This window comes from Euphorbia lathyris, chromosome 6 (assembly GCF_963576675.1).
Source record: "Euphorbia lathyris chromosome 6, ddEupLath1.1, whole genome shotgun sequence".
NCBI classification, from domain to species: domain Eukaryota; kingdom Viridiplantae; phylum Streptophyta; class Magnoliopsida; order Malpighiales; family Euphorbiaceae; genus Euphorbia; species Euphorbia lathyris.
In genome coordinates, this window is record NC_088915.1 from 21604855 (window position 1) to 21676943 (window position 72089).

General features: G+C 35.8%; 3 protein-coding genes across 4 annotated transcripts; all 3 read left to right on the forward strand.

Annotated features, from left to right (window-relative positions):
* Positions 1-15522: 15522 nt before the first annotated feature.
* Positions 15523-28717, forward strand: LOC136232666 (uncharacterized). Of its 2 annotated transcripts, XM_066021975.1 has the most exons (18): positions 15523-15965; positions 16985-17176; positions 17302-17457; positions 17643-17936; positions 18248-18465; positions 18562-18636; positions 19563-19629; positions 21342-21661; positions 22400-22633; positions 22726-22913; positions 24805-24946; positions 25038-25146; positions 25960-26062; positions 26184-26370; positions 26931-27029; positions 27121-27179; positions 28058-28163; positions 28387-28717. In XM_066021975.1, the coding sequence occupies exons 1-18, from the start codon at positions 15743-15745 to the stop codon at positions 28549-28551; spliced, it is 2937 nt and encodes a 978-aa protein (XP_065878047.1). In that variant the 5' UTR covers positions 15523-15742; the 3' UTR covers positions 28552-28717. The 2 variants fall into 2 exon arrangements, with proteins under 2 accessions (XP_065878047.1, XP_065878048.1); XM_066021976.1 differs by lacking the exon at positions 15523-15965 and having other exon boundaries at positions 17037-17176; positions 17632-17936.
* A 6062-nt stretch (positions 28718-34779) lies between these two features.
* LOC136233105 (senescence-associated carboxylesterase 101) lies at positions 34780-37450 on the forward strand. Its single transcript, XM_066022671.1, has 4 exons — positions 34780-34958; positions 35043-35406; positions 35476-36045; positions 36115-37450. The coding sequence occupies exons 1-4, from the start codon at positions 34900-34902 to the stop codon at positions 36946-36948; spliced, it is 1827 nt and encodes a 608-aa protein (XP_065878743.1). The 5' UTR covers positions 34780-34899; the 3' UTR covers positions 36949-37450.
* Positions 37451-56918: 19468 nt separating this feature from the next.
* LOC136232130 (peroxidase 31) lies at positions 56919-58187 on the forward strand. Its single transcript, XM_066021164.1, has one exon. It carries the CDS (start codon positions 57005-57007, stop codon positions 57962-57964), a length of 960 nt encoding a protein of 319 aa, XP_065877236.1. The 5' UTR covers positions 56919-57004; the 3' UTR covers positions 57965-58187.
* Positions 58188-72089: the final 13902 nt, after the last annotated feature.

The window sequence follows — 72089 nt, forward strand, 5'->3', positions numbered from 1 at the left end:
TCTCCCACTGAGCCCATAAACCAGCTTTAATCGTTCAATCCAAACAGACCAGAGCGAGGTATAGCGCGGCCAGATTTTGTTCTTACCACTGGATGGAGGGCGGCGAAGATCCTTGTAAGCCAACAACTCACATTTCGAAGCCAGAGGATAAGGGAAGTCCGGCAAAGCAATGGTTGGGGGACAATTGGTCATAGTATACAGAGTTTGTTGAAAGAAAAGAGATGAATAGACCCTAAACTCAGCAAAGGATAAAATGAGAAAGAGAACTAAAAGGCGAACAGAACAAAAAAGAGAACCCACCAGAGGGCTTGGTGTCGAGGAAGAACCGGTGTGTGGAGTAGCGGAAGATTTCACCATTGCTAAAGAAGAAAAACACACATGCAAGTAAAGATCAATGCTGTAAAAGCCAAAAGCGAACAAGAGAAGAGAGAGAAGGCAAAGACGAAGCTTACTGGAATGAGAAAGTCGCATGAGGAAGAAAAGCCGAGTTTCCTTTGAGAAATTGAAAAATGAGGTGGAGATCCTCAGGTGAAAATGGAATATTTAAAAGAAGAAAGAGAGGCAAAGAGTTTGAAAACGGCTAAGAGTGTATTGGTGGAAGAGTTATAACTCGAATAGGAGTTATGGCGGAGTCAATTACAAACTCAAAAAGCTGACAAGTCATTATGATCAGCCGCCAGGAGTGCGAAAAGGAGAAAAGGGCAAAAGCGTCCAGGTATCAGCTCTACATTCGAGAACTAATACCTGAGGGGGCAACTGTTACCCCTATAATTATGCTGGGACTAATTGAGAAGGATCAACATAGAGAAAGCACCAGCAAGAGAAAGAGCCAGAGAATGGAGCTCAGTTAGCATTGCCCATGAGAAACAGAGCAAGTTGGCCAAAACGATGGGAGAAGCAGTGTTTCTTCAAGACGACATCTCACTCAACGAACTAAGAATAAAAAGAAACATGGGATAAGAACATGGGACAAAACATGGGTGGCTCATGGACGTGGTGTGAATCCACAGACAGAACCAAAGCTTGTTGCGCAGAGAGAGCCAATGGAAAGAACGTGGGGTAGTGGAGAGAGAACGTGGGAGCGGCGGTTATTAGCACCACGAAGCAATATTTAAGGAAGAAAATAAAGAGAAAGAGGGATCAAACAAAACTAATTCAACAACAATGAAATCAAATCAAATCCTAATGGAATTCAAACAATTCTCACATTACGGACTCTAGCTATACTACAGCCTTAGTTTGTCCATTCGAATCTTACTTTCAACTTGTAAGCTCTAGCTCTAGTCTTTCAGTTTGATCAATATAAACATCTCAATTCAATTCAAGCAATGTTTCTCTCTTTAGATTCTTTCTCTTGCAACATCTTAGTGTAGTCATAACAAATCTTCTAGGTTCCATTACGAACTTTAAAGCATTTTATGTCCTTTAAGCTTTTTTACATTTTCGTTTGATTAGAAGTTAGATCTCGGCTCTCAGCTCTTTTTGTAGTTTTTCAACAAAGCTACGGGCACACTCGCAATTCGATCCGATCCACACCAAAAAGGCATGAAAAATAGACAGACGAAAAACATAGAAGCGATGCACCACACGCCATGTGAAAGGAAGAAAATACTCTTCTAGAGTCCCACACAACGTGTGGGAAGTCAACACGATGGGTGGGTGTGAAGGGGAAAGATTGGCTGAATTTCGACCGTCAATGAAGACATTTGAGTCAGCTGTCCTTGGTCAAATTGACCCCACACGCTGTGTGGGATGCCTGACACGGCTCTTCACTTGACGAGGATGGGAATGGGGATAAATTTGTTTCCGTCTAGCTCGCGGGGATGGAGACGGAGAATCCCCAACTAATCGGACAACAGGGATGAGAAATGCATTACCCGTCCCGCCCTACCCCGCTTACATCCCTAAATGCTAATCCCGGTGGAAAGTTTCAACCCAAGTTAGACAGGCCTTTTTAGGATGAATAAGATCTGATGTGTTCCTATAAAAACAAGAATGAGTCGGAATTTAACGGGGAGCTCTTTGATACTCAATAAGAGTAATCTTGCGCAATGTTAGGTAGTTTGTGGGCTAAAATGATTGAATAGAGTAGATCTAAGACTTTTTAATAAATCTGAAAAGAGTAAGGACTGGTTCTGTATTTTACTGTTTCTGTCACTAAAAGCAGTTTAGTGACGGATTTACCGTCGCTAAATCTGCTGAAACTTTAAAAATGCCATTTTTAAGCTTTTTTCTCACATTTTTAACATTGGTTTTTATATATATGTATATATAGTTAGGTAATTTATTTTCCTAAATTTATATTTATAGTATATAATTATATTTTATTTATTAGAAATCTATTTATTTTATATTTGAATATTATTTATACTTATTTGGTTTTTAAAAGTTATATATATGTATATTATCTCAATAAACATTATTTTCCACATTTTTGGGCTTTGGATAATTTATCTTATTATAGGTTATATTTAATGTTTGATTTGTATATATATTTTTCTTTCAACCTCTTTTAGGATATATTAGTTACTATTTTGTAATTATTTGATTGGGTCTTTTGGGGATTAACTAACTAATGTGTATTTTTGGGTTTCTTAAGTATTATTTTATATTAATATTTAATGTATATTTAATTGATTATTTTTGTGTACCTATTAGGTGTAAAATTACTTTGGGCTATTTTGGGTTAAATGTTAGTATTTCTACTTAGTAGTATAATTTAAGTCTTTCTACTATCATTATTTTTGTTATTTATATATATAGCTATAAAAACTATTTTCTTCGTATTTATCAAATTTTCCCGTTGTATGAATATATGTATATAGTTAGATATATTAGGTTGGGTGGATTTTGGACTTAATTTGTCCTATATTGTAATCATATTTGTATTGATTAAATAGCAACGAGGATTAAATTGAGTAAAAATGGATGGGGTTAAGCCACAAAAGGAGAGAGTTTTTCCCAATTTGGTTGTTTAAATTAAAAATGCTTCCAAAAGGTAAATAAAGGGTTTTTAATTCTTTTTCCTAATTCAAACGACTTCTCTAAAATGCCACGTTTTGAAACCTTAACCCGTTCCAACGGCGAATTAAACGAACATTGCAATTAAAAGCGTTCATGAGTAAAACCTTTTTGAATGTTCATTAAGTGTAGATAAAAGAGTTTTTAAGTCGGTTGTCTTTCAAAATGATATTGTATAAAATAATTGACTTGTATGCTTAATCACTTTTTCGGTTAAATGTTTTTACTTCACGTTTTGAAACACCCAAGTCGTTCCAATGGCGATTCGAGTGAGAAACATGTAAATTAACGGGGTTTTAAAATATGCCTAAATCGTTCCAACAACGATTAAGGTATGAACCATGTAAATAAACCCTCTTTTGGGGAGAGTTAGTTTAGACATAATGTATAGCTCAAAAATACATTTCTTGTTGTAAATTATTAATTCATTCTTCTATCTCCCTCTTTCTTCTACATTCTCTAAATCTGATAAAATGGGTGATTCCACTACAAGGAAATAGCTTTTGTGTGGGGAAATTTTTCCCCACAAAATATCAAATTTTTGCCACTATAGGTTTTAGTGGCAAATATTGAGTTTGCCACAATAAGTGCGCCACTAAAACCTATAATGGCAAAAAATGGATTCGGCACAAATAGCTAATATTTAGTGGGGAAATCAATTTCGCCACAAAATACAAGTTCGCCACAAAAGATGCATCTACTATGGCAAAAATTACACCACAAAAGATATGTTTTTGTGGCGAAACATTACCCCTCAATAAGCAGAGCTAATGTGGTGAATAAAGATGCCACAAAATTTAACTTGGTTGTGGCAGATAAACAGCGCCACAAAAGCTATGTTTTTGTGGCCAAATTTTCCCCATAAAAAGTAACTTTGTTATGACGAATTAATTTTGATCTGTCAGTAATAGCCAATATCAATTTATTTTGTATTCAGATTAGTAACCCGTATTAATTTTATAAATATACAAAAAAACAATTTGAGCGATAATTATTTATATTTTCTTAATACAATTTTATTTGAAATGGTACTCGAAATGATAGCACCACTATCATGAAAAATTGTAAATATATATATATATATAACATAAATTATAATAGTCGTTAACAACTAAAGCACTGAATACTTAAAATTGAAAATTTCAATACAAAATACTTAATTGCAAGATCATAGTCATACATGACAATAATGTTAGAATAAATTTGTCCCTTTTCCAGAATGGTCAAGTCAACTAAATAATTTATGTTTCCAAAAGAAAAAGATAAAAGTCTAAGTATCTAATTAGTTTTAACTACAAAAAGTCCAAGCGTAAAAACACTATTTTTCTCCTCCTCATGCTCGGAGAACTTTGGCCCGACTTCACCTCTCACAAACACCTCAACTCCATGATCATATTCACAAATGCCCTCTACAAATAAAGAGAGACCAAACTACCTGAAAAGTAATGTTAACGAGTATTATGCCTTAAAAAAATTACAGAGCTACATGTCAATAATTGGTGAAACAAGAAAATACAACCTAATTGGTGAAACAAGAAAATATGTTCAATTTAAACTGTAATGAAATAATAAGTACCTCTAATATTGTATTCAAAGATGCATTCACCAAAGTAGGAAGTGCTCTTGATCCAACATAGGCTTCTCCTTCTACTGATACATGCACAAATCTAACTTCAATCTTATGAATCTCAATTCCTACCCTGTCTATCAACAAATTCAAAACATAAATTCGGAACTCGTTTAAGATAAAATTAAAGCATTAAGAGTCAAAAGTGCCTGTAAATGCAAGCAAGATGCTGATAAAAATTTCATCCCTACCAAAAGAACAGGCTTAGAATACTCCAAAACACCGAGTCAAACTAATCTATCTGGACAGGAAATCTAATGATGCAAATAGGTAAAAATTCATCTGTAGCAAACAGAAAATACATATGAGAAAGGCTGGAGCCAAAAGGATGAAAACAGTATTTCCATCAGGTATTCAGTTTCTAAAGACAACTCCATTATAAACAGTTCGATTTCAAACAAAGTGACATCCAAACTATAACTGGAGTGTGGTGTGAGACATTTGAAAATGCAATGAAATCAAATTCAACATAATGGTTGCATGTGCAGTCCATGTGGGGTCTTGTCTAAGACATGTTAATGAGACATTTGCACATACAACACAAACAATTTAAGATATTGTAAACAGTAGCCTTTGTACAATTTCCAGTGCTATGTATTTGAACAGACAAACATGTCAAAAAAATAAAAAAAAAATTGCAGCCGATCCTCCCTTTTTCCAAATGTCATTATACAGAAGAATTGAAGAGGAAGAGGAGGTACAGAGCTTAGTACATTTTGAAGTATGGTCAAAAAAATTCCAAGATTTCCATCATCCCACAAATTATGATCATAATCCTAGTACATATAGGCGGTGATCAAACTAAAAAATGAATTTAATCAAAGAAAAATCCAACTGAGATAGGGTGTCAAAATAAGAAGTTGATAAATAAAGATTGTTTCATTACCAAGTAAACCCTCCCGTACAGAAATATGTACACTGTAAGGACCGTCATCTGCGTTATAGAAACTTTCATTAGACATTTAATGCTTGTAAGACAAACACCCTGAATAACATCTAATTCTTACAAGTGACAAACGGAACAGTTTACATCAAGATACCATACCATTGTGCAAACATAGTATCTGACGGTAGTGAAATAGAGCATTCTAAAGAAATCAAAAAGTTGTCCAAGCCTATACACATCCATGCTTAGGACTTGCTCTCCATTTCCTCCAGCAACTTTCCCTTCAAAGAGGGCAATCTGGTTCAACCCAACATCTCTTCCCTTTCCAACCTATAGAAAGCGAGGCATAAGAAAGAAGAAATATGAACCTGTAGATAAAAGAGGCACAGATCAGCCTGCAAGACAAACCTGAATGTATTCATGATGAGTAATATTTCCTTGCCTTAATGTGGAGTTGAACCCTGCAACATTTTAATTTAGTAATTACCAAACACAAAACAAATTCAAACATGCAACTAAAACCCCATCTTCCATCACTCTACTAAACCGCTGCTCAACTAACCCCTAAATGAAAGTGAAGAGAAGAAAACGAATGTGGAAAATTAACAAGTGTTAACATATCTGTCCATCAAAAGCTCGAAAAGTACATATTTAGGATTAAAATAATCTTCAATTCTTACAGTCAATATAAATAATGCAAATTTATAATGCACTTTTGCTTTATCCACAAAGTATGCAAGATGCAACAAAGGAGCTTACATGAATAGCAAAATAAAGAAATGGAAAAGCAGTTGAAGTAAATTATGCAGGCAAAGCAGTTCTTATAAAAAATAAATTTGTGTGCTCCTAAAGTTCTCACTACTCATCATAGATGTCTAAAGTATGAAAGCACGATGAAGTTTCTTAGTGTATCAAATGGTGAGCCTTGTAGCTCTCCAAGAGTTAAGACCAGTAACTTGTAGTTCAATTATAATCCTTCTTTGCTTTCTCAAAGAAAAACTTGGTTAAAGAACTAGATGAAATTTTATATACACAGACATTCACGATGCATACCCTGCATTTCAAAACATTGTATGCTAATAATTGCAACACTTCCATTTCAAGCTTGCAAATCCATTACAACTCAAGAATTTTGACAATATGATCAAATAAAATAAAAAGATTAAAAACATCAAAATTTTAAAATCATAAACCTTGAAACGTATACTTAAAATCATCCCCCTTTCTTCACTCCCAACCCTCCATTAATCCACACCCAAAACTCAGCCCTTTCTCTCCCCACCTAAGCTCACTGCCTTAAACAAAACAAAGAACTGTTTGACTTTTATGGTTCTGCATTTCTCCATTCTGCAATAGATATTATCTCACTTTTCTCTCTCTCTTATGCCTCCAAATAGGTGAAGAGAGAATTGAGCATGGGAGGAGAAGGGTGGTCCTTTTTCTTGTTCCCTTTGTTTCTTTTTCCAATCTATTATTTTCTAGTAATCTTTTTGAGAAGTATTTTCGACCAATTGCCACTTGTATCTTCTGTATTTGAAACTGAACGAATTTTACAAGTTTGGCAGGATTTTGAATAATTGAAGCATTCACTATTAAAATTGATTTCTAGCACCTCATAGGATTCCTACTTAAAGCCAAATTCATCACAACAACCAAGGGGGGAAAAAGTCATCAATTTCATCAAGTAACCAAGCCATTTGTTTGATTCTGAAATCAAAATACATAAAGAGAACCTCGGGCTCCAAATCCGAAAAAGAGATCATTTTAGCAAGCAACAAAATGACCCATTAAGCAAACTAAAAGAGGAGTGTCAGGAACTCCATAACTTTAAAATAGAATCAGAGAATTCGAGAGTAAATCAAAATTTTAGGTTTGCTAAACAATAAAGCAGTTTACCTTGTTGCAGGTGGATTTAAAAGCTCGGATAGAGCGATTTTAGGTTTGATAGGAGGAAATTTCTTGAAGGAAAATCGCGCAGAATAGAAGCCGCTGCCATTTGAAGGAGAACTGCCAGTGAGATCGGAGGAACAGATTTGTCGCCGTTGAAAGTGAGAAAGAAAAAGAGAGCGATCGTATTGAGATAGAGAAGTGGCGTTGGAGACTGGAGAAGAGAGAGAAAGATGAATTAGGTTACAATGGAGAGAAAAAGAGAAATAATCACGTTTCTATAAGATTATATTAAAAATAAATATATATCATTTAAGTATTTAAAATATATTTCGTTTGTTTAGGCGGTTAAAATTGCCGCTCATTTTTCATAAACTTTTGTGGGGAAAATATTAAATTCCCGACAAAATATATTTTGTTTTGTGGCGAATCCTAAATTCCCCATAATATAGTGCTTTATTTATGGCGAATATATGAACCCTCCACTAATGCATTAATTATTGTGGCGGTTTTCAACTTCCCCATTAAACATTCACTTTTTGTGGGGAAGACGAGTTTCGCCACAAACGCCTTATATTCAGTGGCGAATTAATTTCTCCCACTAAATTTTCCCCAGTAAAAATTGATTTTGTTGTAGTGTTCTTTAACAAATTGGCTTTCAATAATATATACTCTAAACGGTTTTCAAAATGAGAAAGAAAAGGTTTCAAATAAATTTTAAACCTAAAGAAATATGCGATTAGTCCGTTAGCGGCTAAGGTGTCAAGTAGGAGGCCGGTGGTTCAGAACCGAGCGATGTCATGGTGACTAGTAGCCTTTCTCCGGAAAGGAGCTAGCCTTCTCAGCTCGTACCCAATTTCCCGAACCCACACCAGTCTCTCACAAGGAATCGGTGTTCATTTCCCATTCGTGGGTGGCGACTCTTCCATACTCTGAGCTCCGATCCTGCCGGGTAGCTTGATTCCCAGATTGGTTGCTTTCGGTACCAATCCATCATTGTCGTCAATGGTGCCTACCCCTCGGGCTCACCGGGCGAGGCCTGACACCTACAGGGGGGTATATATATTGCCTCTTGAATCTAAACCCTAGTTAGATTGAATTAGGTCACTTAATTAGAGACTTATTCTAAATAATACTCTTATTAATATTATCTATAATTATATCTAAATATAATAAATAATATTTATTATTGATAGGATAATAATTACAAATATAATCACATTAAACCTCCTAACTTATTTATCCTATAATTAATTTAACCACAATTATAATCCAACTATAATTATCTAAATAAATTAACTAAAATATACATATATTATGCATATTAAAATTTGGCCCCCTTAATTTCCAAAATTAAACAATTTTAATCCTCCATTCATTAATTACTACTATGTCCTCTTTTGGTTCCAAGTCTTATGTGTGACTCATTAGGTTCTTATTGCTACTAGCCGTATACACCTATTGAATTAATTTCCAAAATTGCATTCAAACTTTGTATATCGAAATGAGCGCGTGGACTGTGAATAGCTGAACCGTTAACATTCCCCTAGAGTTATAAGAAGACAAGTTGATTCCGTCGTTGACCTTTCCGTATTAGGTCCAGTATAATTCGATCATTCACCAACTATATCCTCAAACGAATCTTATGACTATGGATAGTGTCAAGTCACACATAGCGAAATGTTCATTTTACTTATTCAGATAGAGTTTACTCTGAATGGATACATTAAGTGAAATCTCCATTTCATCTCTTAATCTATCACCTTGCAAGAATTTGGAGTCAAGTCTTCCACAAGTGATCCTTGGATATATCTCCCATTTATCAGGAGTGACGAATGCTCAATCCAATATTAATCTATCCCAACGCTTGCCCGCACAGACACTAGGGTCCTCCCTGTTATGGATCGTGTTTGAACATAGTCAAAGTATCACACTCCATAATTCAGAATCACAAATTAACATTCCTTTGAGTTTGAGGATTACTTATACCTACTAATGCCAATATGATGAACAAGTGACATAGGATAGATCCATCCATCCTGTTATCTCAAGTCGGGTCCCCAATCCTAATGAACTCCTTCACCGAATCCATGTAAATATATCTCCATATCTGAAGCTTGTGAGATCAGCTCTCTATTCACAACAGAAGACATTATTACATGCAAGTCTCAACAGTATTATGTCAATCCCAATTTAAACATATTACTTGACTTGGGGTGGTTTTAAGTTTATTAGTTTATTATAAGCTTTGGTCTCACTTCATGCTTATATGAACACTTTATAATCATTTTAAATAAACTTTAGGATTTTCTTTTATTTAACTTATTTAGTACTTAAAAGTGACTGCCTTTATATAATTGAAAACAAAACTATATCTTATTAAAACAAATGATATAAAAGAACAATTCATTTACAGCTGGTTCATATCCTACAACAATTGATTATAGGACACTAAACCCTAACACAGCAGATAGACAAATGTGTGGAAGGTAAGAAGCATGAAGAACCTATGAATAGAACAAACGAGTCAGGATGTAGGATTCGCCTCCATAAGCCTTATCACGTTAGACTCACCATCTTGAAAGATGCGCCAAAGTTATGCATGTCCAGATTCATGTCAAACAATGTCAAGAAGGAACAGATGTACATTACCTCTATCATACACCTTGAGCAGTTATGAAGAATCCCAAGGGAAGATGTTATTTCTTCCAGAGAAGAATAATGACAACTAATGACAATAATGATAATTAATGGGAATAATAATTATTAACGGGAGTAATGGTGCAACAGCCTAATTAAGGCAATAATGTTAGAAAAAAGAGTATATATATATCGCCATAAGATGTCTTTTCAAGTAAGTTAACTACACTTTCTTATGTACTTTTGAATATCCATTTATCCTCGGATATTAAACTGACTTTACCATTGGAGTGCCCCCAGCTGAATCCAACGACGCCTCCTAGGGAAGAACTAGCTATCAACGAAGGAAGTGCAGTTATCATGCACGATTCAAGATTGAACATTACAGGTCATCACTTTATAAGCCACATGAAAATAGGGACAGTGGAAGCGGCGAACAAGACAATAAAGTGAACCCTGACTAAGATGCCAACATGATTCAAATAATGTCCTGAAAAACTTCCAAATGCTTAACGACGATGAGGTCACTAATAGAAGCTACTCCATATTCTTTAGTCTATATGATGGAGGCAATATGACTAATTGAAATTGAAAGGAAATCTCTAATGGTGGCGTTAGAATCAGAGATCGAAGAAGCGCAGTGAATGCATGATATATATGAAAGTTTGGCATTGCTTGATGATAAGAGGATCATGGCATTAGATCACCTTCAAATGTCAAATGTATCAACAAAGACTGGCTGATACCTATAATAGGCGAATAAAGCCTCATAAAAGGCTATTGAAAATATGGATCTTGTCCTGAAACAACTTTGACATTAGGGATGTAAATGGGGGCAGGGCGGGGCGGGGATTTCCCATCCCCATCGATGACCCGCCCTAACGAGGAATCCTCCCTACTGGACGAGGATAGGGATAATTTTGTACCCATGGTGGAGATGCTGCCCCGCGTGGATCTCTTATTATTCCTCGTGATACTTGATTTTTTTGGATGATTTAACTACATTTTAATTAGGTGATTGATTGTTTTCAATGTTTAGTTTTTTGTGGTTTGAGAAATTTGAAAATGATTGTTAATAGATGTTAGCTACTATTTCTTAAATATTTTAGTCTTTATTATTATTATTTCCAACATAAATGAAGATTCCCCATGGGGGACGAGGAATGAGGATAAAGTTTTAAAACATCTGTAAACGGGGAATGAGGATCCCAATTTGTCTTCGTCTAACTCAAAGAGACAGGGATAGGGAATCCCCAACTAATCGGGTAATGGGGATGGGAAATGCATTATCTGTCCCGCCCCGTCCGTTTACATTCCTAAACACCGATTCTGCTGAAAAGTTTCAACCCAAATGAGAAGGGCCTTTTATGGTGAATAAGATCTGATGCGTTCCTATAGAAAAAAGAATGAGCCAGAATCTAATAGGAGACTCTCTAATACTTAAGTCAATCTAGGAATATGAATATCTAAAGTAAGAGTACTCTTACACAATGTAAAGTGTAAACATACCTTTAGGGTCTTTGTTCTTATATAAAGAGTCCTATTTAGTTTCATAAAAAAAAAGTCCTATTTAGAATATGATTAATATCATATAACTAGAAGGAATCCAAAAATAAATATAGTTCCTTAATATAGCTCTACTCATTCTCATCCAAGATTCCTAATTAGAACATGACTGAACTATCCTAATTAGAATAAACGAATTCTAGAAGCTCTTGTGAATGTTCGATAGGAGATCTAATATGTTTTGCTCTATAGATCCAGATCAAAATATTTCTGAATTTTATTTATTAATTTAATATTGAGACTTACGTTTCTTCGGTTTACTCTTTAGTAACATATGCTTGTTTTAAGGTAATCAATATAATAGAAATAGTTAAACATTTCTATGCCGACAATCAAATATTGAATATTATTACAAATCTCCGAAACGATTTTATAAAGAAAAACGTCTCGAGTGAATGTATATAAGTAATAAATTCTTTATTTCGATCTTTGTTTTATATTATGTCAATGCATGATAAATATAATTCTTATTTCTATTTTTAAATTAGGTTTATAGGAATTAATCAAACTAACATTTTTAGCTTTTGCTTGGTTTGATTCTGTCTTACTTCTTAAAAAATCAATTGAAGTTTTTTGGAAAACTATATCCATAATACATGTTGATTTTTAAGTCAATATAGGATGAAGGTATTATTTTCTTTCCCATATTTAAATTTTATAACTCACATTAATTATTAACTAGATTAAGTAGTCGTATTCTTCACTTTTGGCCACGATTGTGAACACACATGTCATAGTCGAGGTATGAAAGGGAAGAAAAAATTAATAAAACGGTACTTTTGGCCACAATTGCGACCACCCTTATCACGATCGAGGTATAAAAGGAACGTTAAAATATAAATTAAAAGCAAAATAACGTGTCTAAAGTTTAAAGTCACGGTTGCTCCATCCATGGCAAGGTCGAGACCTCTTAAACGGACACAAAATAATAAATATTCATAAAGTCACGGGCGAGACCACCATGATCACGGGCATGACTAGCAATTAAATTAACAAAAACCTAAATTCATGTTTATAAATTTTAGTATAGGTTTGGGAAAGGAAATTGTGTGCTTAGAAATGCCTTGAGACCGAAGATCAAAAACATGCGTGCTTTCACTCGTCCCGAATGCTTCATTATAAAAATTTCAATACAAGACGAACGATAAATGACTTTAATCCTAGCTAGTTTGATGTTTTGCGTATAAATTTACCTTACAAGATTTATCTTTTAGGTTTAAGTAATTTAAAAAGGTTATGTGGAAATGTATCCAATTTTTTAAGATCGTTTGAAGGATAAATTCAGTGGTAATTTTGCTTGGGACTAGCAAAAACTTAAGTGTAGGAGACTTGATAAGCCCATAATATACCTAAAATAACATGCATAATTATGTCAATTTCGTGTGAAAAATATGTTGATTATATTCTTTTGGAAGGATTTTACGTTGGTATTTGTTACTATTGTGCAAGGTATTAAATTATTTGGAAAAATCCAAATAGGAGCTAAAATGGAGCAAAAACGAGTAAGAAATCAAGTTTTTAGTGAAAGACGCGTACAAGATTCAGAGGTCGCGCCAGAGATTCATCAATCAAACTAAGGAAGCAATACAAAGTCTCTGTCGCGACCGAGATTCTGGAAATCTCGATCGCAACACGCGTTCTGGCGCACCAGAAACGCGAAATTCTTCCACTCCTCCTTACTCTTAAAGCCGCGACAGAGATTCTCATAATCTCGACAGAAACAACAAGATGATAAGGCACATTTTACATGTTTTAATTTCCAAACGACGCATCCTCTCATCTGGATAGAGACGACTCTTCAACACATCTCTTGAACAATTATAAATAGAGGAGACATTTCAGAATTCAAAGAGTTAGAGATTTTTAGTTTTAATTTTGTTAGAGACATACTTGTTATACAAGTTGTACAAATAGTTAGATACAAGATACAGATCTTATAGTTTACGTTAGAGTTTTGTTCGAAGATGAGTTTATGCTCTGTAGTGACCGAATTGGTGCTATTTCGAGAATTCAGCGAGAGGAACCAGTGTAGGAGGTGCCCCAGGGTCTGACGAACCTACGAAGTTGAGGAAATGATTGACAACCCGGAACTCAATTAGTTAAAATTCTACCCAAGCTTCTTCTTCTCTGTTAACTTGTGACGTTTCAAATCAAACTAATGAAATATTTTTTCAATACAATTCCATCTTTACTATTGTTTATTTTGATTTTGGTCTAAGTGATATTCTTAAGTAATTTAATTGGTGTTTTCATGCAAAAACATTTATAAACAAATCTAACATTTTCCATGCAAACTTTGTTGAACACTTAAGCAAATTCGGATTTATATTTGATCATTGCGGGAATACCGAATAGTCAGATTTAGATTCCGAATTTGATTAAGGTTTTCTGTCTTAGGCCGAATAAGAAAGATTGATTATAGTTCAATTCCTTTATTTGAATTAATTGATAATTTGTTACATCTTTCTAAACAAATCAAAGTTATAAGATGTGTTCTTGCTTAGTATAAATAAGCCTTGGATATTAACTTTAATCTAGACATAATTTCTATAAGTTGTAATCTAAACAATTGGCAAAATTAGAATCAGAATCCATACCTTTTAAATCATTTAACAATTTTTCCATTAACCTCGAGAAAACGAATTTAATCAGAATTATAAGTTTTTATTATCAAAACGTTCCCTGTGGGATCGATATCTTTTTATTACTACAAGCGAAACCGTGCACTTACGGAAATCGCTCAACACCCGTCCTAACGAGGAATCCTCCCTACTGGACGGGGATGAGGATAATTTTGTACCCCATGGTGGAGATGAGGAAATGTGTCCCTGCCCCGCCGGATCCCCTATTATTCCCCGTGATACTTGATTTTTTTTTGGATGATTTAAGTACATTTTAATTAGGTGATTGATTGTTTTCCATTTTTAGTTTTTTGTGGTTTGAAAAATTTGAGAATGATTGTTAATACATGGTATTGTTAGCTACTATTTCTTAAATGTTTTAGTCTTTATTATTATTTTTTCAACAAAAACGAAGATTCCCAATGGGGACGAGGAATGAAGATAAAGTTTTTGAAACATCTGTAAATAGGGAATGAGGATCCCAATTTGTCTTCGTCTAACTCACGGGGACGGGAATAGGGAATCCCTAATTAGTCGGGTAATGGGGATGGAAAATGCATTACTCGTCCCGCTCCGCCCCGTTTACATTCCTAAACACCGATCCCAGTGGAAAGTTTCAACCCAAGTGAGACGGGCATTTTTTGGTGAATAAGATCCGATGTGTTCCTATAGAAAAAAGAATAAGGCCGAATCTAACCGGAAACTCTCTGATACTCAAGTCAATCTAGGAATATGAATATCTAAAGTAAGAGTACTCTTACACAGTGTAAAGTGTAAACATACCTTTAGGGTCTTTGTTCTTATATAAAGAGAAAAGAGTCCTATTTAGTTTCATAAAAAAAAAAATCTTATTTAGAATATGATTAATATTTTTATCATATAACTAGAAGGAATCCAAAAATAAATATAGTTCCTTAATATAGATATATTTACTCATACACATCCAAGATTCCTAATTAGAATATGACTGAACTATCCTAATTAGGATAAAGGAATTATAGAAGCTCTTGTTGAATGTTCGATAGGAGATCTAATGTGTTTTGCTCTATAGATCCAGATCAAAATATTTCAGAATTTTATTTATTATTGAGACTTACGTTTTTTCGGTTTACTCTTTAATATATATTAATTAAAGCAAAAATTTATAAATTAACAAACTATAGCGAGTACAGGATAACTGAAATATAGTTATACCCGTCGGTCCATGTATTTTTTTCAATTTTATTATGGTTTCAAACCTTTTTATACAAGATTCAAGTCAATTCAACACGGATAGTGCCAAGAACCTATAAAACTCGTACCCATGGTCATTCCAAGTGAAGGATTTGCTTATCCAGAGATTAGGTTCAGGCGCTTCTTGAGCCCATTGGGCCAAAAGTTTTCGGAGATCCAATTCCAGTTTTGAACTTCTGAAATTTATTACGTTCAACGAATTGCTCTGTTTGCAAGAAAATTGGAAACAGAAGAAAGCAGGATCAGAGAAGGTGAAAGGAAATGGGCAATAGCGCTGGGATCTTGGGGATGAAAGAAGGAATGCAGAGAAGAAAGAATTTGATAAGAAGGAGAGAGAGATGGCTAGTAATACTTGGTGTCATTCTTCACGCTGTCTATATGTTAAGCATTTTCGACATCTATTTCAAGTCGCCTATTGTCCATGGAATGGATCTTGTCAAACCTCGTTTCAAAGCCCCTGCCAAACGTCTTGTTCTCGTCGTTGGTATCATCTCTTACCCTTCACTATCCGTTTGCTCATTTGCATCTAGGACAATTTGTTTAGTTTGTTTTTCACTTTCTATATTATTTTTATTAATCTATATCATTACATAGGTGGAGTTTCAGTTTGTAGTGTAGTTATAGTAGGAAATGGAGCTTGCTCATTTCAAGCTTGAGAAATTGTTTACTGTGCAAAAGTTGCATTATCTAACTAACAATTTAAAATTATTAGCAATAATGGGGTTGATTAAGAGGGCGAGCCTTGGCGCAACGGTAAAACGTTGTTGCCGTGTGACCAGAGGTCACGGGTTCGAGTCTTAGGAGCGGCCTCTTGCCAATTAAATTGGCAAGGGAAGGCTTGCCCCCAATACACCCTTGTGGTGGGACCCCTCCCCGGACCCTCGCTCAGCGGGGACGCGTAATGCGACCGGGCCGCCCTTTAATGGGGTTGATTAAATACAATTTCTGTTGTAGCTAGTAGTTTCAGTTCACTCAAGTTTAGCTTGAAACTTGATGGCCTTATAATTTTACTTCATTGGACGTCTTTGATTGCTTATATTTTTACCCCAAGAGTAAAATAAAGGAAAGAAAAACGGATGCTGAGTAGAACTAAAATCATTCTAGGTCTTATTGGGTATTAATTTTGTAGCTAATTGATCTTATTCTAACTTTGATCTTCAACTTACTGGCGTTAATTATTCAAACTGGAAATTCAGCGAGGAAGCAATCATTGTTTGACAATATTAGAGAACGATAAGTTATTATTGATATCTTGTATAGTCTAGAACAGGAATAACAGAGAAAACATGTCAGTTTTTCAGGAACTGCAATGCTCTATTTGGCCTGGATTATGAATTCGAACTGTATTTTGATGATTTAGATCCGTCTGTTGTTATTAAGCTAACTTCTTTAATATTTGAGAATCTTATTGCATTTCTTTTACTTACCTTTCAGTGATATTGCTAAATTACCTAAGACTTGTTACCAAGGACTAATCCTCCTGTTAAAATGTCTTGACTGCAGCGGATGGTTTACGTGCTGATAAATTTTATGAGCCAGATTCCATGGGAAATTACAGGGCTCCATTTCTGAGAAATATAATTAAAAACCAAGGTAGATGGGGAGTTTCTCATGCTAGGCCCCCTACTGAATCAAGGCCCGGACATGTTTCTATAATTGCCGGATTCTATGAGGATCCTAGTGCAGTTACAAAAGGTTGTTTGTTTTGTCTTCCTATACCATGTAAATGAATGAGTTCTTATAAATATTTTAGGGATATCTTCTTTTTTACTGTGATCATATTGCTGTAATTCAATGATACTACTCCATTGCATTTCCAGGATGGAAAGCTAATCCAGTGGAGTTTGATTCAGTTTTTAACCGAAGCAGGCATACATTTGCTTATGGTAGCCCAGATATTGTCCCAATATTCTGTGGTGCCTTGCCACATAGCACATGGAAGACCTATCCTCACGAATTCGAAGACTTTGCAACTGGTTTGTCACAACCTGTTCACCCAAATTTGGAAATTTTGTCATACTATCATATAGAAAAGAAGATAGTGGCTGTAATGAATAATTCTTAATTAGTATATAATGTCACAGGAACCCAAATTTTTGTACCCCATCCAATATATCTCTCTTTTCTTAAATACTTTATCAAATTGTTAGTGTTCATGCAGATGCTTCCTTTTTGGATGAGTGGTCTTTTGATCAATTTCAGAGCCTTCTGAATAGGTCCAATGAAGACACAAGCTTGAAGGAGTTACTTCTACAGGATAATCTTGTAATCTTTCTACATCTACTTGGCTGTGATTCTAATGGTCACGCTCATCGGCCCTTTTCGTCCATCTATCTCAATAATGTCAAGGTTGTAGACCGCATAGCTGAACGTGTTTATTCCCTTCTTGAAGATTATTATAAGGACAATAGAACAGCGTATGTATTTACAGCTGATCATGGAATGAGTGATAAAGGTTTGTTGGAAAATAGCAACTTCTAATTGAGAATGCTTCTTACCATTCATCTACTTCTCTTTTTGAGAAATGAATGCATTATATTTGAGAATGATAATGTGTATAATTTGAGATATGGATCTGATTGACCTATACTAAGAAGTTCAAGTGGCTGCTAAATTACTAAAACTAGTATTCAAGATGTTCACGCCATGGCCTTAAATTTCAGCATGTTTAATAAAAGGCTGAGTTACAAGCTCCTCTAAGTGCTTGTTATGGAGATGCTCTGTTATTTGATGCATGGATGCTGAAATATATGGTTCTATTGCCAGGTAGTCATGGAGATGGGCATCCTTCAAACACTGATACTCCCCTTGTTGTGTGGGGAGCAGGTGTCAAAAATCCCAAGCCAATCTCCAGCATTAACCATTCTGATGATGGCTTTCATTTTGTTGATGAACATGCTCATGACATGCCAACACCAATAGACTGGGGCCTGAATGGTATTGAAAGGGTGGATGTGAATCAAGCTGATATTGCACCGCTAATGGTTGTAAATTTTTCTTCCAGAAAATTGCTTGTTTATGTCTTGCTGTGCTTGACTTTCATTGCTTAACTGATCTTCACGTTTCCTTTTGTTTTGCAGTCCACTCTTCTTGGTTTACCATGTCCTGTTAACTCAGTTGGTAATTTACCACTTGGATATGTTGATATGATTGAGGTTGGTTTGATATTGATATACTTATAACAAATAGTAAATTGTGTTATCTCATTAGTATTGTATAGGCAGTGACAGATGTCGGATTTATCTTTTGGGTGGACGGCAGCATATATTCTTTTAATTAGGAAATAGAAAAGGTTTTAACTGATTCTTACAGGAGTCTGTGTTCAGTTATCAATTAATAGTTCTTAGATCCTTGTAATTTTATTTTGCAATTCTTAATTGGAAAAAAGATATGCCCTCCTTCCCAAAAAATAATACTTACATTCCTTTTTGTTCATCCCAAATTCAATCCACTTACCTTTTAAAGAGCATACCTATTGTTTTAGATTTTTGTCACGTCCTTAATTATCTTGCCTTATCATCAACAAATATGAAGCAAGAACTGGAACTAATATCTGTTATGAATTGTTATAATATGTCATGGAACCGATTGAACTAAAAGCTCAAGCTGATAGTTAAGGGTCCACTTCATATTAATAGCTGACGTACCTCACACGTGAATACCCAAGCTCAAGCTTATAGTTAAAGGTCCACTTCATATTAATAGATAACACACCCCCACACTCGAATGCCTACTAGGCTTGAAGCGTGCACAACACAGGTCCAAATTACCATGTCCTGCAAATAACTCAACAAATGGGGCTGCTAGGAATCGAACCCTGGACCACTTGGTCATATTGGCTCTGAAACCATGTCATGGAACCAATTGAACTAAAAGCTCAAGCTGATAGTTAAAGGTCCACTTTATATTAATATTTGACATTAGTTTACTCGGATAAAACAAAATTTTGGATAGGCTACATGTTAAGAGGAGTAGATCTTTTCTTATTTATAGAAGCAAGAACTGAAACTTTACATGGAAAATAAAATACCCCCAGTAATTTCATGTTAACTGAATTTTCCTTCTACTTTCTGATACGCAGGCTGAAGAAGTTGAAGCTGTTCTTGCGAATACAAAGCAAATCCTCAACCAATTTCTTCGAAAATCACGTATCCTTTTCTTTTATATGACAGTCTCTTTCTTGCTTCTTACATATAGTATACACATTTCCTTTCAGTAAATTTTATTTTGCTTTGATGATGCTGTTGAAGTGCTTGCTGATGAATGTTTGATGTTCCAACTTTAAGCATTAGATAGTACTATCTTGTTTAATATCAGTGGTTATTCCTTACTGGTCATATTGATGAGATTCTGCCTAGAATAACAGATTTTCATTGTAATATTATATTTCCTACTGAGATTAATATTGTCTTTATTTGTCCTCTTTAGATTATGGTTTATATTTCCCAAGTATACTAGAATTCATATTTCCTATTTAGATTAGCATTAATACTATTTTATTATTTCTCATATAGATTAATTAGGTTAAGCTTTTACCTCTGCTGCTTGCCCGTGCACGGATCGACTTTAGCCGACAAATAGGCATATTATGTATTAAACTACAAATGAATGAATAAAAGTGTTTTATAGAGAGAATTTCTCTTTCATGGTTCATTTAGGAAATACTTTGAACTTATCAAGGTCATTAGATCTTGTGGCTTTCTAATGACTTGTACCCTCATCCTCATCTCTTTCTAGGCTGTGGGGTCAATATCATTAGGTACTGGGGGCGAGCCTTGGCGCAACGGTAAACGTTGTTGTCGTGTGACCAAGAGGTCACGGGTTCGAGTCTTAGGAGCGGCCTCTTGCGAAATAAATTGGCAGGGGAAGGCTTGCCCCCAGTACACCCTTGTGGTGGGACCCCTCCCCGGACCCTCGCTTAGCGGGGACGCATAGTGCACCGGGCCGCCCTTTTTTACTGTTCTGATAGTGTATGGGTCGGGTCTAAAGATTATAGGGTAAAGTACAAAAAAAAAACCCTGTGGTTTCCGACTTTTGCAAACAAAGTCCCGTGTTTTAAAAGCGTACAAACGGGGGTCTGTGGTACCAGCCATTAACAAAGAAGAGATTTTTTATGGATGCCGTTAAGTTGGGTTGACCTGGCACTTTGACTGAAAATTGCACCAAGGGCAATTTCATCCTTTCGCATCCCAATTGTGGTATAAAAGGCTTGAGAAATTCCATTTCCCAAATTCGCTTTTCCTCTTCTTTTTTGGTCCATACAGCCTCTGGTTCAAAATTTCCAGGATTGCAGTTCATTGTGGTATGTCTTTAAGTATTTATAATGGTTCTAAGTATTGAGTTGGTAGGCTTTGTTGGATTGCTATTGATGCTTGGGAAAGTTCTTTCTCAATTTTCTGTGCACTGAACTAAATTTGTCAAGTAAAATTTTCCAAGCATGATAATTGCCCTTGGTGCAATTTTCAGTCAAAGTGACAGGTCAGCACAACTTAACGGCATCCATAAAAAATACCTTCTTTGTTAACGGCTGGTACCACAGACCCCCGTTTGTACGCTTTTAAAACACGGGACCTTGTTTGCAAAAGTCGGAAATCACAGGGTTTTTTTTTTGTACTTTACCCAAGATTATATTTATGTGGTTTTCATGATTTTGTTTCTTAGGGCTTTTATAGGTTAATTCGTTTGGGGTTCACACCAGTCGGAAATATCAAATCTACTTGTGGATTTTCAAGGCTTTGTTCCTTCTAGGTTCGCATCACATATGATCTATGATATCCTGAAATTGTGTTGTCTTTGATGCATGTGATTCGTCCAGGATATTGATGATTCCCTACTTTGTTGATTTTCTTGATAAACTTAGAAATAAAGCAGTCAAACTCATTATTTTTCAAGCCTTTTGAACCGATGGCTCAATATTCCTCTTTGTTGGAACACATTGAACTCCTACTATCTGTACGAGATTATCAAACTGCAATGACTCTGACTGAAAAGCTAAGAAGTCTGGCACTGCAAGGACTACATTACTTTCAAACATATGACTGGTTGATGCTGATGACTACAATTACTCTTGGATATGTTGGTTGGATGATTTATCTCATTCTCCATGTGCTACAATCTTATACTTCAGTGGCAGGAAACATATATGAGCAAGCCGCACAACAGAAACATAAAACTACAAAAGTAATTTCCAAGTAAGCTTAACCTCTTATGACCCGTATTTTACATCATTTCAGAAAGAGGGAAAGGATGAAGAAAAACAAAAAACTAAAGAAAAATGTATGTGAAGTTATCGTGTTCATGCCGAGCACAAGTTCTGATTCTGTTGCAGGCACATTTACTAATGCTCATATCTTAAATGTCATTAAGGTTTATACACAATACAGGAGTGTGTGACACAACTTTGAAATTAGTACAATGAAGAGTTGGCCAGCTAAGAAAAGCTATATGCTGTATTATTTTTCTACATAAAAAATGTGATGAATTTTGAACTTTCCAAGACTCGAGCTCGTCTTTTCCTTCGGTTACTTGTAGATTGTGCAAGCTGAAAGGTAATATTTTTGGTAGCTTTAAGATTCAGCTAAGTGTATGGAAGTAGACTTTTGGTAACTAATGAATGGAGACGAGTCAATGTGATAATATACATCTGTTTAGAAACCGAATGCAGAGAGGCATCATTTTGTGGCAAATGATTAATTACTCAATGCTTTAACCATTTTCCCAACTGCATATATTTAGGCGATGCTTTACTTCTTGGTTGGAATTAATAATATGGCCGAGTTGTTGAAACTAACTACAAAAATATATGGTCCAGCATTTGCTCTGGTGCAATATTCTTTTTCTCATTATCATTTCTCTTTTTATTTTTTTCTCATCCCATTGTTCACTATGAACATTGATATACGTTATTGTCTTTGACAGGTGTATCTGTTTGGATGCCTATTGATGGCAGTAATTTCTTTCCTAGTATTTGTGGAGCACTCTCCTCCTCTATACCATGCGTATATAGGGATGACTGTGTTTCTTTGGACCCAGATACTTGGTGAATATCAGTTTTTTGAAGCATTGTGGAGAAATATAACTGGGAGAAAATCCAATTATGCAATCAAACTTCTAGCTGCCTGTGTAGTATCAATACTCATCCTTGAATTGCTGGTAAGGCATTAAACATTCTATTGCATGTTAGGCTTCTAACAAGTCTAAGTGTTAGTTTATCTTTACTTTGATGTTATGTTTACTTTGTGCAGGTAAATAGCTTCACAGAGAGGAAGCTCTACACTTATTGTTTCTTTACAGTGGGAATCGTAGCTTCTATTTATCTTTTCAAGTCTATTCCATGGAGATCTGGAATTCCTATTTTTGTCTGCATTGCTTGTTGGTGTCTTTCTGTTTTTACTTTGATGCCTGCAGAAATTCCAGATAATAACGGACTAGTGTAAGGCTCTTCTAAGTTTTTAATTTACTGAATTTGTGGTTATGAAGTCATAAATTGATTAAAACGTTGTGGAAATCTGTTAGAAACTCAAAAACAGATGACAATGTAAAAGAGAAATACTGCTATATTGTTATATGAAGAAGGAAACTAAGAACAAAGATAGAATGGATAGAGTTTAACCCTCTAATCCCCACAGGAGAAACCTCAGCCACTGCAATAGCAGCCAAACAACAACTCAAAAACCTAATCTCCCTTTCCCTTCTCTAACCTGTCTTATATGCTAATGACTTATACCATAACTACCCCTGTCCCATAAAATTCACCCGTCCAGAACCTTCCTAATAATGGGCTAGGCCATTCTCTATCAAAATCTTACCATAAGTGAATTATAATTGTCTTGTGATAAGATGGCGTTTTCTATATAGGTCAGTATATGGATATCGTTTTGAATCATTAACTGAAAGTTCATCTCTTCTTATTGTTTTCCTCTTTATAGAGTATTATTTTTGTTATAGAATAAGTCAATGTAATAAATGTAAGCATGGCTAAGTCAACTAAAGCATTGTTAGAGACTGTTGTGGGCTTACTATGTCTCCTTGATTGAAGGAGAACCTTGTATATATATGTGTATTGTTCTTAAGTAAAATATATCAATGTAGACTCTTAATCTACATGGTATCCCATGTATTCCTAGTATATTACATGGTATCAGAGCCTAAGGTCTAAGGTTTCTGAATTCTTTTTTCTGGGTAGTATTTCCAGAGTTGTGTTTCTGCAAGGGTTCAATATTTTCTGGGTAGTATTTCCTAGGGTTCCATTTCTGTCAAGAGCTTGGGTCTCTTGAATACTCACTCTTGGGACGTCATTTTATCTCACCACCCCTCTGGTTCATCCTCTCCGCCTCCGATCAGCGTTTCCTCACATTCCGGTTACCCTGTGTCGTCGTCGTTGTAAGAAAATTCCTCCTTACATGGGATCAGAACCTTGTTACGGCTTGTGTCTTGGGTTTCTGGATTAAGATTCCAGAATTCGTTTTCTGCCTTGTGAGCAGAATTTTTGGGTTTGTAATATTGGGCTGTTTCTTTCAGCATTGTTGTCTGCATTGTGAGCAGACTGTTTGGACCTAGGGTTCCAAGCTTCAGCTCTTCCACCGATATCGCCTCTCTCTTTCCAACGTGTCTGTTCGGTCAGTTTTCCGGTGAATCTCCTTTCTGTTGACATTGTTGGCAGCCTCTTGCGCGATGTTTATATTGGCATCTGCTTCTCTGTTTCCGACAAGGATTGTTGTTCTGCTGTCGTCTTGTCATCTACCTTCCGCCTATCCGTTTTGTTCTTCTGAGTTGCATCTCCCGGATTATGTTTTATATCCGGAAGTATCTTCAGTTTCTTATGTTTTATTTTGTTTTGAGTGGTATTGTCTTAAGACTATGTTATCTCTATATGTAGCAAGCTGAGCATGATTAAAATCCATGCTTCAGCTTGAGGGGGAGTGTTATAAAATAAGTCGATGTAATAAATGTAAGCATGCTAAGTCAACTAAAGCATTGTTAGAGGCTGCTGTGGGCTTACTATGTCTCCTGAACCTTGTATATATATGTGTATTGTTCTTAAGTAAAATATATCAATGTAGACTCTTAATCTACATGGTATCCCATGTATTCCTAGTGTGTTACATGGTCTATAACAATTTTATTGGAAATGAAGGTTGAGATATCTAGCATTGATCATAAGGTTTTATTGACTCTTACATTGTAAGATATGTTATTGAAATTAAGAGCCTAAAAGAGGAATTCCTTATTAAGACCTCTATGTCGAATAATGATGAACGTTTTCTGGAACCTTATTGCTTTAGATTGAGTTGATTAATTGATGGTTGCCTCTTTGTTTCCAGAATTACAAGTGGATTTATCATTATCACAATTGGAGCAGTTGCAAGATGGATAGATCAACATTCTGAGGGGAATAAGTTTTGGTTTAGCATCTGCTACCATCAAATGGAGAAACCTAGGGTTTCATTTCTGTTTTACGTACAGGTTAGCACATCTGTAAGTTATATTACTTGCTAGTTTGATTTTTGGTTTACTAAGAAATATAAATTCATATATACTTTTTCATGAAAACTAGGCTCTTTTGGTTGGATTATCATCAATCATGGTGTGGTTAGCAACATCCCACAGAACCGAGAAACAAGAACTTCATGCATTACATCAGTTCATAAATTGGTCTCTTGCAGGTAATGCATTTAAGTGTTGAATATTCTAAATGCTAAAACTATTAAATGATGTAACTGTTTGATAAGTACTAAATTAACCATATTAAGTTTTTTTTTTTTTTTTAATATATATATAAAAAACATGTTTATGAAAATGGTGATATAAATATATTTAGAGAGTAAATAGTTTCTTTTTTTTTTATAAAATTTAGAGATAAGGTACAAAACTACTTGTCGGACAAGAGCAATTTCCCTAACATTATAAATGGTACAATTGGGCGCCTAATGTTGACAAGTTGGGTCTTTCATACATCGTTTAAAAACAAAAATATTTTGTTCTCATGTTCTAGGCCAGTTGGTTCAGAAAGAAAAGGATTTGCATTTTTTACGATTTTAGAATAGTTTTGGAGATGAATTGCCTTTAAGCTCGACAAAATTTGGATTTTAAATTTTCTATTGTCCAACACATGCAAAACACAAGATAATTTTTCATTTTTCATTTTAATTACTTTTTCACGAGATAACAAGATTCATGACTGGTGAGAGACTTTGTTAATCATGTTACAAATTGGCCCAACTTGCCAACGTTAGACCCTTAATATATTAATTTTAAGTGCTTAATGGTATTACCAAACAACCCCTTAGATTGAATATAGAAACACAACAACATGGATTTATTTATTTATATCGAGTAGAGAAAGCATGTTTCAAATAAAAGGTTCTTAATTTTAGTTCTATGTTCTCCATTCTTTAGTATATTATGTGCTATAACTTCTGAGTTTAAGCATTCATGAGTTATTTGTTTATTGACACTGTATGGTTGTGTGGTTATAGGTTTTTCTATACTTCTCCCACTTTTCTCGGAAAATGGCATATTTTCCAGACTTACTTCAATATTTCTTGGCTTTGCACCTCCATTCCTTCTTCTATCTATCGGGTATCTATGAATTTTGGACTATAATGCTAATTTGTCATTTTCTTGGGCATGCACAATTATAAGAAGCACTTATGCTTTTATTGTTCCTCCCCTTTGGTGCCTTTTCATGAAATTCTTGTAGATATGAAGCCGTCTTCTATGGTGCACTTGCTCTTGTACTTTTGGCATGGATACTATTTGAAAATACACTCCTGCACTTGACCAAGGTGAATAAATTGTCAGCCTCCTCTAGAGACATGGAGAAACTAGCTACAATGGAAGATGATAGATACTTGCAGCTTTCTGATGTGAGGATTCCATTAGTTTTTGTGAGTATTATCCTTTTGCCATTTTTTTTTTTAGTTTAATTTCTTATCTCTTTGCCTACTAAGACAGGAGACTCAAGCTTCAACTCAGCTCCTTCCTCAGTTCATCACACCAGGAACAATTCCCTTTGATAAGGAAGATAGATCCGTTTAAGTGTTTGCATGACATTGAAATTTAAGCTTGATATTTTTGTTAACTGACTAGTATAATCTGCCTCAGTCCATGATACATGTTTGAAGCTAGACTGTCCACTATTTGGCTATTTGAACTTGGGGTTTTGTTTAGTTAAGGATTCCATTTAGAGTAGTTCAGGTTTATTTAGAGTAACCAGAATTTCAAGAGAATTTCTGTAGTGATTGAAATCATTTGCCATGAGAAAAAAAGGCGGCATGTGATATATAAAAATGCTTAAGGAAATGATAAGGGCCACCTTTCCTCTGTTGAAGAAGCAAGTTAATGCATGGACCCTTAAATGTTTAGTTATATCATGTGATTTATGTGTTGTCCAGTTAACGATATATGTTGAAAATTTATATGGCTTTAATGTGTTGTTCACTTTCAGTTGGTTTTATTCAATGTTGCTTTCTTTGGAACGGGGAATTTCGCAAGTATTGCAAGTTTTGAAATTTCATCGGTGTATCGTTTCATCACTATCTTCAGTGTAAGTTTAAGCTGAATACAAACATATAGTGGGTGAAGCCTTGAAGGTTTGAAATATGTTACAAACTGATGTTTTTTGTTTGCAATTGCAGCCTTTTCTGATGGCAGCTCTTCTGATTTTCAAGTTGCTAATACCGTTCATGCTCGTCATGTGAGTATAGATTTATATAATATATGCTCACAGGAAAAATAATACGGTCTTAGTGAAAACTCATCTCTCATTCATGGAAAAATATCATGTTTTGAAGAGAAATATTGTTCAGTCACATCTCTAGTTTAATCAATCATGGTGGTTCCTAGCAGTTTTAATAAAATAGCCATCCAACTTTATTATTGGTCAGAATTTTCTTTTAGATTGTTAGCTAAAGTTGGGATTTCAAGTTGGTCATATATCAGACTGTTGATCCTTACCATATCTCTAGTTTAATCATTGATCGACGACTTGAGTTCTCCCTGTGCGAATGTGCAGTTTAAATGAAAAATGGAAATGATTGTTTGATCGGAACCCAATAATTTTAAGTTGAAAATCGTTCATTTGGTGACTGCCATAGGAGAGCCAGATAAATAAGTAGAACACTTGAAAGTAAACAACATAGATGTCATGGTAAAGTGGAAGTTCACATTATAATACTGTGGAATGCTACTAAACTGTCCGGTTTCAAATTGGCCTTGCCAGGATTTTAAAATTCTCCCCAGTTTCCTGGCAATGCTGCCTGCTTGTATATGTGAACTTGAGCTTATAAAATGCAACTTTCATTATCGAGTTCTCTTTCCCTAATAGCTAGGTCTCTTTTACCGCCAATCCCCAGTACTTGTTTAGCTACTTGCCTGAGGAATGTTTATGCTCTTTAGAGTTTTTAAATCAATGAAGTGTGGCGCTCTTTGACAAAGCAGAATCTAAATGCTTTTGCTATATGTTTTCATAGAGTTACATTACAACGAGACAAATTTCTGTATTTACACACAAGCACACATTGATGTTTTGGTTAAGATGAAATATTTTAATTTTTATTTCATTGCTCAATGCAGATGTGTTTTCAGTGCAATAACTAAACTACTTCGCGTTCCACGGTTGGGATGTTATTTTCTCGTTATATTATTTTCAGACGTGATGACTATCCATTTCTTCTTCCTGGTATGATTATTTTTCTGCTCAGATGATGTTATTGTTCTAATATAGTTGAATTTTAGTAGAACTTCATTTTTAGAAAAGGTAAAAGTGTCTTATGAAATTGAAAATGAATTGCGCTAGCTCCCTTGTCCGGAACAATAGGATGCTTCTAAACACAGAACGCCAGTGTTCTTAGTTTCGTTCGTGGAATCTAATCTCGCTTTCTGGTAATTTCAATGTAAAACAGGTCCGAAATACTGGAAGCTGGATGGAAATAGGTAACAGCATCAGTCATTTTGGTATTGTAAGTGCTCAAGTTGTATTTGTACTGTTACTTTTTGCCATCACAAATGTATACACAAAAGACATCCGAATTGGATCAGATAGTTCATCATCTAGGAAAGCAATGTAAGCTATTAGAAATACAGTCACCAGTCATTTTTCATACTAAGAGTCAGCTTGCGGTGCGGTGCGGTTACTATTTCTTTTAGCCATCAATCTCTTTGATCATTGTATTTGTGTAATCAACTCTATCCAATTCAAATTTTGCTAATACCACTTTTTTTTTTTTCTGATGCTCTGCTCTCCTAGATAAGCAAAGCACAGTTACAAGTTTTCACCTTTGAAATTTTCGCATGGGTGCTATCAATTTTCTTGAAATTATACATTTTGACATAATATTTTACTGCAATTCTTTTTTTCTTGGATTAGATCAAGTTATAACTGTGAGGGCGAGCCTTGGCGCAACAGTAAACGTTGTTGTCGTGTGACCGAGAGGTCACGGGTTCGCGTCTTAGGAACGGCCTCTTGCTAAAAAAAATTGGCAGGGGAAGGCTTGCCCCCAATACACCCTTGTGGCATGATCCTTCCCCAGACCCTCGCTTAGCGGGACGCGTGCTGAGCCGCCTTTTTTAGATGAAGTTGTAACTGTCTGTCTCATATTTGCTTATTATATGTTAGCAAGTCAATCAAAGCTGCTGAGAATTGACAATGAAAATGCCATAGTATAGTTTGTTTCTTCAATTGGCTTTTGTATGTTTGTAATTTAAATGGGGGCGTTAAGGAAGGAATCTTCTAACTTCATAGGGTGAGTAAAACAGAAAATGCAAGTATGTAATTTAAACAATAAATCTTCACATTTTCTAATAATTGTCAAACTAAATTTTATATTTACTAATGACGACATGTATGTAAAGTAATGAGAAATCTTCATGAGGTAGCAAAGGATAAACGCCATACATGAAATCCAAAGAGAAAAGACAATGATAGATAAAAGAAATGGTAAATTTCAAATAAAATCTACGTGGTTTTACTAATTTTCAGATAAAGGATTATGATTTACTTTTTTTCAAAGTAAGGACTGAGGTTTTCAACTTTAGCAAAATAAGGACTTTTTCAATTGATACTATTAAAATCACCTTTGACGATTTTAAAAATGACAGATTTTAAGAACTATTAATATTCTAAGCAATTTTAATTCTTCAACCTTTTTATTTTGAGATTATTTAGATGATGTTTGGTAAAAAGAGAGAGTTTTAAAAAAGATGATTTTCGAAAATCGAAAATGTAGTTCCATAGCAAATATGACATTGAACAACTTTAATTCTTGAAAATTTTCATTTTTAGATCGTTAAAGATGATTTTAATAGCATTAATCCAAAAGGTCCTTATTTTATTAAAAGTGCGAAATCCCAATCCTCGTTTTGACAAAAAATAAACCACAATCCTTTATCTAAAAATTAGTGAAATCACAGGTTTTATTTGAAATTTACCTAAAAGAAAACATTATTTATAGATTCATAAGACCTATTTGGTATGATCACCAGCTACCTAAATTTTTATTTCCTCCATTAATTAAGACTCGTATTTGAATTTGTCAAATAAATAGGACGATAGTCAATTATTTCTAGTGAGAAAATGGGGGATTAGGTAGCTCCTAAAAATTATATTTGATAAAAAATTTGAATAACATATTAATAAAAGAAAATCTCTCAAGGAACATTTATATTCTCTATTCTATGAGTGTCAGCATTTCGGAGCCCTGGTTTGTGGCGGGTGACTTCAATGATATCGCCTTTATGAGTGATCAGAGAGGGGGATCCAATCATTATGTTAATCGCTGTCTGCATCACAAGAATAGTATGGATTTATGTGGGCTTTCCGATCTGGGGGCTTCTGGTCATAAATTCACTTGGAAGCGTAATAATACTTTTGTTCGATTGGACAAAGTCTACGCTAATGTTTTAGCTCTAACTTCCTTCCCCGAGTGCTCTGTGTTGAACCTCGCGTTCCGTCATTCGGATCATTGTCCTATTTTGTTTAGACTTTTGAGAGGTAAGCATCCTAGGGGTAAGAGACCGTTCCGGTATCAGTTGGCTTGGGAGTCCCATCCTAAGTTTAAAGAGTTCGTTCATGAGAGTTGGAGACCTCATTCGTATGTACTGCAAGCTGCTGAAGGGTTCAGGAATAAGGTGCAGGGGTGGAATAGGAATGTGTTTGGGCATATTATCAGAAGGAAGAACAAGTTTAAAGAGGATGGAGGGCATTCAACGCAGGTTGGAGGGGAGGTTTGATCATAGCCTTGAGGGCCTCCTCAGAACCCTTCAGAAGGAGCTGGAGGCTGTGCTTAGGCAGGAGGAGTTCCTTTGGTTCCAGAAGTCTCGGAAGTCCTGGATTAGAGATGGGGATCGTAATACCAAATACTTCCATCTCTCTACCCTGATCAGAAGGCAGAGAAATAGAATTGAGGCCATTAAGGATTCTAATGGTGATTGGGTTTATGAAGATGAGGTTATTCGGAACTTAGCCCTGGATTTCTACAGAGAGCTGTTCAAAGAGGAACCTGTTCTTTTGGAGAGGGCTCACTCTATTGCTACATTTCCTTTAATCAGTGAGGATTGTAGTCAGGAGGCCTTTCAACCTATTTCCCGAAAAGAGATTGACCAAGCTATCTTCAGCATTGGGGCTTCTAAAGCTCCTGGGATTGATGGTCTTCCGGCGGGCTTTTACCATAAGCATTGGGATGTAGTGAAGGAAGGCATCTATAATTTTGTCTTGGGGGTGTTCAGTGGTTCGAAGGATATTGAGCTGGTTAATAGAACCCTCCTGGTTCTGATTCCTAAGATTGATAAGCCTTCTTCCTTTTTGCATATGAGACCTATCAGTCTTTGTAATGTTCTTTACAAAACTGTTACAAAGATTGTGGCTAATAGAATCCGTGGCATTCTTCCTGCGATCATTTGTCAGAATCAGGGTAGCTTTGTGCCTGGTAGACAAATGATGGATAATGTGGTGATCGCCCAAGAGATGGTCCACACGATGAAGATTAGGAAGGGGAGGAAAGGCATTGTGGCTCTGAAGCTGGATTTAGAGAAGGCCTATGATCGAATTAATTGGGATTTCTTGATGGAGAGCCTTGAGAGAGCTAGAATCCCGGACAGCTGGAGAAGTTTAATTAAGGTATGTATTTCTTCTCCTGTGTTTCAAGTTATGGTCAATGGGGATATGTCGGAGGAATTTTCCCCGGGCAGAGGAATCCGTCAGGGGGATCCTATGAGCCCTTTCCTTTTTGTTATTGCTATGGAGAGGCTCTCTCACCTGATTCAGGATGCGATTGATAATGGGAGTTTCCACCCTGTGGCGATCAACAGCTTCTGTCCCCAGGTGACTCACTTATTCTTTGCAGATGATGTCCTTATCTTTCTTGAGGGTAATGAGGAGCAGTTGAGAGTCATTATGGATATTCTGGATTGTTTTTGTTCGGCCTCTGGGCAGAAGCTTAATATCCAGAAATCTAGGATGATGTGCTCTAAGAATATGAATCAGAGAGTCTGTAAGAGATTAAGTGATCTCTCAGGTATTCCTCTTACTGATTCTCTTGGGAAGTATCTGGGCGTTCCCCTCCATAGTGAGCGTGTGTCTAAAGGCTCCTTCAAAGAGACTTTGGATAAAGCTAATTCGAAGTGTGCCACTTGGAAAGCCAAGACTCTGTCTCTCGCTGGCCGCCTCACGTTAATTCAATCTGTTAATTGTGCTGCTCCCAATCACATCATGCAGGCTTGTAAGCTTCCGGATCCTGTGCTTAATGATCTTGACAAGATTAACCGTAGGTTCCTGTGGGGGGAAGCTGCGGAGGGCAGGAAGATCCATCTTGTGCCTTGGAGTGAGGTTTGCCAGCCTAAAGATTCTGGGGGTCTGGGTATTAGGAAAGCAAAGGACAATAATAAAGTTTTATTAATGAAACTCCTTTGGCGTATGTGGCAAAACCCCTCCTCTCTTTGGGTTCGCCTCCTTTGTGGTAAGTATCGGAAAGACAAAATCTTCGGGGGCCCGAAAGAGAGAGTTGCTAATTGTTCCTTCCTCTGGAAAGGACTTAGTGCTGTGTTTGATGAGTTCTGCTTGGGAGTTGGCCTGGAGGTGGGGAATGGTAAGTCCATTAGTTTCTGGTTTGATAACTGGATTGGGGATAAACCGTTAATTGAGGTGTGTTCTTCCCCCCCGCCTAGTGATATACGCAACTGGAGGATTGCCGATATGGTTGACTCGGAAGGGGACTGGATCTGGTCAAAGTTTGATACTTTCTTTAGCCTTGAGACTCTCCTTAGAATGCGGGGAGTGAAGGTGAGTAATCAAGAGGAAGACTTGGATAGGCACTGTTGGGCGCTGACTAACAATGGAGTTTATTCTTGCAAATCGGCCTTTGAAGCTTTCTCTCTCTTTAGATCTGATCCTCCCTCGGATGTGTGGAAGTCGATTTGGACCCTTAAAGTTCCTTTCCGTATTAGGAGTTTCCTGTGGCTGGGCGTTAAGGACAGGCTTCTTACTAATTCGGATAGGCACAGAAGGCACTTGGCTGATTCTGGAGCTTGCAGTAGATGCAGAGGCCATGTTGAGACTTTGTGCCATGCTCTTAGAGATTGCTCTAATAGTAAAGAGGTTTGGAGGAAAATTCTCCCACACCATATTTTCTCTTCCTTCATGGCACATTCTGAGGTCGACTGGTTCTCTGATGGTGTTAGAGGAAAGTTGCTTCCATACATGGAGCATGGTGACATTTTCTTTGCTATTATCTGTCACCAAGTTTGGAAATGGAGAAACGAGGAGATTTTTGGAGATAAAACTGTTTTTATGACAAACTTAGCTGATTTCTTCTCGAAAAAACTTTTCTCTATTATCGATAGTTTCAAAGGAGAGTCCCTTGCCAGAGCCTCTCAGTGTTGTGATGTCCATCTCGTGGGATGGAGCAGGCCAAGAGAGGGGGTTGTGAAGCTGAATACTGATGGTTCCTGCCTCAGTAACGGTAAGATTGCGGCTGGAGGTGTGCTTAGAGATGTAGGGGGCGTCTGGCTTTCTGGGTTCTCCCAGAATTTAGGGTTGGGTTCTTCCTTTTCTGCGGAGCTCTGGGCTATTCTTACTGGAATCAATCTTGCTAAAAGGCTGGGTGTTAAGAGGCTCTCTGTGGAGTCTGATAATTTGGAAGCAATCAAAATGATTTCTGAGAATCATTCTATGGGTCTTAACAGTCGCAACCTCATCAAAGCTATTATAAGGCTTTGCTCCTCCTTTGAGTTCGTAGAGTTCAGACACATTTTTAGAGAGCAGAATCGTGTTGCTGATCGCTTGGCGGCGGCGGGCCATGAAGGGACGTTAGGCGTTACTACCCTTCCTGTTTCCCCTAGTTTCATCTCTCATCTTCTCTTAGAAGATAGGATTGGGGTTAGCTTCCCTAGGCTAATTCCTGGGTAGTTTGTTGTTATTCGTTTTTCTTTTCCTTTTCTACCAAAAAAAAAAAATATAAAAAGATATCAAGTGTTGACCATCCTTTGATGAATGTTTTTTTTTAAGCTATTAATGTGAATAAATATAACTACATACATTTAATACATAACTTCTCAATATAAAAAGCTTAATACATCAATTGTCAACCCCAAAAACAGTGGCATTGTTATCTGAAAATGCATTTTGGTTGGAATATCAGTTTCAGATTTTTTCCCGACAGTGTCGATATTTGTTAATATCGACAACAAATATCGACAAATACAATATCGATAGATATCGACCAATATCGATACGATGCTATATGTCGATATCTGTCAATATCGACAACAAATATCGACAGATATCGACACTGTCGGGGGAAATCTGAAACTGATATTCCAACCAAAATGTATTTCAGACAACAATGTCACTGTTTTTGGGGTTCACACGACCAGAAAAAACATGAAAAGGGAAGAGAAACAATATATATTGGGACGAGATTGCCGGAAAAATGGTCGTCTTCTTCCTCCTCTTCGCCTTCTTCTCCTCCAATTTCTATCGCCGCCATTCGCTTTTCCACCTCTTCGAGTGTGCCGCCGTCGTTTTTCGTTTTTCCTCCTCTTCCTATCGCAGCGTTTGATACGTTAGAGAGATGAAGTTCATTCATTAATGACGATGGCAAAGTTGGAAGAATTTATTAAAATATGTTAGTTTTGGAAAAAAGTTTTGAAAGGAGATAGAAATGTAAACTAACCCTAAAAAGGGCTAGTTTAGTAATTGTGCCTAATTAAAATAATAATAATAATAAAAAGTTTTGAAAAAGACTAGTAAATAAAAAGTCCTAAAGCCGGCACTGAAAGCAGTAACTATCTCCACCTGCAGAATTTGCAATCATGGAGGGATGATGTAGCCCTAAAGCCCAGGAAATTTCCCAAAAAGAATAAATTGACTCATTGACTTGTGCTTTTGGGTATATAAAGTTAGTGCCTTTAGGCTTTAATGGATGCAATTCCAATTAAGGAATGACATTTCACTTAACCAAACAATGAACTCACTTTCCATGTAAGTCATATCATATCTTTCCATTCTTATTTACTTCTTCTTAATTAATTTAATCATTTTTGCTTTGTTCTTCATTCATTGCAGATTCCCAAGTGGTTTAGAATTAGCAAATTTAGCAGTCAACTCTAATTTGCTCAATCTTTCACTAGCTGCAATCTCCACTCTTCAAGCTGAAATCAACCCATTTCAGCATCAATCTTTATCTCTAAAATGGAGAGTTTATTCCCAATCCAATTTTGTGATTGTTGCTTTTGTCACTTCTCCTTCATGTCCAATTCATCATCTTCAACAAGCTCTAGATATGGTCTCCTCAGAAACCATGAAACAGGATAACTTTAATCTCTTCGATTTCTTATGCTCTAAAGGCAGTCCATCATTCTCCATTAATAGAGCTGCAATTACCCTTTTCTACCAGCATCTTGGAGATCTCTCCCACATCAAAAATCAGGTATCTAATTGAAACCCAAACCCCTCTTCTCAATTAGGTTAATTGATTTCTGTTTTCTGTGTTTTTTAGTTAGTTGATTTGAGCGGTAAATTGTTAGTGGAGAATCCATTAATTATCACTGGGAATTCTCTGGCTGGTTCAGTAGCTTCTCTATTTAATCTATGGCTGCTAGATAGCATCAATCAACCAACAAAAACCAAGCGTCCTCTCTGCATCACATTTGGGTCACCTTTGATTGGGAATTTAGGTCTGCAAAAAGCCATTTCAGAATGTTCATCATGGAACTCTTGCTTTTTGAGTGTTGCTGCAAACCAAGACCCAATTCCATGTCTATTTGCCTCAGAAAAAACCATCCTTTATAAACCATTTGGGGCTTTTCTCTTGTGTTCTGAATTGGGTTCTACTTGTGTTGATGACCCTGATCAAGTCACACTTTTCTTAGAAGCAATGGGTTTGCAGAGCAGATTAACTCAACTTGGTGAAGAGCAATTGATGTCTTATTATGGGAATATAGTGGAGAATCTGAAAACCAGGCTTATCTTGAAGGGAAATCCTGTGCTTGGTTCACCGGCAGCGGCGGATCCGCTTCAGGCAGGCATAATTCTACAACTGGAGGCAATTGGATATAGAAGAATCCAGGTATTGTACTCATAACTTGAACTTGGTTTTGGTTGGCTCCTGATCATTTGTTTCTGATCTTTTGAACAGCAACATGAGCATGAGCATGAGAATCTGATCATGAAACTGAGGGAGAAGGAACAAAGATGTAGATTTTATAGAAGAAAAGCCTTGGATCCAAGCAGAAAACTAAATGAAATCAAGATAAAAATGGCTTATCTAGAATGGTACAAAAAGACTTGCAAGGCTAAGAAAATAGGCTACTATGATAGCCACAAGAATCATTTGTGCAATAAGCATGTGTCTCCTACAGATATAGACGTGACAAAGCACAAGAAATTCCTGTCAAGGTATTGGATAGACATGGTTGAAGAAGCTGAGAAGAAACCCCAGAAAGAAGGCGCATTCATCCGAATGACATGGCTATTAGCCGGAACCAATTACCGAAGAATGGTTGAGCCTCTTGATGTAGCAGAACACTATGCAAATGGGAAAAGAAACTATGAGGCTGAAGGAAGGTCTAAGCATTATGTTCTGCTGGAGAAGTGGCAGAAAGAGAGCGCGGAGATATCAACGACAGACGCCCTCCCCCCGAGTAAGAAGAAGAAGCAAAATGTAGGTGGTAATTTGACAGAGGATTCTTGCTTTTGGGCTAAGGTTGAGGAAGGCATTGCTTCCCGCGAGGTGTTGAAGGATGCGGGGTGTGATTCGAGAGCGAAGGAATCATCAATGCAGTACCTAATTGAATTGGAGCAGTATGTGATGGAGCAAATAAAGAACTATGCAGTATCTCCTGAGATATTCTTGGGAGGAAGCAGTTTTATGCAGTGGTGGGATGGTTATAAGGACATTGCTTCCAATTCTTTACTGCTAGACTTTATGATGAACCGCAGATATCTTCAATATGAGAATGGTACCTTTTAATCTTCATTACTGAGCTTAGAATGTAGCTAGTTTTGAATGCTCTCTCAGAATAGCTACACCACATAATCCTAACCTTAATATAATATGTCACACCCTGGGTCCTGCGGGGCACAAGGCGCACTCGAGAGGAACTCTCTCTCGTTTTCATCTTTGTTCGGGGTGAGCCCCTCTTGTGAGGCCCGTCTGCGTCACCAATAGAATTAGCGGTGCGATTGGGTATCTAATCTATTTAACTTTGACTCTTCTCAGGATATTTGGATAAAGGTTAGTTTATAGAGAGATGTGGGTTCGGCTTTCGGTTACATGTTGGGAAGAGATAAATCAGTACTATTATGATAGTATGTGTTTCCTGTTTGTTCTTCCTTTGAAGATAATATAAGTCATGTTTTGATGTGTTTAGTGTTTGTGATTTTCAGATTTAATATGTATAGTTATTGTATAATTGTACGTATTGATATAATTATTTTCCTCGAATATAATTATATTCTTTTTTGTATTTTAATTACATAATTAGCACACGCTTATAACATAAGCTTGTGTATAGAGTTTTAATTAAAAATACGGGAAAGCAATACTTTTATACGCTAGGAAATTTAATAAAATCCGTTTTAATTTTAACCGTGCACGTGGTTAAAGCTTAACTACATGTAATATCGTTAGTTATTCTCTTTTTCATTTACTCATTTTTATTGAACGAGCTTTCAAATGGGATTATATTTTCTTTCATGTTAATTACAATATAACCTCATTTAGCGAGTTTATACAATATAAATATCAGAGGGGTTTTTTTTAATAGATAATTAGTTTTTTTTTATGAATATAACATAATCATATTCACGTGAAATACTAATTTTAATTATTCGAGGGTTTGAAATTTAAACGTATAAATAAAAAGGAAAAATAAATCGCACGCGTATTAATTTACGAATTGGATTACATAAACAAACACAACTAACTAAAATAAATCCTAATTAAAGACTCAACATGTCATTTTATTCGCTAATTTAAGCTTCAAGAGGTATAATAATATTATAAAAGATTAATTTGAGAATGAAATAATTATCCTAAGTACAAAAAATAAGCCTATTTAATTAATTAATTTGTACATAAGTTAGTAAAAGAATGCAAATAAGATGATTTTGGGCTTTACTAAACTCGGCCCAAGCCCAAGGCCCTAGTCCTAAATCAGGTCCAATTTTTTTCTCATTTTGATCTCCACTGTCTCCCCAATTCCCTTTGGCGACAATTTTGATGATTTTGAGGGTTTCGAACCCCTTGCTGGTGGTGGGATTCTATTTCGATTCCTTGAGAGTTTTTGAAATTCAATTAAAATATTACTTAAGCAATTAATTTTGAAGTTTTTATTCTATTTTTTAACTTAAAAATTAATTATAAAATATGTATAGTTAGATATGAAACGAAATTCTACATGTATTTATATTAGTCATATGTGTTGTTTCAAAAAATATTAGTCATATGTGTATATATATAATCGGTTTTTTTCGTTTCAGTTAATCATCGGTTTCTATAAGAAGACAATAAACTTCACGGTTTCACACATTTAGATGAGCAAGTAGGCCAAACAGCTCCCTCTTTTGAGAATATGAAATTCTTGCGGGGAATAAATAGAAGATTAAGGGGAAAATAAGAAAATGGAAGCAAAATAGGAAAAAAAACAAACAAACATATAATGGTTCATCCTCTTTGCGGCCTTTAGCAATGACATAGATTACGCCTCTAGGTGTATGTTGTGTGCTCTGTTTGATGCTTATCTTTAGTTTCTCCTGCTTTGATTGCGTTCTTAAGGAACTTATCCAACTTTTCTATCTAAGTCATTTTGTGAAGCTCTGCTGTCAAATATCTGTGGTCTTCTGTATCATGATTGTCACTCTTCTGAAACTCACAATATAGATCATTGTGCCTTCGATCTTATGCTTTCAGTTTTGATCGATACTGGATGTGTTGCATGTTTGATATTAAAGAGCAATATTAGATTTTGTAATTTTGTTGTTATTTGTAGATAATGAAATTGTAACATAATAATGAATTGAGCAAAATTCAAATTGTTTCTAAAGAGAGAAAGGGAAAATGAGAGTTAAAGAGAGGAGAGAGAGAGTGTGTGTGCATGAGAGTTAGAGAGAGAAATTGAGTTGAAGAATATAGGTCGAAGAAGATGAGAAAGCCCCATTTTTTTTTATTAAAATTGGTGTTATGGCAGGTTGACTAGGGTTGGCCGATTATTTTTACATGTTACATTTTATTGAGAGATCGTTATAAGATTGTGAGTTTTATATGAAAAAATGAAGGTTGTACACTAAAGTGTGAAACATGATAAATATTATATACCACGTATGTAATTTGTCCTCCCAATTTACCGCACATCAAGCGTTTGATCATGACTGAATCTCACTTTTATCATTGGAATTTCACAATTCCTGAATTGTTTCACTTCTCATTCCAAAATATTGCTCCCAAATAGTTAAGTCTTTGTTTTCTATTGTAATCTCATATTCAAGAACCATATGACTTAGGTCCATTGATCGGAAGCAATGTGTTGTAACAGGTTGATCTCTGACCGGAATGTTCGGATCATGTCATGCTATCTAATTTTGTAGGTGATTGTCTGATCTTTTGTGATGATATCCCGTAGATTCTGATTCATAAATTATCACATGGTTTTTCATGACAGTACTACATAGACTAATTTATATTCGTCTAACATCAAAATATTAAAAAAAAAAGATTAATTTATATTCGTCTAACATCAAAACATTAAAAAAAATCGATCACGGAGGCCAACAACTATTCGTAAGTTGAATTGGAGAAAATGGTTACATAATTTCGGACCCGTAAATGAACTAATCTGCCGATTTCATGAACAGAATTGAAAATAAATAGATAGGAATAAACAGAATCTAGAATGCATGTGCAATGATATCATATGGTGAAATGATTAGTAGCTAAATCAATTATATGGTTTTAGTTAGATTTAATTTTATGTTGTGATGGTCCAGACAAGAGCAATTAAATTTCATTTGGTAGATACCAATTAATTGTTTTAAAAAATAGACTAATAATAAAAGAAATAAATGAAAATGAAAAGAAAGGCCAAAAAACAGAAAGAGCGGTGTGTATAATAGAATAGAAGAATCAGAATGGGCTGGAAGGAGGCGGAGCTAGCTGTTTTCTATTTGTTCGGACATACACGCTTCCCCGGCGGGACCACCTTTTCTTTCTTTTTTTCCTTTTAAATGCTATTTTCAATAAATAAATATGGCAAAAAAGCATTCTCAAGACTGATTTTTTTTATACATTAAACTCTTTTTTTTTAGACATATTACATTATTGATCTTTTATTTCTGTTATAGTAAATCTTTGATCACTATAAAAATTAGTTTTAAATATAAAACTCAATTAATAGGGTGTTTTTCATTTGACATGCGTTATAAACTTTTATTTTTAATATCCCGATCCGAAACGTTTTTTTAATACGTATACTGTAAAAACCTTATTTCGAATTGTAAAAGATATAATTTTAAACATGGATGAAATTAATAGAATTTTTTTTTAACTATACTAAATATTTATAGCTAACTAATTTAACAATTAATAACTTAGACCTTGTTTGATAACGTACTTAATGACTTAAATTAAAATATTAAACACTTATTTAATTTAAGTACGTTTGATAACAATTATTTATCCACCACTTAAATTAGTAAATTAAGTTAAAAAACACTTATTTTAATAAATCAAAATATTTAACTTAATATTTTAAATTAAACATTATCAATTAATATTTTTATAACAATTATATCATACAATATTTTCAACACTTACTATATTCAGCATTTAAAATTCAGTACTTATTTATTTGAGTATTTAATTTTATCAAATACCATCTTAATATAATAAAAAGATAAAAAGGCTCCATAAATATCAGTATATAAAAAGGCTCCAAAAAATATCAGTATATGTTTAAAAAATATATATTACGATGTTGACAAAAACAAAAAGAAAGGGGGGCCCATTAAATTCCTGAGTCAGAGATGACAGTTTAATCCCTGGGAAAACATGTGAGCAACGGAACAAACGCCAAATACACCGTTGCGGCCTCTCTACTGTTTAGATGATAAACTCGCATTTCTATATTTCTTTGTTTTTTTGCCCTTAAATTCAAGACTTATAGTAACTACCTAAAATGTTAATACATTTTGTGTTCTTTTAATTTATTATTCCATAATATTTACTTAATGATTTATTTAAAATGATTGGTTGTGATTTTAATGATTTTGATAAGTCGGAAGCACCGCGGTAGACAGAGTGGAGCTAGGAGGCTTTGGCTGATAGTTTTAATCTTAGAAAATACATTCTCTACCTAAACAAGAAAGAAATAACTTAAAGGTTATAAAACTTTAGCTTCCAATGAAAAAAAATGGGTTAAAGTGCAAAAATACTCATAACGTTTCGGGATCAGGAGCAATTTTACCCCTAACATCTAAAATGGTACAATTTTACCCATAACGTTTGTAGCCAAGAACAATTTTACTCATAACGTTGATAATTTGGATCAATTTCAGACACTATTATAAAACACATATATTTTTGTTCCTTATTTTGCACCAATTGCATATCAATTCGTTCTAAAAAGAGAATTTCATGTGTTTTTATAATTTAATAATAGAATTGGAGATTAATATTTATAAATTTGGTGGGGTTTTTTTTGTCTAATTCGTACAAAAGACAATATATTTATTTTTATTTTTTTTGACATCCCAACATATTTTTGTGGTTTCTTACTGATAAAATGACGCACGTGTGAAGTGTAGATGATTAGATTCATGACCGAGAAGACAAATTGATCCAAATTATCAACGTTAATGGTAAAATTGCTCCATTTTAGACGTTCAGGTATAATTGCTCCTAACCCAAAACTTTAGGGGTATTTTTGCACCTTAACCCAAAAAAAATGTATTTGATTTTATAAAACTTACACCCTTTATTACAAAAGTAAGGCTTTTATATCTTATAACTCTAAGATAAAAGGACATAATACACCTTTAATACGCATCGATAATCAAGTTGATGGCTCAAACCTAGTTTGAAGGAGTGAATCACAAATAGGAAAAACAATAGCTCCAATGGAGCTTAGGTTTTTTATTCATAAAAATTATGCTCTTTACAAAATAAGAAGTTTATATACCTCATTCAAAAGAGAGCAAAAGACAATAAGATCACACTAGGGTTACAAATAAGAGAATAAAACATAGGGACATTAAAGTAAACAAAAGGATAAATGGCATTTGGGTTATTAACCAAAAATGGAAAAATAGTAATGATAACATCGGGATATTATCCCCGGGATCAAAAAGGATATTTACCAAAACGGCCGCGTATTTGGGTGGCCTGGGAAGCAATGGCGTATCAAGCAAGTCATCCGAGTGGCGGATCACCTAGACTCCGCCACACATTATCCGTAGTCAAACCTACGTGAGACCCGCCATCGTGCCTCGATCCGCCCGCCGAACGGTTGAGCCGATTCCCAATAAAGGCAATTAATGATCCGTTAATGAGCTAACGGTCGCGCATAAAAGAGATCCGTAACCGCCATTAATGAGGCATTAATGGAGACTTTCTGGTTACTGGGAGTTACGATCACACGACTATAAATAGCTTGCACCACAAGCTATTGAGGTACACATTCATTCACATTCTAGCTCTAAACTCTTCTCTTGTCAATACAGTTTATTCATTATTCCTATACTGACTTTGGCATCGGAGCTTCCCCCCGTCGAACCCAGCGACGCCCCCCACAGGGAAGGAATCCGATCAGAAGTTCATCACCCGTTATCAAGTAATAAATCAGTGGCAGAACAATAATTATCAGTCTTGGATAGAAAAGAGCATATTTGTCCATCAATGGCTGGATTCCTATTTAATTGGCAACACGGCGTGTGGCGAGAGGAAGCTGCAGCCACACAGTGTGTAAAAGTCTAGGCCGAGACAGATGATTTGGAGGAGCTTCACACGACGTGTGCCCAAGTTACATGGCATGTGACGTGTTGGATCGTGTGAATTAACAAAGAAAGGGCAGGAGCCATTCTCGATATTCACACGCCGTGTGGGGTTCTTTTCTTCCTCTTTGCAACTCCCTTTTGAATACACGTCATGTGGTTATCCTTTTGAGATCCCTTTCTCTTTCATGGATGTGATGCCTCCCGCATGACATGTTGATAACATGCTATTAATCATATTCCCATCCATATTCTAGTTTGATGCAAGACATTTAGCTATTCTAGTGGATTCTACTTTAAGATTGTCAAAGGATCAAAGAGTCCTTTTATCTGATCATGAAGTTTATAGAAGGTTGATTGCTCGGTTAATCCACAATACAAGACTAGATATCACTTTCTTAGTGAACATATTGAGCCAATTTCTTGCCAAACCAACAGATATTCATCTTCAGATAACAAGAAGAACATTCCATTAAGGGAGGTCGAAGGAAATAACTATTTTATTCTTCCAAGTCAAAAATGGCATTGAAAGCTTTCTCATATGCAGACTGGCAACCTATATTGATAATAGAAGATCTGTATCGGACTATTGTGTGGTTTTGGGAAATCATTAATGTCGTGGAAGAGCAAAAAGCAAGCAACGATTTCTAGATCTTCCATAAAAGCGAAGTACATATATCCATGTCTTCTGTTGCAGTAAAGGTTCAGTGGCTGGTTTATGTTGGTCCCGTGTAATGTAATAGGATTAGTTCCAAGGGGGGTTAGGAACTAATGTAACCTTTTCGCTTAATAATGTTGACTTAGTTAAATGTTTGATAATTTAACTCAGCTTTAGGTCAGCAAGGCTGAGTGAGGTGCAAGACAGCTTTAATCAGAAACTGACTAGAGCTATTTTGGTATTGAGTTGGGAAATAACACTTTAGGTCAGCTTCCAACTCAGCACACTAATTACTCAATGTCAGCTTATACAATTTATTTCCTGAGCAATTTAAGCAGGCAAAACATACATATATATCAAGAGAAAGGGTTAGAGATTACTCAGCAGACTTATCCTGGTTCGGCCTCACCGCCTACGTCTAGTCCCCTGAATCCTTCCGGGCTTTATCAATCCACTACTGAGCTCTTTAAAGGTAGAGCACAAACTGTTTACAAAGCAATTGAGTATGTAAGAGTACCTTCCTCTATTCGTCTACTCAATCCTACTGAGCGCTATAACCGAACACTCAGATTTTCTCTACCGCTGCGTACTAAAACCGAGTACTCAGCTTCACTCTTCTAACCTTTACAATTGATACAAGATTGTTCTCGCTAAATGAAGAACACTTTAGATGAATACAGATTCACTCTAGACTTTTACACAATGATTGGAAATTTGATGTAAGAGCTTGCTTTCTTTTCAGACAGCTTCTAATTTGGATTTTCACTTTTGTGAGGATGTGCTTTTCTGTCTGTTTTTGCTTGTATATGTCGTCTGGATCCAAGTGATGAACTTGTCCTTTTATAGTGAACTCTAAAGCTCCAAATCATTTGAATTCCGACATATCCGTTGGGAGTAACGGTCTTCAATCGTCATTCATTGGTCAGCTTCCAGAATCGCAGGCCAATCCTGTCGTCTGGTTTTAGCAGGCGTCAGGCTTGCCAGTTTCGTCTTCTTGCGTCAGGTTCGTCTTCTAGCGCCAGTTTTGTCTTCTTGCCAAATGCCAGTTGTGTTAGGGATTAATGCCAGTTAATCAACTGTAGCGCAGCGGAATTACGGTTTAAAATTTATTTCTAATCCCTTTTAGTTTGATCTTTGTCCGTTAACCATTGATTGAATAAAACCTTTTGATCCGTTTAGGGATATAAACATACCCGGACTGTCTCTTCTAGAGACGGCTGAAGAATCCACAAGGTAGTAAGATCTCCGTAGTCAGATGCACGAACAGCTATTGAGCTAGAACCAGTGCTAGCCGAAGAACGGAGGAAGAACTGGAGAGATTCCGTAATTTTACCAAATCCTTTACCTATTTGGTTGATAGTGGCAGCATCATCAAAATCCACTCAAATTCTATGATGCCGAAATTAATATGTATCGATTAGGTTTTGGTTGTTTTAATTTATATATATATATAGTGTATTTTCAAACCTAGTTGGTTTAGGGTTAATTAGTTAATTATAAAAATTAATCTAATTCTAATTTAATCACTTAAATAAATACCAATAGTATTTATTTTACGCAATTAGTTGTAATTAGATTAAATTTAATTATCCCAATTAAACAAACAACACTAATTAATAAATTAACGTATTAGTTTAATTAATTATTCACCGAATGCAATCTTATTAATTTATAAATTAATTAATTACATTCCGCAAATTAATTAATCAATTAAATACTCAACTCCTAAAACCATTAATTAATTACATTGATACAAAGTATCAATTAATCAACCACTAATTAATTACCTTGACATTTTATTGTCAATCAATTAATTAATTTCATCTCTCCAATATACCGTTCTATAAGTTCTAACTCAGATGTTCAATGTGCACGATCCTATGGGACTGTCCTTAGCTAGTAGTGGGCTCATGGCCCACAGATAGTAAGTGGGTTCTAGCAAACCATTACTGCCCCTAACCAATACAGCTATTTCAGCAGTCTAAAGATGCAGAGACCATGTAGTTATCTCTTAACTTCTTTTACCATTTGATATCGATACTATAAACTGAATGCATGGCGGCTGTCATCCTCTCTGTTGTTTATGATATTTCTTGATCTTAAGTAGATTAATGAATCCGATAAGTAGACTACTTATCAGGGTGTGGCCACACACTTATCAATCTCACTTATCAAGTGGCCTGTGATATCATCTCACTATTACATGAGTGGTAATTCCATCACTTCACTATCAATACCAACGTGTTCACCTGTTCACCCAATCATACCCGTATTTAGCATCCTGTTACAGACCTGTTAGGCGTATGTCAAAGTGAACCGGATCCCATATTGATATTATAATGAAATATGGTCTGAAGATAGTTAGAGACCTACTTAAGAAAACTAACGACACAACCACCATGTAGTTTTCTCGGGCGGATCGATCCAGTCACATGTATACAACATGTACCCATATTCACAACTGACTTATCAAGTGCTATGGCTAGTATCAATTACTACCATACAGTCGTCGAATATACAAGTCTGTGGTCCTAATCATTCCCATGATAGAATAGACTTGGGATATGGTTTTACGATTATCAATCAATGGATTCTCTATTCATATTATAGCATAAGATATAAATGAACTAGATTAATGCCTTTATTAATGTAACACAAATAGTGTATCTATGCAAGAATAATCAAAAAGCATAATACAATATATATGAACCAATGCCTAAGAACTAGGGCACACCAACAAGTTGATCCATGAGTCTCGAAAAGGTCTCTAGGCGGATTTCCGAGACTTCTGAATTGGTGCAGACCTGTGTCGGGCTTTGTCTTTTAGTCAATGGATCATTGGCGTTGTCCTAATGAATACTCAGCTCGATTGTTCGGCTTTACCTTTAAGATTTTTTTTGACGGGGCTGAGTTACGTTCTACTCAGCTTCTTCGGTCGGCTTCGCCTTCAAGCATTATTCTGAAGAAGACTTTTCTTTTAACAAGGCTGAGTTACATTTTACTCAGCTTCTGCTGTGTGTCTTTGCTCATGCTGACTTCGTTCTGTCTTTCTTTTTATTGAACACTCAGTTCCTGTTCTCGTTAGTAAACTTACTCAACATTGAACAAACTCATTAGTACAATTAAATCAAAGCACTTAAATTTAATTATCTTAATCATGGGATTATAATTTTGTCAAATCAAAATCATGTGGAAAGGTGTTTCAACAGTTTATATATTACAAGTGTTGTAAGTTTTGTATAAGCAACCAGTACCATTATTCTGTGATAATCAGTATGTCATTTACCTCAACAAAAATTATACATTTCATGAAAAGAGAAACCATATTGAATAAGATTGTCACTTTGTGAGAAGAAAAAAACTCAAAGCATGCTTAATTCGATAGTTACCAGTATCATCTGCGGATCAATGAGCATATATTTTGACTAAAGCTTTATCACTTAAGTTATTTCAGCCAGTATTAAGCAAACTATAAGTTCTAATTATATGCACTTCAATTTGAACGGGAGTAATAAGGGTAAAACGATGTGTTTAAAATTAGCGGTATTTTAGTCTTTTACTTAGTGAAAATAGATGTATATAAAGAGGAGGTGAAATTAGTCGATATGTAACTTTTGTAACTGCAATTTCTCAACCGACACAATTTTCTTCTTCTTTCAATCTCCATCTTCTTCTTCATCTTTCAATTCTTCATATTCTAATAAAAATAATTTATTTTTTGCATTCTTATAAAATTTAAATTAACAGTCATTTATTTAAAAAAAATAAAAATTAGTTTTAAAATCTAATGAACTTTTATTATTAGGAGTTCAATTAATACAATTTACCATCTGTTTCCCCCACAATTATACTGGAACTAATTAGGGAGGGATAAACGTGGAAAGGACTCAACAGAGAAAGAGCCCGAAAATAAAGCTTGACAAGAGCAAACCACGTAAAGTTAGAGCAGAGTGGCCAAACCGTAAACGATGTAGAAAATCAAGGAGGAGATGGTAAAAAAAACCATGATCAGTCATGTGAAGGGGTGAACGTCCGCAGAAATAGGAGGTGATGAGTGTAGATACCCAATGAGCATCAGTCTTGGGCAGTTAGAGATCGTATTAGGGGCCAGACAGATCCAATAAAGAAAAAGTTTTGGAACTCACTGCACGAAGGAACTTATGGAAGCAAGTCGTGGAGCGTGGCAGTTAGGGGTGTCAAAATGGGTCATGACACGATAACACGATTCGCGTAACTCGCAAATTAAACAGGTTAGGGTTGAGGCTAAATGGGTCAAAGGGTTAAACGGGTCGACCTGCAAAACTCGGTTCGTAAACGGGTCGGGTCGCGGGTTGACTCGCGAACTCGTTACAACCCGTATAATTTTAGACGAGTTAACGTGTCGGGTCAACCTGTTTCACGAACCCGCCAAACTCGACCCATATAACCCGTTTAGCTATTGTAAATAACAAATTTTATAGAGGGTATGATAGTAATTTAGGACCATATATATACCTAACAAATAATTAGGTTTTTCCATTCCCTAACCTAACAACATCCAGCAGCCACCACACCACCACAACGATTTCTTTCTCTTCTCTCCCATTTCCGCCAACAAACAACTCCTTTCTGCCGCCGACTTTGCGCCACTGCCGTTCTGTTCCGCACCGATTCCACGTCGCTGCCGTTCTGTTCCGCACCGCCGCCGGCAACTCCTTTCCACGCCGCTGCCGTTCTGTTCCGCACCGCCGCCGGAAACTCCTTTCCACGCCGCTGTTCTGTTCCGCGCCGCTGCCTTCCGTTCGGTGAAGAAGGTAATCTCGGAAATTATTAGCATGTTTGATTTGATATACTGATTTTTTTTTTAAACAGATCATTAGCATGTCTCTGATATATTGATTTCTTGGTTGCTTTGCTTGTACATGGGAGACTTTGCTATTTTTATTATTATTCAAGCATGTTTGATTTTTGTTTTTTCTTATTCATTGTTTTTTTTTTGCTGTTTCCTTTTGATACAAATTATTATTTATTTATTTTAAACTTTTTAAGTTTATTAGCATGTCTTATACTGATTTTTTGGTTTAATAGCATGTCTTATACTGATTTTTTTGGTTCTTTTTTGTATATTGGAGTGGAGACTTTGCTGTTTTTTTTTTATTATTTCAAGCATGCATCTGATTATAATTTATATCTGATTATTGTTTTTTTTATTCATTGTTTTTTTGCTTTTTTTTGTTTTGAAACAGACCATTATTTGTTTATTTACTTTTTAAGTTTATTTTCTTGATTCATTATTTTTTAATGTTTTTTATACAGATTATTAGCATGTCTGATTATTGTTTTTTTTTACTGTGCAGATGACTAGTACCACAGAAGTAGGTTCGATTAAAATTGGGAATGAAGCAATTATTCAAACTATCGACAGTGATGATGATGTCAATAATATGGAGGTAGATGATGAAGGAGAAGGAGAGACTACAAATGTAAGTGGTAAGAAGAGCAAGGGAAAGAGGAGTAGGCCTAGAAAGTGTTATTCTATGGTGTGGCATTACTTTGAACGTATTACATTGAAGGACAAGACAAAAATTGCAAAATGCAAAGCTTGTGGGAAATCATACAAGGCCGATAGCGCTTTTGGGACAGGTAACTTGTCACGACATATAAAGAAGTGTCCTAGAAAAGATACTAGAGATATTGGTCAAACCATGATAGCTTTGACTGATGGAACAATTGTGCAAACAAAGTTTAACATTAATGATTTTAGAGAGTTGGTTGCTATTGCTGTTATCAAACATGATTTGCCTTTTCATTTTGTTACATGGAATGGGATTAAGGATTTGTTTAGGTATTTTAAACCTGATTTGAATTTAGTTTCGAGGAATACCTGTAAGGCTGATTGCATGAAGATATATAGTAGAGAAAAAAATAAGGTCAAGTCTTTGTTGGAGTCGACCACTAGTAGGATATGCCTTACTTCTGATTGTTGGACTTCAATTACAACTGATGGTTATATTTGTTTGACTGGACATTTTATTGATAGAGATTGGACTATTCAAAAGAGGATTTTGAACTTTTGCTATTTGCCTCCTCCACATACGGGTGTAGCTTTGTGTGAAAAAATTCATAATTTCTTGTGTGGTTGGAAAATTGATGGTAGAGTTTTTTCACTCACTTTGGATAATGCAAGTGCTAATGATACATGTGTAGAATTGTTGAAAAATTTGTTGAATAGCAAGGGTAGTCTTTTGAATCATGGAGAGTTTTTTCACATGAGATGTTCAGCTCACATTTTAAATTTGATAGTGCAAGATGGTCTGAAAGAAATTGATGATTCGGTTGGAAAGATTAGAGAAAGTATAAAGTATGTTAAGGGATCTCAAGCTAGAAAAGTCAAGTTCTTAGAGTGTGTCAGTCTTTGCACTCTAGATTCGAAAAAAGGTCTTAGGCAAGATGTTCCTACTAGATGGAATTCGACTTTTATGATGCTTGACAGTGCTTTATATTACCAGAATGCTTTTGTTCATCTTAGACTGAGTGATTCTAATTTCAAGCATTGTCCATCAGAAGATGAATGGGTTAAAGTAGAAAAGATGTGTAAATTTCTTAGAGTTTTTAACGATATTACTTGTCTTTTCTCGGGTTCTAAATATGTGACTGCAAATCTGTACTTCCCAATGGTGTTTACTGCTCATTTGACTTTGAAGGAAAACATGAATAGTGATGATTTGTATATGAGTTCCATGGCAACAAAAATGATGGTGAAGTTTAAAAAGTATTGGAGTGCATATAGTAGAATTTTGGCAATTGCTGTGATTTTGGATCCTAGGTACAAGCTATGTTTTGTTGAGTATTGTTATAGGAAGCTTTATGGTGATGATGGGTTTACCGAAGCAAAACAAGTTAGGATTGATTTGTATGGCTTGTTTTCTGAGTATGAAAATTCTACAAATCAGCAAAATCTTTGTGGGTCAAGTGGTAACAATAATGCAAGCAATCACAATTCAATGATGGATCAACAACAAACTTCTTCATCTGTTGCTTTAGATTGGGGCAAGGTATATTACTCTAAACTATTATTTATTTTACTTATTTTTTTTCATTTGACAAAAAACATTGATAAACACACTTTTGATGGGATTTTTAATATATTTGTAATATTTTGTAGGAATTTGATTCTTTAGATACTATGGAATTTACACCTCAAAAGTCTCAGTTGGATTTGTATCTTGATGAGCCAAGAATGGATAGAAAGATCAATTTAGACATATTAGCTTATTGGAAAGCAAATCAATTTAGATGTCCTCAAATTGCAGCCATGGCCCAGGATGTGCTAGCTATTCCAATTACAACAGTGGCTTCGGAGAGTGCATTTAGCAACAGTGGAAGAGTTCTTGACCAATACAGAAGTACATTAAAATCTGATGTTGTGGAAGCATTGCTATGTACTAAAGATTGGATTTCTTGTGAAATTGATGGTAAACTCTTTTCACAAAATTTGATTATTTTTTGGTTTAAATACTTGAATTAATATTTTGATGATTTGGTTTTATATTTTTTTAGGTGTGGATGAAAACTACAAGGAGGTTGATGAACTTGAAAAGGAGTTGATGGAATTGCACTTGGAATCCCATGAATCAAAGCCTAATCAGCAAGACGCCAATTCCGCCGCTGTCAATTGAATGTTATGATTTTATTTGTTCTTACTGTTGTTTCATGTTTTGTGGATTTTGCGTTTTTTTCTTATGTTGAACTATTTGGATTTTTTTATGTTTTGTTATGTTGGAACTTAAACTTAATGTTGTTTAATGGGTTTGTTGACTATGTTGAACTTGAACTTAATGTTGTTGTTGAATGGGTTTGTTGACTTTTTATTGAAAGTTTAAAGTGTTAACGGGTCAGATAACTCGTTTAGGATGTTCTGACTCGTTAAGTATAAACGGGTTGTGTCAAAAATTGACCTGTTTATTAATTAATTTAGTTAAACGGGTTATCTAGGTTGACCCGTGTCAACCCGTGTTTTAACCGAGTCGTGTCGTGTCAACCCGTTAAGTTAAACGAGTCGTGTCTGGGTTTCAATAAACGGGTCACCTGAGTAGGTTGACACGACCCGTTTACGACCCATTAACCCATTTTGACACCCCTAGTGGCAGTTACTAGCTCCAGCATAGGAAGTATTTAAAGAAAGAAAATGAAGGAAATGGGATCCAACTCAAACCAATTCAATAAATCAAATCAAAAATCAAATTCAATCCTAATGGAATTCAAACAATTCTCAAATTACGAATTTTAGCTATTCTACATCATAGTTTATTCAATTTGATCAACTTCTAACTTGTAAGCCAATGATGTCAATTCTCAATCTTATTCAATTCAATGCAAGCACTTCAACTTCAATTCTTTCTTTTAACATAATTTCAGTGTAGTCATAATCAGTCTTCTAGATTCCGCTACGAACTCTAGACTCTTTTTGTGTCCTTTAAATCTTTTACACTTTCGTTTGAATAGAAGTTAGATCCAATTTATAGTTTTTTTTATAGTTTTAAATAAAGCTACTGACATGCTCGCATATCAACTACTAAAGGCGCTAAACACCATCAAATTCATTATGAAAATACTAATTAATTAGTTATATAAATTAAGTAAAATTAAATTTAAAAAATATGAACAAAATTCATTTAGAAAACAATGATTAAATTTTACATGAAGGGAATATTAAATGGGACAATTACAAAACTAGTCCTATTTTAAAATCCATTTACGTTTTTAGCTTAGTTCTGCAACTTTTTACAAATCTAGGCAGTTTCATTGTATTTGGACAAAAATACCCTTATCTTCCTTATTCCCCCTTTGCCTGTCGTACCTGTCGTATTTTTTAAAATACGACAAGCAACGGATTATATATTGTGTCATACCTGTCGTATTTTCATGTACTAAATCTACTACCCATGTCGCACCTGTCGTATTTTAAACATCAATGTACTAAACTACATACTAGTTTTAACATCAATGTACCAAATAACATATTACATATCTGTACAACAAATGTACTAAATTACAATATCTAACTATCAGACAAAAGCAAACTTGTTTCTAGATTATCTACTAATATGATACAACTCGGCTGCAAAATGCAATCTAAAATGGACGCCATACGACCCGTCAAAGTTGCACACAAACTGATCATGTCGGGTTTCACACCTTTCAGTTATAACTTGGGCAAAAGCACAAGTGAATACGCCACAGTCATCTGTCAAAATATCAAGTTAAAATGAAGCTATTATGTTAATGTTATGACAGTTTTTATTTTCCTTACCGTCGTTGTAACGTAATTCAGATGACATAATTTGTATTAAATCATGTTGTTGGAACGTAAATAGTATGACATTTTCTTATAAAAATTTTGTCATTTTTTTTACCTCTTTCATGAACCTGTATAAATAACCAAAGTTTCTTATAAATAATGTGCAAATAACCTTTATATATAATAATAAACTTGTACATATGTGAAGATCACAATCCTAACCAAAAGTTTGTCATTACAAAGCTAACATTTTATTATATAAGAAGGCTAAAAGCCTAAACCTTGAATCTCATGACTTATTATGCCCATTCTTTGCAGGTTTTCTTCCATCCCTTTGGTCCCTGCAACATAAAATACATAAGTTAATTGAATGTTGATCTTCAAAGTATAAATATAGAAAATGAAAAGAGAAAATGAGTACAGGCATTGGATCACAATTCTTCATGGTGTATCACGTAAATGAGAATGACTTGAAGTGAAACCAAGACAGCAAGGAGTGAAACTGTTTACGAACATGATTTTTCTTCACAAAATAATGGATGGACACTTACCAACAGCATCTAGCCTAAATAATTTGGGCATGAACTTCCTTATATGCTCTTTTGCAGCTTTATCAGATTTCAATGTCTCATATATCTTTTTCTGCCCTTGCTACACCATCCATTTCCCAGCTACAAGACAAGAGACAGAATATGAGATGGGTAATTTTGCTAGCTCGAAGGCCAAAATAAAAAGCTGGGCTCTAGATTACAATTGCTAGTAGGCACATAATAAATTTTTCGCACATAATCACCAAGTGTAACAATTATCTCAGACTGGAAGTCTTAGCTGCATCTCCATCTTAACAAGAAATCGTTCATGTGAAATTGAAGTTAGATTAAAATAAAACCGAAGTAGGAAACAGATACAAAGTATACAAACTAATTATTGAGAACAAAATCCTATCAATATATTTCTGCTGATACATATCTGAAAGGAATTATTACAGCTGCAATTGAACATAAGAATTACCAAGGAAAACAGTTTGAGAGTCGGCGATAAAGTAAGAAATGCTTACCCATGAACATATTCAATGTTCTAGAAGCGAGCAGCATCATAGCCTCTGCACTCAACTATAACGTCTTGTTCTTTCCTATTATGCAGTATATTCACAGAGGTAAAGGGCTATGACAATAGTGTATGTAGTAATTACAAAAAGGTAGAGAGCCTTGTTCTATCTGTCTAGTGAAGATGAGAATGCTGTCCAATGCCCAATTGCACAAAAACGTCAGTTCCTGAATTTGCGGAAAAATTCACTTGGATGTTTGCAAAGAAACAAGTGGACCTGCATAAGCATACCAGAGCTCGGAACTTATGGTTTTGCGGATTCCTGAAATGTAACAGGACAAACAAAGCTCTTGATTATAAGAAGACAACTCCTCAGTAGCAAGTTTCTCCAAACCATAAGCATCTTGAGGCTAAAAGTAAAGTTAAGGAGAAATAGAAATAGAGTCAGTAGCTTTAGTGTATACAGGAACGAAAAAGCCTGCAAAAACAAAGCACATCAGAAATTTCAAAACCATAATAAGACACAAAAAAAAAACAGAAATAGAAATCTACATTTCAATATGATTTCAAAAAGCAGAAATTCATAAATTCTATAGCTAAACAAGTCTTTTTTTTCACAAATTTTATAACTAAATAGAAATTCATAGTTTGTCAAATGATCACCAGACATGCCTATTAGTTCCATTCCATAAGGAAAAAAAGAAACAAAGAGCATCAATAGCAAAAAGAAACCATGATCACCAGACATGCACTTATAACACAAAAGAAAGCATACAATAGCATTCACCTGCATCCTAACTCGGATTCATTAAATCCAATGCAACATAACTGTCAAAGCTTAAGTCATAGTGAGGAATTAAGAAGTGAACGTGAAAAATTGAATCCCAAGTAATGCCTTTTTTCTTTCTACAATACATGATTAGTTGCTACTACAAAAGAAACATGATTTACCCATTTTCTCTGTTAACTTCACACACGGGCGTGTTAAACCTGTTAGATACTTGCGCGGATGAATTTAGGGTAAATGGGTATTTGAACTTTATCTCGGTCTTTCTCCTTTTGTTCGGTTGTGATACCCTTTGATCATGCTGCAAATAAGACAAATACAGAAAAAATGCGACAGACGACAGAGTATCTAGTCTGTCGTACCTGTCGTATTTTCAAAAAATGCGACAGGCTAGTCTGTCGTACCTCTCGTATTTTTTAAAAATGTGACAGACGACATATTATATAGTCTGTCGTACCTGTCGTATTTTTGAAAATACGACAGGCAACATAGTATATTTTCAAATTTGCACCATCATAGTCTGTCGTACCTGTCGTATTTTCAAAAAATACGACAAACGACAGATTATATAGTCTGTCGTACCTGTCATATTTTTGAAAATACGACAGGCAACATAGTATATTTTCAAATTTGCACCATCATATGCACCCCTGAGATGGTGGAACTTATCAATTTGTATCCTACAATCATTAATGTCAATCTGATTGTATCATATAATCATCAAAATTGAGATCAATCATTAATGTCCATCTATTTGTATCGTATAATCATCAAAATTGTTCCTACACTTAAATTGTTCCTACATCCATCCTCTTCGAAGAAAAACATTCATATAAATGTGTATTTCACATCATAACAAAATGAGATTAATGCACTTTTGACAGAATGTTGCAACAAAGCTTCTAAGGATATCACGTCAAATGATTAACTTTTTTTTATACACAATACAAACTGATCTCCATAAATTTTCTGTAATCATACAAACTTTTCATGCCAAAACTATTCCTCAGATTTGACAATATGCTGATATTGAAATACATGAATAAGACATATAGATCAAGTTTGCGAAGTAAACAGCGAAAATGTAGGTCAAAAGTATCATATTTTAATTCATTCTCGATTGAAAGTAGGCGAGTACAGTACAAAATTGGAGGTATATAAAATGTAAAACAATATGCAATCAACCAAAGTAGTAGATGAGATTGCAGTAACTTACATGCCTTAGACACTAAATTTATTAAAACATCAGTATAACCACATCAACACCCGTTCCAAGGGAAAGTTTGAAAACAATATCAGATTCTAAGGCCAAATTGCGACCAACTCAAAGCTTCAGAGGCCCTCAAGGAAGACTATTGAAAGGTGTTAGCACAGTTGCCCATCGCAAAAGGTTTGGTATTTGATTTAGGGAAATAACTAACGTACCTTTCGTTTGCTCTGAGATTCGTTCTTACCCTTACCCATGGTGGAACGAGATTGCCGGAACGAGATTCGTCGTTCTCCGTTCGCTGTTCGCAGTCGCCGTCTCTGTTCGCAGTTCGTTGTTCGCCGTCTCTGTTCGCAGTCGTCGTCCGCCGTTCGCCAGTCGCCGTTCGCCGTTCGCCAGTCGCCGTTCACTGTCTTCCTCCCCTCCTATCGCAATCGCCGTCGTCTTCCTTCCCATCGCAATCCTTCCTATCGCAATCGAACCGTTTGATGGTCTAGGGCGAAAAACAGGGTTGGGAAAGAAAGGGTAAATATGTCCAAATTCCCTAAAATTGCCTATATTTGTAAAAAGTTGGAGAACTATACTAAAAACGTAAATGGGTTTTAAAATAGGACCAATTTTGTAATTATCCCAATATTAAATATTACTAATTTCATAAATTAAAAATATTAAATTTTGGTTAACTAAAAATATAGTATATATATTTTTTTTAAAGCTGGTTAATTAAATAAACCTCCATGCAGTTGCGTATTTTCAGTTCTTTCTGCCGGTGATCAATTGACTAATAACGTGTAAATGACAACTAAAAACATGAATATTCGTGTCCAAACATTACATATAATTGGTTTTAAATTTACCAAAATACCACCTGCCAGCACGGGTCCCGTGATTGGTGGTCATCTAAAAGAAAGTTATCGGCGCGTGGCGCGTGCTGTGTCTGTCCAAATCAAATCCCCCTACTCCTTCCAGTCCTTACCTCCACTTTCCTCCACTCACTACAGCTCTTAAAAAGGCCTCCTGCTTTCTCTTTCTCTCTCCCTCTCTCGCCGGTGATTAAACCACCATGGAAACGCCGCCGACATTGCTCCTCATCCTCATTTCTCTTTCTTTTCTCGTATTCCTCTCCGAATCTAGACTATCCTACAACTACTACGATAAATCCTGTCCTAGATTCGCCCAAATCATGCAAGACACCGTTACCAATAAGCAAATCTCTAACCCTACTACCGCCGCCGGCACTCTCCGTGTCTTCTTCCACGATTGCATTCACACTGGTTGCGACGCCTCTATTCTCGTCTCCTCCACTCCTTTCAACTCCGCTGAGCGTGATGCTGACATCAACCTCTCCCTCCCCGGCGACGCCTTCGATCTCATCACTCGTGCTAAAACCGCCTTGGAGCTCTCCTGCCCTAACACCGTCTCTTGCGCCGACATTCTCGCTGTCGCCACTCGTGATCTGGTGACGATGATGGGCGGCCCCTACTACAACGTTGCCCTCGGCCGGAAAGATTATCGCATCTCTAAGTCCCGGTATGTAGAAGGAAATCTACCGCGGCCGACGATGTCAATGTCTGAGATTATTAAAATATTTAGGTCCAAAGGTTTCACTCTCGGAGAAATGGTGGCGTTAAGCGGCGCACATACTATAGGATTCTCGCATTGCAAGGAATTCAAAAGTAATTTGCGCAATGACACACATTACAACCCAAGATTCGCTCAAGGGTTGAGTAAGGCCTGTGAAAATTATCCCAAGGATCCAAGTATGTCAGTCTTCAATGATATTATGACCCCAAACAAATTCGATAATGTGTATTTCCAGAATTTGCCAAAAGGTTTGGGGCTATTGGAGTCAGATCATGGGTTATACAATGATCCAAGAACAAGGGCTTTTGTGGATATTTATGCCAAGGATCAGAGTAAGTTCTTCAAGGATTTTGCTAGAGCAATGGAGAAACTTAGTGTCTCTGGGATCAAGACTGGAAGGAGAGGTGAAATTAGGCACAGGTGTGATGCTATAAACTGATTAAATTGAAGGTTTGTTAAAACTAGTCATTTATTTTTAAATTGTTTCGGTTGAAGGGGATAATGATGGGAGATGATGATAATAGATTGGGTTTTGTTTTGAGTTGAGTTGATTCTTTTGTGTTGTGAGGATAAAATTGATATATGTATTTACAACCTTTATTTATGTGACCGATCATGATATGATATTGAGGGTTAAATTATACAAATTTCATTTACTTGTTTCTCTGTATATCCAATCCTCTGCATTTGATTCTGTGGAATTTCGAAGTTATCTTGCTGTAGTTTATGAATTTAATTTATTTTATGGATGCTTTCTGCGTAGTTTTTAGAACAGTTTATCACATACCAGGCAGGCATTAGGTTGGTTTTGATTGAGATTAGGTTTGATCAAATGATAGGAGCAGAGCAAAGAGCAATTTCTTGGAAGGAAGACGGGTCAGGGAGGTTCGGTCAAAAAAAAAAAAATAGAATTACCGATAGAAAATCTATAATTTCGTCAGTAATTTCACTTTATTCATTGTGTTTGGCATCAGCGATGAAAATCCGTCTCTGATGTAATTGAATGTTGTGTGTTGGAGAGAATTTGGCTGTAGACAAAGTCGTTTGGCCGTAGACAAATCTCAGCCCCAGACATGGCCAAGTCATCCCAAGCATCGACAGGAGCGTTGGTTAGGACAGTGGCAAGACGTCGAGGAGGATCGGGCCTGTCGTCAAGGCAGATTGAGGCAGTTCGTAGGCGAGTGGCGAATGAGACATATGAATGTCCATTGGCTGGCGGTCTCAAGTTGGCGTAAAAAACACTATAGAAGGGACAGAGTCACCTGGTGTCGGATCTCCGCCCACCTCTGGACGAGTTGCCGGGACTGGTTTAAGCGATCCACCCTAGTCCAATAGGGACTAGGAGAGTCGGGCATCCGGCTTTTGGGAAGGGAGGCGGATGTCTCCGTAGGGTGGAAGCCCTACGGACCTATGAAGCACCGACTCAGGTGCGGACACGGATGCGGACATGGGTGCGGACATGGCAAACGACATTTTTAGAAAATATGAGATAAAACGACTGATTGTCACTCAACGTCTTAAAACGACCGTTGACGGCTTCAAAATAAAAAAATTCGAAGAGTTAATGATATTCTAAGGAACTTTAATTTTTGAAACTTTTCATTTTGAGATCATTTAGGTGTTGTTTGGTTAGGAGAGAGATACTGAATTTTTAAAGAGAGAAAGATCCAAAATATGTGATTTGGGGAAATAAAAAATGCGGTTTCATGGTAAATGTCGTTCTGGACAACTTTAATTCTTGAATATTTCCATTTTAAGATCGTTACGGTAATTTGAGGAGTTAGTTAAAGTCAAGTGACTATCAGTGTTAAAAAGTGTAAAGTTCAATGGTTATACCGTTAAGAATTAAAGTTTAATAGCGATAATATTAAAATAGATAAAATTTAGTGGTCATATGTGTAATTTACCCTTTTAAAGTATGAGGGCTTGATTGGATGAAGGGTAGGGAATGGTTAATAAAGGAAGGGTAGAGAATGGTAGGGAAAGGTAAGGAAAGGGAAGAAATGGGAAGGAAGGGTAATTTCTAACCCTTCCAAACTCACCAAATTGGAGGGTTCAAAATTGGATACAATTTGTTAAAAAGAAACCCTTCAAAACCCCTCCAAACCCTTACCCTCCTAATTTTTTTGTGTTCCAAACATGGGTTTGTAGAAACTCTTACTAACCCTTCCTTCTCCCAAGCAAGGGTTTCTATCAACCCTTACTAACCATTCCCTTACTAACCCCTCTAAACCCTCCATCCAATCAAGCCCTGAAAGGTTCATGATTATAATGATATTGTCTTTTGATATGTAACAATATTATAGAATAACCCATAATATAATAAATATTTATATCATTTTAAAGTTAGAAAATCACCAATAAACTCTTTTTTTTAAGAGAAAAAACTCAGAGCTTTATTAAGAAGAAGAATTGTCTTTTAGAAGTACAGACTCCAAGAAACTCGGACAAATTAAAGAAATAAACGAATTAGCATTGGAAAGGGCACTCCTAGCTAAAGTATGAGCTGCTCCATTCGCTAATCTAGGACAAAAAGAAACTTGATAATCAGGTCGACTTAATAGAATTTGTTGACAATCCAAAATGGTGCTTCCGAATTCAGAGAGATCCTGCGTCGAGGCTCCGACTGTGCCCGCTACTGTTTTTGAGTCATTGGCGAAATCAATGTTTGTGAAGTTCATCTGCTGGGCCCAGTACATTCCTTCAAGTAGAGCCAGAGCTTCGAGAAGTTTAACCGGATGCGAGCCCGTGGCCGAGCTGCTCCTACACGCTACAAATGTTCCAGCTTCGTCTCGGATAATTGCTCCCCACCCATACGATCCGCATGAGCTGAAGACGGCAGCGTCTACATTGCAAGCCAGCCTGCCAGGGGGCGGTTTAGTCCATTGAAAAACTCCAGATTGCTGCTGTTTCGTCCGTATCGTTGGAGTGTTCTGCTGCAACTTCCATTCAGAAAAGAAATTAAGCCCAAACGAGACAGCAACCTCAGGCAAATCGTGTTTCTCGGTCCATAGCAAAACCGAAGCCTTGCATAACCAATCCTCAGATGAATGCTTACATAGTTGAAGGAAGAATTCTGGGAATTCCAATGTAATGTCCCAAGGTGGAGATAAACCAGACTTCTGCCAACAAGCAATTGCAAACGGACATTCCAAAAACAAATGCCATACGAATTCGATTTCACCAGAGCATAATAAGCAATTCAGAGGGACATTTAACTTTCTAGAGTGTAAATTGAGCCTAGTGGGCAGACAATTGGTTACCGTTTTCCATAGGAAGATTTTAATCTTCGGCGGAATGCAAAGCTGCCACATTTCCTCCCATCCCTGAATCTTCAATTGCGGTTGTCTAGACTGCTCTAGGGCTCGATATCCCGATTTAGAGGAGTACCGTCCATCCTTGGAAAAATTCCAAATTAACCTATCTGTTCGCTTTTGTCTTGGGACCACCATACTCTGTATAACTTTAGCCTCCTCCCTTATGAACAGGTCATTCAACTTCTCCCGATCCCATCTGCCACCCCCCTGTATAAACAAATCTGAGACCCTCCCATGAACTAAATTCGTGTCGCTACCTGGTGTGGGAATGAAATTTCCATCGTGCGTCAACCACGGGTCCTGCCAGATTCAGATACTTTTTCCATCCCCAATCCTCCATCTCATACCTAGTCGAAGAACCTTTCTTGAATCCCAAATGCTACTCCAAACATAACTGGGATTAGTGCCCAGTTTGGAATTGAGGAAGTTACCTTCCGGAAAATATACTGCTTTGAACAAACGACTTACCAAAGCATCGGGGTTATTGATAAAATTCCAACCTTGTTTACCAAGCAGAGAGAGGTTGAAGGACCAAAGATCCCTGTATCCCAGACCTCCGCATCTTTTCTGTTTATAGAGCCGATTCCAAGCGAACCAATGAATACCTTTCTTCCCATCACCTTTCATTCCCCACCAGAAAGAATTCATCATCCTCTGAAGTTCATCACACAGACACCTTGGAAGCAGGAAAGCACTCATACAATATGTGGGGAGAGCTTGAGCTACTGTTTTAATCAAGACATCTCTACCTGCGCTGGATAGCAATTTGGATCCCCAGTTAGCAAGCCTTTTCTTCAATCGATCCTTTAGAAAGCTGAAAATAGAGGCTTTGGAGCGACCCACCAAGGAGGGCAAGCCCAAATATTTACCAGTGTCTAGAGGGGAGTCGACTTGTAAAAGGTTTTGTATAGCATGTTGCATTTGTCTTGATACATTAGGGCTGAAGAAAATACCAGACTTTTGAAGATTAATAGCTTGTCCAGAAGCTCTCTCATATGTGTATAGAATATCCAGGATTACCTTGCTTTCCTCCAGAGAAGCATTAAAGAACAGGAATGAGTCATCAGCAAACAATAGGTGGGATACAGAGGGGGCTCTAGCCTTAATTCGACAACCCTGAAAAAGGCCTTCAGTTTCAGCACGGTGTAATAGTCTAGAGAACACTTCAGTGCATAGTATGAATAGGTACGGGGATAGAGGATCACCCTGCCTTAGCCCTCGTCCAGGTGTGAATTTCTCAGTCACTTCGCCATTCACGACCACTGAATATGTCACTGTCGTTACACATAGCATGATCCATGCTACCCAAGTCTCATGAAAGCCCAGTCTATTCAATACTGCTTGTAAGAATCCCCAATCAACACGGTCATATGCCTTGCTGATGTCAATTTTCAGTGCCACATTGCCTGTAGCTCCTCTGTTCTTCCGCTTCATAAAGTGTAGAGACTCAAAAGCCACCAGAACATTATCTATGATTGATCGACCAGGAATGAAAGCTGACTGACTCTCAGAAATAATATATGGAAGAACCTGTTTTAACCGGTTAGCAATAGCCTTAGCAATGATTTTATATAGTACATTGCACAGGGCAATAGGGCGCAAGTCTTTTAGCCATTCGGGGTTATCACATTTTGGAATGAGTGCAATTACTGTATCGTTCAGATTTGCTGGGAATTCAGACCTGTATAGCCAACCAGAGCAAGCAACACATATGTCAGGCCCAATTAGGCTCTAGAAATGCTCATAAAAACCTGGATTTAGCCCATCGGGGTCGGGTGCCTTATCCACTTGCATTTGAAACAGTGCTGTCTTGAACTCAGAGGGATCAAAAGGAGCAATTAGATTGTCATTCATCTCTGATGTTATCACTCGGTTTAATACTGATACGACATTAAGATCATTATTTGAGCTGGCCTTGAAAACATCAACAAAATAGTTTTTAATCAGATGCCTGAGATCATTTTGATTTTCAATAAGACTCCCATCACTGTCCCGGAGTCTTTTGATAAAATTCTGGCTCCTCCGGCTACGAATACATGCATGAAATTTTTTTGAGTTACAATCTCCACTCTTCATCCAAAAGATCTTAGCGCGTTGCCTTAGGGATCTCTCTTCCTGAAATAGCAGCTGCTCGAGTTGAGTTTTTAGTGCCAAAACACGATCAACATCAGCTTGTCGGGTGCTGTTACTAATTTTTTCTAATTCGGCCCTACATCTGGCAATTCGTCTTGAAAAATGACTCCTAAAAATTCGACCCCATTCATCCATCGTAGACGCACAGGATAGCAAACGCGTCGTAACAGACTTGTCTCTCCCAGCTGCCCAGCTATCGCAAAACACCCTATGGAATTCCTCCTCAAGTAACCAGGCCATATCAAATTTGAATTTCCGTTTTCTGGTATGTTTAGGATGAAATGAGAAGTTTAGTAGCAATGGGCTATGGTCTGAATATGCTGATATCAGGTTATTCAATTTGTGCTCTTGAAAACGAGATGCCCACGAAGTCGAACAGAATGCCCGATCTAATTTCTCACGAACCCATCCTGTCGTGCCTCTTCCTCTTTCCCATGTAAAAGGATCCCCTGTTGCCGATATTTCCAGGAGATTGCAATGATCAACTATACCCACAAAGTGCTTGATAAGGTTAGCCGGGTATTGTGGCCCTCCTTGTTTTTCCGATGGATGTAGAATACAGTTAAAATCGCCGATAAAGACCGATGGAAGAATTGAGGATACTGCTAAATGTTTAAGCAGATTCCACGATAGTCCCTGTTCAGTTCGATTTGCATAGCCGTAAAACCCAATAAGCCTCCAGTCTCCTTTACTATGGTCCGTGATCTGAACTTCCACATGGTGATCAGAGTAACTTGCAATTGTAACTTCATTTGTATTTTTCCATAAAACTGCTAGGCCCCCACTATGCCCCCTACTGCAAATCGCAAAACAACCTTCGTATCTCAATCTGCTTTTCACCCACTCAACTCTCTTCTTATCACATAAAGTTTCAATAAGTATAATGACAAATGGGGAATGAGCTTTTACCAGCTCCAAAAGACTTCGAATTGCCCGGGTATTCCCCAACCCCCGACAATTCCAACTAAGGCAACTCAATGGGGTCGGCGGACCTGAGCTCCAGGTCGCGCCGCTTCAAAAGTGATAGAAGTTGTCGCATTAATTTTAGAAATGACCTCTTCTGGTATATTCTTAGAAAATAGCTCCTCAGTAGTGCCAGGAATGACATCCTCAACCTGCTCCAATTTGATCCTCGACTCTTCCCTTCGTCTTTTTCTGTCATCAGTGAATTCCATACCCTCTTCTTCGTCATTAATCATTTCCACATCCCCACCATCCTGTTCTGTTCCTTTTAAATCAGATTCTCCAAGTTGTTGAATTGAGTGTGATACAGATTTGCCGTTTAAATTGGCAATTACCCGCGAGACAGAGCCAATTTGAATCTCGGGTCCACTGCCTTCTGCAGCACTGCTTCCTGTTGCATTAGTAGCGTATCGAGCCCATAGATGGTTTGCATTTTCAAATCCTGATCTCCTGCCACCCACTGAATTCACGACTTGCCTACTGTTGTTTGCTGCTCTCAGCCATTTAGACCCCCTTTGGTCCCCTCCTCGACGTATCGGAGCTTTGAGCCACTCGCCCCATTCCGTTTTCAAGTCCCTAGCACCTGGTTCAAAAATTCGCTCACAGAAGCGTTCAGAATGGCCCAATAGACCGCATAGATAACAAAACAAACCAATCCTTTCATATTTGAAGGATATGAAAGTCCATGTGTCTTTGGACCTAAGAATCTTCTTTACCCGTTTTAACGGTTTTCGTACATCAATGCGAACATGAATCCTCATGAACTGTCTACTAAACATTGAGTCGTTCTGGGGATCATATTCTACATAACTTCCAATGAAATTCCCTATTTGTTTTCCAACATGTTCTGACATGACTCCGACTAGCAAATCATAAACCTGAACCCAGATGTTCATAAACTGTAATTGCACTAATTCAAGGTTTGAATTCTGGTTCCATACCTCCATAACAAGTAATTGATTGTCAAAAGACCACGGGCCTCCAGCCAAAATGCGTTCCTTGTCAGCAACATGAAAAAATTCGAAGGAAAAGAAATTTTCAGACAATTCCTTGATAGCAACTCCCCGTCCTGGCCTCCACAGATTGGCCATCTTGAGTTTCATTGCATTGTAGTTTACTGTTTTATCAGTAATAAAACGTCCAACCAATCGTAATCCAGTATCAGTATCATCATTACGATTCGCTCCTCTCCCCAAATCCAGTCCATCGAACTCGTCGTCATTAATCTGGAGGTTGACCATATGATTTTCCATGGATAAACAACAACAAAGTAGCTTGCAGCAATGGCAGAGAAGATAATTAGTGGGATAAATGGGTGGGAATGTGATTAGCAAGGTCAGGAAGGCTGCAAACGGCGATTAAGAGAGTTGTGGAAATGTAAAACACTCACAGAGGAGAGATAGAGAAACGTAAAACGCTCACAAAGGAGAGACCAAACTTTAATTGATATATATTTCTATTTGAATTTTTTTTGAAACACAGGAATTCAAAATTTTAAAATTTAATACCATCTTTTTAATTTGGTACCTTCCTAAAAAATTAGGGGTTTAATTAACTTTTTCCAAAAAAAATTAAAATTAAAATATTCAAGACTTTAATGCTTTCAAACAGTACTTGACTACTGGTTGCTCTTGTAATATTCAAATTCGGCGACAGAATAGATCCGTGAATCTAAGAGATCCGATACATCGGCGGCAATAGAAAAACGGTGCCAGGGAGACGAAAAGCAGCAGCAGTGAAAAGATCCAAAACCTCCAACAGAGCCGCAACCGGCGGTAGGCGGAGAAGGGACGGCGGAAAAAAGCGGACCGGCAATGGAACAGATCCGCGAACCTAAGAGATCCGATGCATCAGTGGCTAGAGGAAAAACAGACGGCGGCCAAGAGAAGGAAAACAGCGGAAGGGATCGGTGAAAGCGGCGACAGGGAGCGGCGGCGGTGAGAAGATCCCAAAAACCCTAGCAGAGCCTTTTTACCAATAAACTCTTAATGTACACTTTAAATATAATATAAATAATTTACTGTTAGTAATTTAAGAGCGATTAAAATATACAATTTCTAACAATACTTATTTTATTTTATTCTTATTTATTATTTTATCATTAAAATTATTAATTATTATTATATTTATCAGTAATGAGAGAATAGAGACTCTACAATAATAAATTATTAATAAAAAATGATAAAGATGCACTAAAAGATGGAGAAATTTTTTTTATTAATAGAGAGAATGAAAAAGCTCTTCGTGATTTAAGTAACCATTAAGAGGCTATTGGAACTAACCATCAAACTTTAACTTAAGAATAAATATGTCAAAATGGGTAAGTGAGATGATCTAACTTGTTTAATCAATGGGTCAATCCAACTCAACCCATTTAGTAGATGGATTGAAACAACTCATTTATATATGGGTTAACATGATCTAATCCATTTATTAACTGTGTTACATGAGTTGACTCATTTAATCCAATTAACAAAATCTAATTAAAAATTGAAAAAAACCACAAATATGTAAAAGTATAAAAACGGACAAAAACTTCATAATTCCAGTGGGATTTCAAAATTTTGGAATTCTAGAAATAAGTAATTCTAGGTGTGGATTAATGGGTCAATCCAACTAATCACAACCCAATCCATTTATTATAGTAGGCTTCCTACATAAATATCATAATTAACAATAAAATTATAACTAAATCATATCAACAAACTTATTTTTGAATATGTCATTATTTTCTATTTATAACAAATAAAGTACGCATTTACATCCTAAGTTAAAAATTCTAAACTTCAATTCATAAATCATAAACACTAGCCAATATATCCTAGATCCTTAATTTATAAACTACAATTCTTAAAATTTATTAAAAGTAATGATTTTATTAGGTTGACGTAATGCAAAACTATAACTTGATATAATTTTAGATACTTTTCCAAAAGTGAACTTCTATGTAAATTTCCCTTTATTATATGAGTTAGATGGATTGACCTATTTATGTTCCAACTTATAAATGGGTAAATCTAACTCATATATTCTTTGAGTTAAGTCGGTCATTAAATATGTTATGATCCATTTTGACACCTCTACTTAAGAGCCAAATTAAGAGGTTGTTGGAGATGCTCTAAGATGCTGTTGGAACTGATTTTTAACTCTCCTTCCTCAAATTTTAACTTAAGAGTCAAATTAAGAGGTCGTTGGAGATACTCTTAGCAAATAAATTCTAATTCAATTTAAAAATTCACGTGTTAATTTTGAAAAAAAGTACAAAAATAAATTTTGTGTTTGTTCGATTTACAAAGACAGTCTATGTGGTTTAAAAGTTTACAAATAGAGACATATAGTTTGTGAATTTTGCAGTATGTGGGAATTTTCAGCCAAACAATACTTGTGGTTCAGTGAATTTGCAAAGTTAGACTGTATATTTTGGATAATTTGTAAAATCAGTTGTTTGAATTGCTTTAAATCGCTCATTTTGAGATAAATAGTCTTGACAACATTTTTTTTTAAATGATTGAATTTATAAACCGTAAAAAATACAGACCCTTATTACAAATTTTTAAATCACCATGATTATATTTGCAAATAGGTTAAATCAAGAGATTTTTTATTTTTATTTTACTTTTTTCCCTAAATTTTGTATCAATCCAAAAGAATACATTACTTACTCCTTTAAATCCAAACACTGAAATTAAGGAGTACATTTGGTGTAATTGTGTCTTGCCTAATTTTGCCAATTGTAGCATTGAATAGAACAACTAAAGTCATCTACTTTTCCATCTATCGACGACAATGGCACGTGCCTTGAGTAGAATAATTATTTAGTTTATAATTACTGACTAAAAATGCTGTCTAATCTAATTAATTGCATGCTTTTACCAAAATGGGATTTTTTAATATAAGACTGTAAGTGAATTTATATTTTAAAACGGGGTTGCAGGTGATTGTGCTGCATATTTGGCCCTACGATGAATCAGTCAAAAGTTGTTTTGGATTGTATGGCTTTGTTGGAATAATCGGCCTTCTTTTAAAAAAAATTGAATATATTTATTTGATTTGCAGAGAACACAGTTATGATTCAGATTTTCCAGTATTTACTTATTCTATTTAACACTGTGTAAGTCAATTTATAAAAGCACTGGAGGATAGAGGATGATTCCAATTTTTTAAAAATAAAAGTTGTAATATAAGTTTAATAGAACGAATTAACTTGTGTACTTTGAACTGAACTTATTTTATTTATAGTGATATCGAGTTATAAAAGACAGTTATGAGTTGAGGAGCATGGTGAGCCACGAGTCTCCTATTGATAGAAGGAAGTGCGCTCAGATATCAATGTCTGGTATTCCTCAAGCACACTAAACTCGTGATTCTTGGGATTGGCATGATCATGGTAACGATTGGATCTTTGATTGAGTCTAGTAAGACTTCCTGAATCAAGGTTCCTAATACGCAGTCGTACTGCTCTATTTTACAGAGGAGACGCCATGTGTTCTCTTTATCCGAGAGTTGGTTTGGGTCTCTTAAGTGCCGCATGGCAAGTATATATTAGTCTAATGTCATATGTCCTCCAGGGTCTACTTTATCGTTTTTTAGGATGAGAAAGTATCTGCTTCGAGAAGCATTGTACATGCTGATGATAAGTTGAGAGAGTGGGGTTGATCTTGATAAGTTTTAGATTTTTTAAGAAATGTGGGACTGAGAAGGAAGTTATGCCGACTCCTGGCGGTTGAGTTGTTCTTCATCCAGTATTAATAAATGCAACTGTTAAGGCACATTTCCTTGTATTTTTTGGTGCATTTCGAGTTGACGGCAGTTTGCTTCTGTTTTGCCACGTGTTGTAGTGCCACAATTTTTGAGGGGGCATACCAGGGGCATTTAATGCTTCTTTAATCATTACAGATAAGTAATGATGATGTATGTCATTTCGATTGCCTCCCCAACAATATGAAAGGAAGAGCGTTTCTTTTACTTCTTGCTTTTCTGTTGCCTCGCCCTCTTGCCGGAATTCTTCCTTGTGATTCCTTCTTTTAAGTGTAAGTGTTTCTTTTGACTTATTTTTCTTTTCCAGTTTTCCTTTTTCTAGTTATGGCTCCTAAAAGACCAAACCCTAAGAAAACCTCTGAAATTGATGTCTGTCAAAAAGAAAACAGTGCATAAAGTTAACATATGGGCTAAAGATCAACCTTCTACATTGACTATGGTGAAGATACAATCATTTTTTGAAGATTATCTTGACCTATGAAGGATGGATGTGTGTTTTCCTACCCCAGCTTTCCGGGTAGGCACTAATCGTCGAAGTTTATTGGGTATTTATACCCAACATGTGGAGATGGGGTTGTGATTTCATCTCATGCGGTTTATTGTGTATTTATACCCAACATGTGGAGGATGATCACTACCTTCCAACTCTGAAGGTAAATAAGGAAGCTACTCGTTTGAAAGCCTTCATTGAGAGCAAAAGGTGATTTTGGTGAGAATGTGACATATTTTGGAATGAAGATCTAACACCACTTCCAAGGTATTTGTCTAGCCCAAACATTTAACATTTGGAATCTTGAACTTCTATATAGAGGAAATTAATGAAGACGGAGTTTAAGCCTTTGTTTGGGAGTTGGGAGGTTAATGGAGGTGAGAGTTAGAGGCGGTAATGGAATGGGAAGGGAAGTGATGGAAATGAAAGTTAAAATTTAACAGTGTTTGAGAGATGATGGAATGTAAATGAGAGTTAAAAAGATATTTTACATTGAAAAGTTTATATTACCCCCATTTCGGAGGTTAAATATATAAAGTTAATGTGAGTAAACTATTAACTCCCATTAACCTTCATTTACTCTAAACAAGAAGCTCCCAAACAAGGTTAATTTAAAATTTTACATTACATTAACTTCTATTAACATCTTCCCAAATAAGGGCTAAAGATGCCACAGAAAGGCTAAGGCCACTGCTCTTATTGTCAGAGCAGAGGATATGAAAGAAGACGAGCTAGATATGGAGACTTAAAAGGGCGAAGCTCACGAGGGAGGAAAACAGTTCCAACATGGAGATGATCGAACTTCTGACGCTTCTAACCCTTCCATACAAGATACGACATTTGATCCCATGAATCTATATACGAAGAACTCTCCTCCTACTGAATAAAGTTCTCTTCTTGTTGTTTATTCATTGAGCTCTTTAATAGTGGGCCTAGAGAACTTTAGCAATTATGTAATGAATGACATAAATATGAGTAAGGTTAAGCCTCTTTCTTTATAACAGGTATGCCTTTTAGATCAGAGATATGTATAATCCCCTTGTAACATGTATGCTCTTTGTCTCTACCTAAGATTGATTCCATTCTTTTATAAAAGAGTTTACTCACTTTATCATTGGATTCCATTCAAGAACTATTTCAAGCTTTCCAATTTTTTCTCAAGATAATGCCTTGTTCACTTGTAATCGTCTTCACAACTATATGGCAAGTTACATCTAACTTGTTAACTAGTTCCTAGATTTTAATTAGATACTGTACATAAATAAAAAGAACATATAGCCTTTTATATATTCTATTTCGAGTAGCCATAAAAAACGAATTGCTGAATAACAATTGTTTCAAGTTCTAATATAGCAACAAAAATTCAGTGCTTATGAAAACTCAATGAAACTTGCTGAAATTCTATAAAAACTTTGTGAAGCTCGATAGGACTCACGTAAAACTATTTTGAAATATCAGCACAAAGTTTTTATCAAGTTTCACTTGAGTTTCAACCAATTTCACGTTTTTTGTGAAACCGAACGAATTCTTATGAAACTGATTAAAACTATTCTAAAACATTAACACAAAGGTTTCATCAATTTTTAATCGAGTTTAACTAGAACTTCATCCACTTTCACCTTTTTTGGAACTCATTAAAACCCATTAGCAACCATTCTTAAAAGAGCAACACAAAGTTTTCATAAAATTTCACTCTCGTTTCAATAATTTTCAATTGGATTTCACACGAGTTTCACCTTTTCTGAAACCAGATGAAACTCTTGTGAAACTGACTAAAACTATTTTGAAACGTTAACACAAAAGTTTTCATCAAGTTTCAATTGGATTTAATAAGATTTTCACCCAATGTCACATTTTGTGAAACTCTGTGAAAATCATGTGAAATCACTTTTATGTAGCATGTGCTACATTGAATCATTTATAATTAAAGGAAAACCGAACCACTTGTCTTGTTGATATTTTAAGAATGAAAGTTTGGTTTTTGTACAATGAGGAGAAAATCAACGTGTTTGGCAAAATAAGAATAAAATAATACATCTCATTGGCATTTATGTAAAATTTCCAGATAAATATTTTTCTCATTTTTCTAAATCACTTATTGCAATTAAAAAAGGATAAAGTCCAAATTCTTTTTATTATTATCGGAGAAATACATATTTACACCTAACATGCGAAATTATAAAATTTTATCCTTAATTTTTACAGACAAGATAAATTTTACTCGTCTCTAACAGAAAATTTGAACAAACAGTTTTACCATCATTAGGTCTAAAATGTCTAATGTGTTGTTAACAGTTACAAATAACCTATCAAATTGTAAATAACTAAGTCCACTACATATAAGTTAAATAAAAAAACTTAAAATATTTACTATATTATTAATATAGATACAAACAACCTAATAAAATATATGAGCGTATTTTAATTCATCGATAAATTTATTTAAAATTGTGACAAATAAATAATCATCGAACTAAAATTTTCAAATAGGTCCTTACTAATAAGATTGTGACAACTAATCATTTAATTATACAACAGACTATTGTCCCTTCAAAACCTAATTGTGCACTTTTTCTACTAGATCTGTTCATGAACCCGTTAGCCCGTCCAGCCTGTTCAAACCCGTTCTCCATGGATTGGGCTTGGATATGCATATTCATGTTTAGCGCAGCCCAGTCCAAGCCCATTCAAGCCGAACATAAAATGGATTAGGCTTGGTATTTATCTTAAAAACGCAAATTAGCCCGACACGACCCAACCTTATACTAAATATATTTAACTAAAAATATATATATATATATAATTAATTGATTAATTAAGTCTATTGATTTAACCATTAGATGTTGATAATTTTCTTCTTCTATCTCTATTTCTCACTTCCTCAACTAATCTATTAATATCAT

Excerpts from the sequence above, each read along its gene's own strand:
- LOC136232666 (XM_066021975.1), top strand. The coding sequence starts at position 15,743 with ATGGGCAATAGCGCTGGGATCTTGGGGATGAAAGAAGGAATGCAGAGA. Across the intron at positions 21,662-22,399 it reads AGAAACATAAAACTACAAAA|GTGTATCTGTTTGGATGCCT; the intron begins GTAATTTCCAAG and ends TGTCTTTGACAG. Across the intron at positions 25,147-25,959 it reads CATAAATTGGTCTCTTGCAG|GTTTTTCTATACTTCTCCCA; the intron begins GTAATGCATTTA and ends GTGTGGTTATAG.
- LOC136233105 (XM_066022671.1), top strand. The coding sequence starts at position 34,900 with ATGCAATTCCAATTAAGGAATGACATTTCACTTAACCAAACAATGAAC. Across the intron at positions 34,959-35,042 it reads ACAATGAACTCACTTTCCAT|ATTCCCAAGTGGTTTAGAAT; the intron begins GTAAGTCATATC and ends CATTCATTGCAG. Across the intron at positions 36,046-36,114 it reads TTGGATATAGAAGAATCCAG|CAACATGAGCATGAGCATGA; the intron begins GTATTGTACTCA and ends TCTTTTGAACAG.
- LOC136232130 (XM_066021164.1), top strand. The coding sequence starts at position 57,005 with ATGGAAACGCCGCCGACATTGCTCCTCATCCTCATTTCTCTTTCTTTT.